The following is a 72,089-nucleotide window of genomic DNA, read 5'->3' on the forward strand; positions in this document are numbered from 1 at the left end:
AACTCCAATACTTTAAAAGACCCTGATTCTGGGAAAGATTGAAGGTGGGAGGAGAGGGGGACAACAGAGGATGAGATGGTTGGATGGCATCACCGACTCAATGCACATGAGTTTGAGCAAGCTCTTGGAATCGGTAATGGAAAGGGAAGCCTGGTGTGCTGACGTCCCTGGGGTCACAAAGAGTTGGACACAACTGAGCAATTGAACTGAACTGAATGGAGAAGTAGGTAAAACAGAAGGAAATCTTTTGACTGATAGTCCACTATCAGGGGGAGACAAAGAGTAAACTCCTATTGTGAATAGGATAAGTAGGGGTAATCCTAGTCCAATTCATAACCAATACATCTGTTTTTGTTTTACTTATCGATATTTGTTTTTGGCTGTTCTGTTCAGGAATTTGATCCAGTCGAAGCGCGGTGGGTCCCAGAACAGTGCTGGTGTAGCAAGGAGCGTCTGAGTGGGGAATGTTTCTTGGCAGAGATGGAGAGTCTCCTGGGGCCAGCTTTAATCTAGAGATATGAAACAGAGAGGAATGACCTGCTAATTTAGCAGCTGTTAGTGTGGTTAGAACAACCTCAAAGAGACATCATTATGGTGTAAGGTTTTAAGCAGGACTTGATCCCCAGATATGATTGTTAAGTCAGCTGAATTCATTTGATGAGGCTTTAGGAGAGAGCAATCTGCATGTTCTTTCATGAAGTGTCTAATAAGGTTAAGGGTGGGAGGATAATCTCCCAGCAAGGGGCTGGCAGTAGGAAACTGACCTAAGAGAAAGAGCATCCATGCTGCTGCTAATTCGTTTCAGTTGTGTCCGACTCTGTGCGACCCCATAGACGGCAGCCCACCAAGCTCCCCCGTCCCTGGGATTCTCTAGGCAAGAACACTGGAGTGGGTTGCCATTTCCTTCTTCAATGCATGAAAGTGAAAAGTGCAAGTGAAGTCGCTCAATCGTGTCCGACTCTAAGTGACCCCATGGACTGCAGCCCACCAGGCTCCTCCATCCATGGGATTTGCCAGGCAAGAGTACTGGAGTGGGGTGCCATTGCCTTCTCCAAAGGGCATCCATACATGAGCTCAAAAGGACTGTGGAAAGATGGGGCCTATGGAGTAGCCCTAATGTGAGCCTAAGCCATGGGAAGGAGTTTGGTCCATGGCCTTTGCAGTTCTAGAGAAAGTTTGGTTAGGTACATTTAAGAATAGAATTTGCCTTTTCTACTTTCCCCAAGGATTGGGATCTGTAAGGAATATGTAATTTCCAAGTTATGTCAAGGGATTGGTCTACTTGTTGAATGATTTGGGAGATAAAAGCTGGCTCATTATCAAATTGGAGAGAGTGGGAGACCAAAGCAAGGGATGATTTCTTGTATGAGAAACTGTCACCTCTGAGGCAGTTTCTGATCTCATAGGAAAAGCCTCAATCCACCCTGAAAAAGTGTCTACTAGAGTGAGTATGAGTTTTATTTTTCATTTTGGAGGCACGTGAGTGAAGTCAATTTGCCAGTCCTCTCCTGGGATATGTCTGGAGCCTCATGTGTTGGGCATGAGGGAGCAGGCTTGTTCCCTAGAGCTCCTTGTGGTGAGACTGAGGAGCGGATAATGCAAGAGTGAGAGATTTGTTGTAGGAGTGAAAGAAGGTTAGGATAGGTGAAAAGACGTTAAGAGATGATAAAGAGATTTAGTGCCTATGTGTAGGGCCTGATGAATCCCTGTGGTCTGAGACTGGGGAAGGACATAGCAACCCCGTTTTTTAAACCAGTCTCCTTGTGGTTGTGCTCCCTCTTGTAATAATCATGGTTTTTCTTTGGGGAGGTGAAGGGGCTTTATGTTGGGATTACTATATGTTGTTGAGCTAGTGATTGGAGTGAGGCCTGTTTTGTTTCTCTGTCTGTGGCTTAGTTGCCTCATGAAAAGAGGTCTGAAGCCAACTGGTGACCTCAGCAATGTATGATGCCTACTTCAGTTGGCATGTTAGCTACTTTTAAAAGTTGGAGTATAAGCAGGGTGTTAGTTATGGGAAAGCCTTTAGTAGGTAGGCTCCCTTGTTCCTTCCAGATGGCAGCATGTGAGTGTATGACGTGGAAAGTATATTTAAAATCAGTGTATATGTTTACTCTCTTGTTAGCTGAGAGAGTAAGGGCTCTAGTTAGTGCAATAAGTTCTGCATTTTGGGAAGAGTTTCCCGAGGGGAGAGGTTGGGATTCAATAATTTCGGTGTCAGAGACAATTGCATATCCAGCTACTTTTTTTCCTTCTGAGGTCATAGAAGAGCTGCCATCAATATACCAAGTAAAGTCAGGGTTATTTAAAGGGGTTGAGGAAATGTGGGAGAAATGGGGCATCAGGTCTTCTAATGCTCTTTGCAAGTATGGATGGGGGCACTCAGAAGAATTAGGGATAAGGGTGGCAGGGTTGAGAATAGGACAGCGTTCAAAGGAGAACTCGGGAGATTCAAGAGGGATGACATGAATTAGTTGGATGCATGAAGGAGATAGACGGGTCATGGATTTGTGAGAAAGTGAGTCCTTAAAGTCATGTAGTGAAAAATGACAGTGGGTGCTCCAAAAGTAAGTTTTTTTACTTTCCTGAGTGGGAATGTAGCTGCTGCCAGAGCACATAGGCAGGCTGGCCATCCTTGAACTGTGGTATATAATTGCTTTGATAGGTAAGCAACAAGGGTGAAGGTGGAACCCTGATTTTGTCCCAAAATCCTAGGGCAATTTTGTGTCTCTCAGTAGTGAAGAGTACAAAAGGGCTAGAAATGTTAGGCAGTGTTAGAGCTGGGGCTGAGAGAATGGCTTGCTTAAGGGTGTTAAAGGCTGAATGGATATTTGATTTTATCTCTAGGGGTTCTGAAAGACCTCCTCGGATGGCTTGATATAGGGGTTGTGCCTAGTGGGTGAAATTAGGAATCTAGCGGTGTAGATATCCAGCTAACCCCAAGAAGCACAGGATCTCTGTTTTTGATGTAGGGAGTGGTAGGGTGGATATAAGGGACTTTCTATCGGTAGTAATATATCTTTTTGTTGGTGTTAAAAGGACTCTGAGATGGGTGACTCTAGGAAGAGAGAGCTGAACCTTGGTGGGAGGTACTCTATAGCCTCGATCAACTAGAAAATTGAGGAGTTCTATAGTGTTTTGTTGAGAGAGTGTAAGCAAATGACTACAAAGGAGGAGATCATCCACATATTGGAGGACAGTACTCAGAGCAAGGCCAAGAGAGGTTAGGTCTGATGCTAGAGGTTGGTCAAAGAAATGAAGGTTATCACAAAAGCCTTTTGGGAGGACTGTCCATGTCAACTGTTGGGAGTGATGATTGTCTGGATCAGACCAGGTAAAGGCAAAGAGGTCTTGAGAGTCTGGGTGTAAAGGGATAGTAAAGAAAGCATTGAGGTCTAGAACAGTGACATGGGTAGTGGAAGAGGGAATGATAGAGAAAAGAGTATAGGGATTTGGAACTACTGGGTATGTGGGAATAACAGCCACATTGATAATTCTCAGGTCCTGGACCAGCTGATAGGAGCCATTTGGCTTTTTGATGGGTAGGATAGGGGTGTTTTAGGGAGAGTGAGTTGGGCATAAGAGGCTCTGGCATAGGAGTTTAGTGATGATAGGTTTTAACCCTTGTTGATGCTCTTGGGAGATGGGGTATTGTTGACTGGGGGACTTAGAGGAGTCTTTGAGGTGGATATGAATTGGAGCATGGTGAGAGGCAACAGATGGGTTACATGTATCCCCAGCTATGTAGTTCACAGACTAGGAGGGCAATGGGGCAGGGGAAGAGGAGGTGGGGTTGAGGAGCAGTAGCCAGGCTAGATCAGAGGGTGGGCTTGGGATAGTAATAGAGGCTTTAAGTTTTGAGACGTGTTTTCTCCCAAGAATAGAAGTGGGGCATTTTGGGAATATGAGAAAAGAATTGGAAAATGGGGTATCTTGAAGTATGCAAGGTAGAGGATCAGTTATTCGTGGCATAGATATTAAACTGTCAATCCCCAAAACAGAGACATGTGATACCTTGTTTTTTTCCAGAGCAGGCAAGCATAGCAGAGTAAGTGGCCACCTGTCAATGAGAAAGGAGATTGGCTTACCTGGCACTGTAAGATCTACCCTGGGCTCCGTAGAGGTGATGAGAGTCAGGCCCTGGGGCTCTGGGAACCTTCAGTCTTCAGCAGTGAGTCCAAGGAGTCTGGGCAGAGCTGGATCAGAGGACTCCTGCTGGGGATCAGGAGGGTATGTCTGGATCCTCAGAGGGGGATTTGGACAGTTGACTTTACAATGTCTCTTTATGGCACAGCTGGGACATAGAACTTGGCTTTAGGCATGAGCCGGCCCAGTGGCCTTCTTTGCCATGTTTGAAGCAGGGCCCAGGTGGCTTCCTTTCTTTGTTGGTTAATGGAGGCTTGGAGCCATGTAGTGCTGTGCTGTACTTAGTCACTCAGTTGTGTCTTACTCTTTACAACCTCATGGACAGTAGCCCACCAGGATCCTCTGTCCCTTGGGATTCTCCAGGCAAGAATACTGGAGTGGGTTGTCATGCCCTTCTCCAGAGGAATCTTCCCAACTCGGGGATCGAACCCAGTTCTCCTACATTGCAGGGAGATTCTTTACCAACTGAGCCACCAGGGAAGCCCAGCGCCATGTAGGGCACTGGCTAAAAGGTGGTATTTGGCCTTCTCTAGCATTGCCAGCTCCTCCCAGTTATTGACATTTTTAAAGGTTAACTTTAAAAGGTCTCATTGAGGGGTTTGAGGGCCTTCTTCTGCCTTTTTTAGTTCTTTCAGATATCTGGGGACAACTGTAAGATAAAATGGTCGTTAAGGACAATGGTGAACCATGAACTTCCAGATGTTCAAGCTGGATTTAGAAAAGGCAGAGGAACCAGAGATCAAATTGCCAACATCCATTGGATCATCAAAAAAGAAAGACAGTTCCAGAATGACATCTACTTCTGCTTTATTGACTATGCCAAAGCCTTTGACTGTGTGGATCACAACAAACTGTGGAAAATTCTTCAAGAGATGGGAATACCAGGCCATCTCACCTGTCTCCTGAGAAATCTTTACACAGGTCAGGAAGCAATAGTTAGAACTGGATCCGGAATAACAGACTGGTTCCAAATAGGGAAAGGAGTATGTCAGGGGTATATATTGTCACCCTGCTTATTTAACTTATATGCAGAGTACATCATGAGAATAACTGGGCTGGATGAAGCACAAGCTGGAATCAAGATTGCTGGGAGAAATATCAATAACCTCAGATATGCAGATGGCCCTACCCTATGGCAGAAAGTGAAGAAGAACTAAATAGCCTCTTGATGAAAGTAAAAGAGGAGAGTGAAAAAGTTGGCTTAAAACTCAGCATTCAGAAAACTAAGATCATGGCATCCGGTCCCATTGCTTCATGGCAAATAGATGGGGAAACAATAGAAACAGTGACAAGCTTCATTTTTTTTTTTTTTTTTTTTGCTCCAAAATCACTGCAGAAGGTGACTGAAGCCATGAAATTAAAAGATGCTTTCTCCTTGAAAGAAAAGTTATGACCAACCTAGACAGCATATTAAAAAGCAAAGACATTGCTTTGTGAACAAAAGTCCATCTAGTCAAAGCTATGGTTTTTCCAATAGTCATGTATGAATGTGAGAATTGGATTATAAAGAAAACTGAGCACCAAAGAATTGATGCTTTTGAACTGTGTTGTTGAAGACTCTTGAGAGTCCCTTGGACTGCAAGGAGATCCAAACAGTCCATCCTAAAAGAAATCAGTCCTGAATATTCATTGGAAGGACTGATGCTGAAGCTGAAACTCCAATATTTTGGCCACCTGATGCAAAGAACTGACTCATTTGAAAAGACCCTGATGCTGGGTAAGATTGAAGGTGGGAGGAGAAGGGGATGACAGAGTATGAGATGGTTTGATGACATCACCGACTCAATGAACATGAGTTTGAGTAAACTCTGGGAGTTGGTGATGGAAAGGAAGGTCTGGTGTGCTGCAGAGCATGGGGTCTCAAAGAGTCGGACACGGCTAAGCAACTGAACTGACTGACTAAGGGCAATGGTGCCCTCTGCTAAAGTGGGGTTTAATGTTGTATATTTTATAGGGCCCTCTTAAGTAACCTGGCTAGAAATTATGTCAGGTTTTCATCTAGTCTTTGAGTTATTTCCTGGAGCTTATCAAAGTTGATGGCCTTTTGAAGGTCCACAATTAGGCACACAACCATATGATTACAGGCTGCTCATTATGGAGGTCCCATAGGGTATTATAATCGAGAGTTCCATTTTCTGGCCATTGGGACCTTTTATCAAGTCTTTATTGCAGCCAGACAGTGTTAGAAGAATAAATAAGTCTTTTGGGTCTTATCCCCTCTTGGAAGCCCAAAGCTTTTAGGTTTCAGAGATAGCATCCTAGAGGAGTAGATTTTGAGGGCTGGGACTGAGAATTTCCCATTGGGGACAAATAGGTCAGTTAGACAAGGATGACCAGAGAAGGCGATTGCACCCCACTCCAGTACTCTTGCCTGGAAGATCCCATGGTTGGGGGAGCCTGGTAGGCTGCAGTCCATGGGGTCACGACTGAGCGACTTCACTTTCACTTTTCACTTTCATGCATTGGAGAAGGAAATGGCAACCCACTCCAGTGTTCTTGCCTGGAGAATCCCAGGGACAGGGGAGCCTGGTGGGCTGCCGTCTATGGGGTCGCACAGAGTCAGACACGACTGAAGTGACTTAGCAGCAGCAGCAGACAAGTGTGACAGAAATTGAGGAGAATGGTCTGAGAGAACAGACATCCTCATTTTCAGGACTTTCTCAGAGAGTAAAAATAGTCTGCTTTGAAATAGGCATCCCCTATTTCAAAGTCAGGTGAGGCACAAGGCCTAGGGCCTGAGGGCTGTGGGGATCCTTCCACGTAGCGCTAGGACTTGGAAACAAGGCAAGAAAGAGAGGATCTGAGAGGGTGGGATTTCACTCACCCTTGTAGCCAATGGATGAAATCTGGGCCGGTGTGTGGATGTCAGTCCAGCAAGGCCAGTGGAGAGTCCCATCCTGGAGCTCCTCTCAGTTTCTCAGCAATGTCCAAGGGAAGTGGACATTGAGAGGTGGGCTCATTAAAGGAATGCACCCAGTTGTGGTGGATCTTCCCTCCGGGGTTTCAGCACCACAATGTAAGGTGAGTGCAGATAAAAAGAGAGCAAGCCAGGCAGTCCAGAAAGAACAGGGAAATTTATTAGAGGAAAATGAGAGGGTAACTGGCCCTTAAGGAAAACCAGTGTCCTCCCTTTCTGACAGGGTCTTTCTTATACTTCACCAATGAAAAATTCTCTGAAGGGATGGTTAATTTTTAGCCTGTAGTTGAGTCCTGTGGTCACATAGCTGGAGGTCTGGAATCTGGTGGTCTCCTAGTTTTGAGTAGGTAGGCGATGGCGCCCCACTCCAGTACTCTTGCCTGGAAAATCCCACGGACGGAGGAGCCTAGTAGGCTGCAGTCCATGGGGTCGCGAAGAGTCGGACATGACTAAGCGACTTCACTTTCACTTTTCACTTGCATGCATTGGAGAAGGGAATGGCAACCCACTCCAATGTTCTTGCCTGGAGAATCCCAGGGATGGGAGAGCCGGCTGGGCTGCCGTCTATGGGTTCGCACAGAGTCGGACACAACTGAAGCGACTTAGCAGCAGCAGCAGCAACAGTAGCAGCAGGCACCAGGGAGAAAACAGAATGTCGTTTGGGCAATTTGATTACTCTCAAGGATCACTGTGATTTTATCCTTTGTTTGCGAGGTCAACATAATGAGCCATCTTAACAATGAAATCCCATGTAGGCCCTATCAACAGTGTGGTAAAACATTTCCTTTAAATAATGACTGCTTCATAAAATAGGTATTAAAAACAAACAAACAAACAAAAACAGTTTTACCTCTCTATGTTGTCAAAAATCCAGAAATAGCAAAATTAAACCCCCAAAATCGGTGAACTGTACTTATGAGAGTTTATTGTGTATATGAGAATGGTTTACAAGGTGGGAACTTTTAAATGCAAAGACTGATATGGTCATGAATTTATAGGATTGCTGGTGAAGTGGAAATGAGGAAGTTATGCAATCGTTTCAATGATTGGTTATTACTACTCGGTTTCCAAATGGCAGTCCTAGTCTACAAGCATGTCAGCCGTGTGTGTGACTGTTTGTGACCCCGTGGTCTGTAGCCCACCAGACACCTCTGTCCATGGTATTTTCTGCACAAGAATACTGGGCGGGTTGCCATTTCCTTCTCCAAGGGATCTTGCCAAACAAGGGATTGAACCCGTGTCTCTTGCCTTGACAGGGAAATTCTTTTCCACTGAGCCACCTGGAAAGCCATATGTCAGGGGATTGGTCACAATGAACATCTCAAGTGTCTGAGCAGGATCCTGTGGGATGTTCCTGGAACAGCCCTTACCCCAGACCCTCTGCCTCAGCTCCTCTTTGGACTATGAAGGTAATAGTATTTGATGCAGATTTCCTGAGTTGCTTTTCACATGTGAACACCCACTACATCCCAAATGGAAGATGTTAGTTCAGTTCAGGCAGTTCAGTCGCAGTTCAGTTCGTGTCCGACTCTTTGTGACCCCATAGACTACAGCAGGCCAGGCTTCCTTGTCCATCACCAACTCCTGGAGCTTACTCAAACTCATGTCCATTGAGCCGATGATGCCATCCAACCATATCATCCTCTGTTGCCCCCTCTCCTCCTGCCTTCAATTTTCCTCAGCATCAGGGTCTTTTCCAATGAGGTCAGTTCTTTGCATCAGGTGGCCAAAGTATTAGGGTTTAAGCTTCATCATCAATCCTTCCAAAGCATATCCAGGAGTGATTTCCTTTAGGATGGACTGGTTAGATCTCCTTGCAGTCCAAGGACTCTCAAGAGTCTTCTCCAGCACCACAGCTCAAAAGCATCAATTATTCACTGCTCAGCTTTCTTTATAGTCCAACTCTCACATCCATATGAGAGGGTAACAGGCAGGAAGGCCAGGGGTCTCCAAACGAAGGAAATAGGCTGCAAGTGTCAGACATTTTTATCTCTCTTAAGCGGCAGGAGGAAACAAACGCGATATTTTTTCCTTCTCTATACAAATTTAAAAGGAGGTTTCTCTTAAGATACTGTGTTGCCATAAAGATACCTGGTTTCCCCTGAAGTTAACTATTCTCAAACCTAGAGATAACCAATGCCTTTTTCTTATGGAAATGTTTGTCTTAAGCTATGCTAATGTACTATGCATTTACCTCAAACTCTGTCTTCAAGTCGGTTCTGCCTCTTGGCTCGGAACCTACTTGACAAACCAGTATGTTATACTCAGATATTGTTCCCCTAATCTATGTAAATGAAACTATTTTTATGGTGGTCTGCCCTTCTTCAAGATTCAAGTTAATCATTTTATGGCCCAGGATAAACCATTTGGTGCCAAGATTATCCCAAAATGCATCTTATGTGTGAGGGGCCTGGTGCCATTCTGAATTTTAAGACATTCCTTTCTTTCATTAACAGACTGCTAGAAGGCAATGGTACCCCACTCCAGTACTCTTGCCTGGAAAATCCCATGGATGGAGGAGCCTGGTAGGCTGCTGTCCATGGGGTCGCTAGGAGTCAGACAGGACTGAGCAGCTTCACTATGACTTTTCACTTTCATGCATTGGAGAAGGAAATGGCAACCCACTCCAGTGTTCTTGCCTGGAGAATCCCAGGGACGGGGGAGCCTGGTGGGCTGCCGTCTATGGGATCGCACAGAGTCGGACACAACTGAAGCAACTTAGCAGCACTGACTATATAACATCCAGCTGAAGACTAGCAGGGGGGTACTCTTCTGCCCCCTTCTGATGCCTACTCAGAAGCTTTCTCTATCTCCTTTATACTTTAATAAAACTTTATTACACAAAAGCTCTGAGCGATCAGGCCTTGTCTCTGGCCCTGGATTGATTTCATCTCCTCCGGGGGCCAAGAATCCCGGTGTCTTTGCGTGATTCAACAACAACCTTTCACATACATGACTACTGGAAAAACCAAAGCTTTGACTAGATGGATCTTTGTTGGTAAAGTAATGTTTCTGCTTTCTAATATGCTATCTATGTTGGTCATAGCTTTTCTTCCAAGGAGCAAGAATCTTTTAATTTCATGGCTGCAGTCACCATCTGCAGTGATTTTAGATCCCCCCAAAATAAAGTTTTTCATTGCTTCCATTGTTTTCCCATCTATTTGCCATGAAGGGTTGGGACTTGATGCCATGAACTTAGTTTTCCGAATTGTTGAGTTTTAAGCCAAATTTTTCACTCCCCTGTTTCAGTTTCATCAAGAAGCTCTTTAGTTCTTCTTCACTTTCTGCCATAAAGGTGTTGTCATCTGCGTATTTGAGATTATTGATATTTTCCCAGCAATCTTGATTCCAGCTTGTGCTTCATCCAACCGGGCATTTCACATGATGTGCTCCTCATATAAGTGAAATAAGCAGGATGACAATACACAGCCTTGATGTACTCCTTTCCCAATTTGGAACCAGTCTGTTGTTCCATGTCCAGTTTTAACTGTTACTTCTTTTTTTTTTTTGCAACAAATTCAATAAAGACTTTATTTATTGATTGATTACCATTCTTTTATTTTTTTTAATTTTATTTAATTTAACTTTACAATATTGTATTGGTTTTGCCATATATCAAAATGAATCTGCCACAGGTATACATGTATTCCCCATCCTGAACCCTCCTCCTTCCTCCCTCCCCATACCATCTTCTTGAACTGCATACAGATTTCTCAGGAGGCAGGTCAGGTTGTCTGGTATTCCAGTCTCTTGAAGAATTTTCTTTGGATCACAGTTTGTTGTGTTCCACACAGTCAAAGGCTTTGGTGTAGTCAATAAAGCAAAAGTAAATGTTTTTCTGGAACTCTCTTGCTTTTTTGATGATCCAGAAGATGTTGGCAATTTGATCTTTGGTTCCTCTTGCCTTTTCTAAATCCAGCTTGAACATCTGGAAGTTCATGGTTCATGCACTGTTGAGATCTGGCTTGGAGAATTTTGAGCACTACCTTGTTAGCATGTGAGATGAGTGCAATTGTGTGGTAGTTTGAGCATTCTTTAACATTGCATTTCTTTGGGATTGTAATGAAAAGTGACCATTTCCAGTCCTGTGGCTACTGCTGAGTTTTCCAAATTTGCTGACAAACTGAATGCAACTTTTTCATAGCATCATCTTTTAGGATTTGAAATAGCTCAACTGGAATTCCTTCACCTCCACTAGCTTTGTTCATAGTGATGCTTCCTAAGGCCCACTTGACTTTGCATTCCAGGATGTCTGGCTCTATGTGAGTGGTCACACACTCTTGATTATCTGGGTCATGATTATCTTTTTTGTGTAGTTCTTCTATGTATTCTTGCCACCTCTTCTTAATATCTTCTGTTAGATCCATGCCATTTCTATCCTTTATTGTGCCCATCTTTGCATGACATTTTCCCTTGGTATCTCTAATTTTCTTGAAGGGATCTCTAGTCTTTCCTGTTCTATTGCTTTCCTTTATTTCTTTGCACTGATCACTGAGGAAGGCTTTATTAGCTCTCCCTGCTATTCTTTAGAACTCTGCATTCAAAAGGGTATATTTTTCCTTTTCTCCTTTGCCTTTCTCTTCTCTTCTTTTCTCAGCTATTTGTAAGGCCTCCTTAGACAACCATGTTTCCTTTTTACATTTCTTTTTCCTGGGGATGGTCTTTATCACAGCCTCCTGTACAATGCCATGAGCCTCCATCCATAGTTCTTCAGGAACTCTGAGTATCAAATTTAATCCCTTGAACCTATTTGTAACTTTCACTGTATAATGCTAAGAGATTTGATTTAGGCCATACCTGAATGGTCTCATGGTTATCCCTACTTTCTTCGATTTAAGACTGAATTTAGTAATAAGGAGTTCACAATCTGGGCCACAGTCAGCTCCCAGTCTTATTTTTGCTGACTGTATAGAGCTGCTCCATCTTTGGCTGCATAGAATATAATCAATCTGATTTCAGTATTGACCATCTGGTAATGTCCATGTGTAGAGTCTTCTCTTGTGTTGTTGCAAGAGGGTGTCTGCTATAACCAGTGTGTTCTCTTGGCAAAGCTCTGTTGGACTTTTCCCTACTTCATTTTGTACTCCAAGGCCAAATTTACCTGTTACTCCAGGTATGTCTTGATGTCCTACATTTGCATTCCGGTCCCCTATAATGTAAAGAACTTTTTTTTTTTTTTTTTTGGTGTTAGTTCTAGAAGGTCTTACAGGTCTTCATAGAACCATTCAACTTCAGCTTCTTTAGCATTACAGGTTGGGGCATAGGCTTGGATTTGTATGATATTGAATGGTTTGCCTTGAAAACAAACAGAGATCATTCTATTGTTTTGAGGTTTCATCCAAGTACTGTATTTCAGACTCTTTTGTTTACTATGATGGATACTCCATTGTTTCTTTTGGATTCTTTCCCACAATAGAGGATATAATGGTCATCTGGGTTAACTTCATCCACTCAAGGCCATTTTACTTCATTGATTCCTAAAATGTTGATGTTCACTCTTGCCATCTCCTGTTTGACCTGTTTTTGGGAATAAGATGGCGGAGTAGTAGGACATGCACTCATCTTCTTCTGCAAGAACTCCAAAATTACAACTCGCTGCTGAGCAACTATTGACAGAATATTGGATCCCCCAAAATGATACCCCACATCCAAGGCCAAGGAGAAGCACCAGCAAGATGGTAGGAGGGGTGAAATCATATTTAGAATCACATCCAATACCCACCAGAGATGCTTGGAGGGCTCAAACAAAATCTTGTCCACACCTGGACTCAGAGACCCTATAGAGACTGAGTTTAAGTATCTCCTGCTGAGATATGGGCCTGAAGTGGCCTGCTGCAGGGGCAGCAGGGGCTCTGGGTGCATCAGACCTGTGTATGGCATAAGCCCTCTTGGAGGAGATCACAATTAACCCCATCATAGAGCTGCCAGATTTATGCAGGACTGGGGAAATAGAATCTTAGAAGGCACAAACAAAACTTTGTGTGCACCAGGACCCAGGAGAAAGAAGCAGTCACCCCACAAGAGAATGATCCAGACTTACTTGTGAGTGTCCAGGAGTCTCCGGTGGAAGCATAGTTAGCAGAGGTCTGCTTCAGGGTTGGGGGCACTGAATGCAGCAGTGCATAGGATCTTTTGAAGGAGGAACATTATCTAAATTACCTCACCATAGTTTGGCCTCAGGTTAAACAACAGGGAGGGAACACAGCCCTGCCCATCAACAGAAAGTTGGATTAAGGATTTACTGAACATGACCCCATTATGGCTACTCCATTTCTTCTAAGGGATTCCTGCCCACAGTAGTAGATATAATGGAATCAGAGAACTAAAATGGAGTGGAATGGGTGAATTTAACTCAAATGACCATTATATCTACTACTATGGGCAGGAATCCCTTAGAAGAAATGGAGTAGCCATCATGGTAAACATAAGAGTCTAATGGAATTTAGAAAGATGGTAACAATAACCCTGTGTACGAGACAGCAAAAGAGACACTGATGTATAGAACAGTCTTATGGACTCTGTGAGAGAGGGAGAGGGTGGGAAGATTTGGGAGAATGGCATTGAAACATGTAAAATATCATGTATGAAACGAGTTGCCAGTCCAGGTTCGATGCACGATACTGGATGCTTGGGGCTGGTGCACTGGGACGACCCAGAGGGATGGTATGGGGAGGGAGGAAGGAGGAGGGTTCAGGATGGGGAACACATGTATACCTGTGGTGGATTCATTTTGATATTTGGCAAAACTAATACAGTTATGTAAAGTTTAAAAATAAAATAAAATTAAAAAAAAATAAAGAGTCTAAAATGCAGTACTAGGATGCAATTTCAAAAACGACAGAATGATCTCTGTTCGTTTCGAAGGCAAATGATTCAATATCACAGTAATCCAAGTCTATGCCCCAAACAGTAACACTGAAAAAGCTGAAGCTGAACGGTTCTATGAAGACCTACAAGATCTTTTATAACACCCCAAAAAGATGTACTTTTCATTATAGGGGACTGCAATGCAAAAGAAGGAACTCAAGAAACACCTGGAGCAGCAGGCAAATTTGGCCTTGGAGTACAGAATGAAGCAGGGCAAAGGCTAATAGAGTTTTGTCAAGAGAACACACTGGTCATGGCAAACACCCTCTTCCAACAACACAAGAGGAGACTCTACACATGGACATCACCAGATGGTCAACACCAAAATCAGATTGATTATATTCTTTGCAGCCAAAGATGGAGAAGCTCTATACAGTCAGCCAAAACAAGACCGGGAGCTGACTGTGGGTCAGATCATCAACTCCTTATTACCAAATTCAGACTTAAATTGAAGAAAGTAGGGAAAACCACTAGACCATTCAGTTCAGTTCAGTCAATCAGTCATGTCCGACTCTTTGCGACCCCATGAATCGCAGCACGCCAGGCCTCCCTGTCAATCACCAACTCCCGGAGTCCACTCAAACTCATGTCTATCCAGTCAGTGATGCCATCCAGCCATCTCATCCTCTGTCGTCCCCTTCTCCTCCTGCCCTTAATCCCTCCCAGCTTCAGAGTCTTTTCCAATGACCAACTCTTTGCATCAGGTGGCCAAAGTACTGGAGTTTCAGCTTTAGCATCATTCTTTCCAAAGAAATTCCGGGGCTGATCTCCTTCAGAATGGACTGGTTGGATCTCCTTGCAGTCCAAGGGACTCTCGAGAGTCTTCTCCAACACCACAGTTCAAAAAGTATCAATTCTTCAGTGCTCAGCCTTCTTCACAGTCCAACTCTCACATCCATACATGACCACTGGGAAAACCATAGCCTTGACTAGACGGACCTTTGTTGACAAAATAATGTCTCTGCTTTTGAATATGCTATCTAGGTTGGTCATAACTTTTATTCCAAGGAGTAAGCGTCTTTTAATTTCATGGCTGCATCACCATCTGCAGTGATTTTGGAGCCCCCCCAAAAATAAAGTCTGACACTGTTTCCACTGTTTCCCCATCTATTTCCCATGAAGTGATGGGACCAGATGCCATGATCTTCATTTTCTGAATGTTGAGCTTTAAGCCAACTTTTTCATTCTCCTCTTTCACTTTCATCAGGAGGTTTTTTAGTTCCTCTTCACTTTCTGCCATAAAGGTGGTGTCATCTGCATATCTGAGGTTATTGATATTGCTCCCAGCAATCTTGATTCCAGTTTGTGTTTGTTCCAGTCCAGCGTTTCTCATGATGTACTCTGCATATAAGTTAAATAATTCACACATGACCTAAATCAAATTCCTTATGATTATACAGTAGAAGTGAGAAATAGATTTAAGGGACTAGATCTGATAGACAGAGTGCCTGATGAACTATGGATCGAGATTCATGACATTGTACCAGAAACAGGGATCAAGACCACCCCCATGGATAGAAATGCAAAAAAGCAAAATTGCTGACTGGGGGTGCCTTACAAATAGCTGTGAAAAGAGGAGAAGTGAAAATCAAAGGAGAAAAGGAAAGATATAAGCATCTGAATGCAGAGTTCCAAAGAATGGCGAGGAGAGAAAATAAAGTCTTCTTCAGTGGTCAATGCAAAGAAATAGAGGAAAACAACAGAATGGGAAAGACTAGAGATATCTTCAATATAATTAGAGATAGCAAGGGAACATTTCATGCAAAGATGGGCTCGATAAAGGAAAAAAATGGCATGGACCTAACAGAAGCAGAAGATATCAAGAAGATGTGGCAAGAATACACAAGAGAACTGTACAAAAAAGATCTTCATGACCAACATAATCACAATGTTGTGATCACTGACCTAGAGCCAGACATACTGAAATGTGAAGTCAAGTGGGCCTTAGAAAGCATCACTAAGAACAAAGCTAGTGGAGGTGATGGAATTCCAGTTGAGCTATTTCAAATCCTGGAAGAGGATGCTATGAAAATGCTGTACTCAATATGCTAGCAAATTTGGAAAACTCAGCAGTGGCCACAGGACTGGAAAAGGTCAGTTTTCATTCCAATCCCAAAGAAAGGCAATGCCAAAGAATGCTCAAACTACTGCACAATTGCACTCATCTCACACGCTAGTAAAGTAATGCTCAAAATTCTCCAAGCCAGGCTTCAGCAATATGTGAACCGTGAACTTCCTGATGTTGAGGCTGGTTTTAGAAAAGGCAGAGGAACCAGAGATCAAATTGCCACCATCTGCTGGATCGTGGGAAAAACAAGAGTGTTCCATAAAAACATCTACTTCTGCTGTATTGACTATGCCAAAGCCTTTGACTGTGTGGATCACAATAAACTGTGGAAAATTCTGAAAGAGATGGGAATACCAGACCACCTGACTTGCCTCTTGAGAAACCTATATGCAGGTCAGGAAGCAACAGTTAGAACTGGACATGGAACAACAGACTGTTTCCAAGTAGGAAAAGGAGTATGTCAAGGCTGTATATTGTCACCTTGCTTATTTAGCTTATATGCAGAGTATATCATGAGAAACGCTGAGCTAGAGGAAGCATAAGCTGGAATCAAGATTGCTGGGAGAAATTTCAATAACCTCAGATATGCAGCTGACACCACCCTTATGGCAGAAAGTGACGAGGAACTAAATAGCCTCTTGATGATAGTGAAAGAGGAGGATGAAAAAGTTGGCTTAAAGCTCAACATTCAGAAAACGAAGATCATGGCATCTGGTCCCATCACTTCATGGCAAATAAATGGGGTAACAGTGGAATCAGTGGCAGACTTTATTTTTCTGGGCTCCAAAATCACTGCAGATGGTGATTGCAGCCATGAAATTAAAAGATGCTTACTCCTTGGAAGAAAAGTTATGACCAACCTAGACAGCATATTCAAAAGTAGAGACATTACTTTGCCAACAAAGCTCTGTCTAGTCAAGACTATGATTTTCCCAGTGGTCATGTATGGATGTGAGAGTTGGACTGTGAAGAAGGCTGAGCACCGAAGAATTGATGGTTTGGAATTGTGATGTTGGAGAAGACTCTTGCGAGTCCCTTGGACTGCAAGGAGATCCAATCAGTCCATTCTAAAGGAGATCAGTCCTGGGATTTCTTTTAAGGAATGATGCTAAAGCTGAAACTCCAGTACTTTGGCCACCTCATGCGAAGAGTTGACTCATTGGAAAAGACTCTGATGCTGGGAGGGATTGGGGGCAGGAGGAGAAAGGGACAACAGAGGATGAGATGGCTGGATGGCATCACCGACTCCATGGACATGCGTTTGAGTGAACTCCAGGAGTTGGTGATTGACAGGGAGGCCTGGCGTGCTGCAATTCATGGGGTCTCAGAGAGTCGGACACGACTGAGAGACTGAATTGAGCTGAACTAAGCATGATCTCGCCCATCAGAACAAGACCCAGTTTCCCCCTCAGTCAGCTTCTCCCATCAGGAAGCTTCCATAAGCCTCTTATCCTTATCCATCAGAGGGCATAGAGAATGAAAACTACAATCACAGAAAACTAATCAAACTGATCCATGGACCACAGCTTTGCTAACTCAATGAAACTATGAGCTATGCCATGTCGGGCCACCCAAGATGGACAGGTCATGGTGGAGAATTCTGACAAAACATGGTCCACTGGAGAAGGTCATGGCAAACCACTTCACTATTTTTTCATTGAGAACCCCATGAACAGTTTGAAAAGGCAAAGAGATAGGACACTGAAAGATGAACTTCCGAGGTTTGTAGGTGTCCAATATGCTACTGGAGAATAATATGTTTCTCCAGAAAGCATGAAGAGATGGAGTCAAAGCAAAAATGCCACCCAGTTGTGGATGTGACTGGTGATGGAAGTAAAGCCCCATGCTGTAAAGAACAATATTGCATAGCAACTTCGAATATTAGGTCCATGAATCAAGATCAATTAGAAGTGGAAGATGTTAACTATTTGATTACCAAGAGCACACAGCCCCAGACCTCCTGCAGACTAAAGACTGATTTAAATTAACCTCTGTGACACCACGCTGTTCCTTCACTTTCAGCCAGAGAACTGTGCAGGAGCTGATCACATACCCTGTGACCCGTCTCCCCCATCTGCTTTTTAAGAGTGCTTTGCTGAGCTCTTTTGGGGGAGTTAGGGGCTTTTAAGGTCATGAATCAACTATCTTCTTGCATGATACTACAATAAAACTTTCTCTGCTACAAACTCCTAACGTTTCAGTTGACTTAGCCTCACTGTGCACATGAACAGTCATTAACAGTCATTAGCACTCATTTCATCTTTAAGAAGATGACTTAAGCTGTTCTCATGGTTTTGTGTGTCCCTCAGTCATGTCTGACTCTTTGCTACCCCATGGACTATAGTCCACCAGGCTCCTCTGCCCATGGATTTTTTCAGGCAAGAATACTGGAGTGGGTTGCCATTTCCTACTCCAGGGGATCATCCTAAACCAGGGATCCAACCCAAGTCTTTGCATCTCCTGTATTGGCAGGCAGATTCTTTACTACCACACCACCTAGAAGCCTTCTTTCATGATTATCAGAGGAATTTACAAGATATAGCTTAAGTTTAGTCTTGCTTAAGTTCATGAAATAAGCTAGAATTAGTTTTACTTACATGGATTAAATAGTTTTGGCTTTTCAGAGAATTCTCAAGTCCATTCTCCATTTTATATTTAAGTTTAACAATGTGGAATTACCTCTGATAACATTACTCTCATGCTTTAAAATTTTTTTGTGTCTATCCATTAACTTGAGAATACAACAAAATTTTTAATACATGTATAATAATTTGCATTCAGTTCAGTTCAGTCGCTCAGTCATGTTCGACTCTTTGCGACCCCATGAACGGCAGTATGCCAGGCCTCCCTGTCCATCACCAACTCCCGGAGTTCACCCAAACGCATGTCCATGGAGTCAGTGATGCCATCCAGCCATCTCATCCTCTGTCGTCCCCTTCTCCTCTTGCCCCCAATCCCTCTCAGCATCAGAGTCTTTTCCAAAGAGTCAACTCTTCGCATGAGGTGGTCAAAGTACTGGAGTTTCAGCTTTAGCATCATTCCTTCCAAAGAAATCCCAGGACTGATCTCCTTTAGAATGGACTGATTGGATCTCCTTGCAGTCCAAGGGACTCTCGAGAGTCTTCTCCCGGCTATATCTAAATGTCCAGTCTCTATTTTCAACTTCAGTCCAAAATTACCAAGATATTTGTTCCTTTCCCCCTCCCCGAAAAAATGCTATCAAAATTTGGTGTCTTTGGAGATGCTATTCCAAGTCTTTGAAATGCAATTAATTTCTATTTCATCTGCTAAAATCCCTCTGCAAAAGTCTGACCTGATTCCCACAAGACGACTTAAATTATGCTTCCTTTGTTCTCTAACTTTAGATCATAAATGCCCTAATGTTACACAGGTTACATTATATTGTTTCCTCTAAGCTCCTTGGGCTCTGTGGCTATGTTTCTGACTTCTATGTATATTTCATATGTGCTGGATTCACAGAAGGAATTCAGCAATTGAAGGAAGAAGAATTGCACCCACGTGATCAAATACTATAGATATTGACATGAATCAGTGTATTTCAAAATTTTCACATGGTTAAATTAAAGATTACAGACAGGGTAAAACTGAGTAGAATACTAAATACTGCACAAACATGATCATTTCAAATATGTAATGAAATACCTTAAAGTTCACACAAGAAGAAACCAAACTAATAAACATAGATGGTTAACCTATTCATTTTTTAATCTAGCAATGTGGCAGCTTTATGATACTGTTTTACATCTATCAATTAACAAAATTTACATTTGTCAATTAACAAATTGATAGATTTTACATCTATCAATTAACAAATTTACATTTGTCAATTAACAAAATAATATTAAATAATTAAACTACATATTAACAAGCTACATATTAACTCTACTGCTTTTGGTAAGTAATGTTTATCAGTTCATATACAGGTAAACTTTATTGATTCATTCATTACATGCTTTTTTGAGTATCAATTCTATATTCTTCATAGTGACAGGAGCCAGGCTTATGAGTCAGATAAGACATTGATCCTGCCCCAAAGAGGTTTATTGCAATGACACACAAATACACAGGATTTTAAGAAAGTACCAAAGCCAACAAAGGCCTGTCTAGTCAAAGCTATGATTTTTCCACTAGTCATGTATGAATGTGAGAGTTGGACTATAAAGAAAGCTGAGTGCCAAAGAGTTGATGCTTTTGAAATGTGTTAGAGAAGACTCTTGAGAGTCCCTTGGACTGGAAGGAGATCCAACCAGTCAATCCTAAAGGAATCAATCCTGAATATTCTAAAGCTGGAACTCCAAAACTTTGGCCACCTGATGCAAAGAACTGACTCATTGGAAAAGAAAGCAATGATGGGAAGAATTAAAGGTAGGAGGAGAAGGGGACGACAGAGGATGAGATGGTTGGATGTCATCACTGACTCAATGGACATGAGTTTGAACAAGCTATGGGAGTTGGTAATGGACAGGGAAGCCTGGCCTGCTGTAGTCCGTGGGGTCACAAAGAGTCGGACATGACTGAGCAACTGAACTGACTGAACTGAACTGAAGAGGAATATTTGTTGCTAAATGGAGAAGATGTCAGGATAAATTTCCATTTAAGAAAGCAACATTAATGAAATGTTAAGCAGAGAAATAAGAATTAGCTCTGAAATCAAAATCCTTAAGGGATTAAGAGAGCAGAATTAGGAAAAGCACAGAGGTGTAGATACAGCAGCTCGATTTATTCAAGGACTAAACATATTGGCTTAAGACATTTTTCATCCCCTGGAAATGCAATTTTATTATACAAATCAAGAAAAATATGTTCATTTATAGTTGACTCTTAAAAAACACAAGTTCAAACTGCCTATGTCCACTTATATGTGTGTGTGTGTTTTTCCCTTCCAAAAGATGGGGAAACAGTAGAAACAGTGAAAGACTTTATTTTGGGGGGGCTCCAAAATCACTGCAGATGGTGACTGCAGCCATGAAATTAAAAGATGCTTACTCCTTGGAAGGAAAGTTATGACCAACCTAGACAGCATATTAAAAAGCAGAGACATTACTTTGCCAACAAAGGTCTGTCTAGTCAAGGCTATGGTTTTTCCAGTAGTCATGAATGGATGTAAGAGTTGGACCATAAAAAGCTGAATGCTGAAGAATTGATGCCTTTGAACTGTGGTGTTGGAGAAGACTCTTGATGGTCCCTTGGACTGCAAGGAGATCCAACCAGTCCATCCTAAAGGAGATCAGTCCTAAGTGTTCATTGGAAGGACTGATGTTAAAGTTGAAACTCCAATATTTTGGCCACTTGTTGTGAAGAAGTGACTCATTTGAAAAGACCCTGATGCTGGGAAAGATTGAAGGCAGGAGGAGAACGGGAAGACAGAGGATGAGATGGTTGAATGGCATCACCGACATGATGGACAAGAGTTTGAGTAAACTCCAAGAGTTGGTGATTGGTAGGGAGGCCTGGCATGCTGCAGTCCATGGGATTGCAAAGAGTTGGACATGCCTGAGCGACTGAACTGAACTGAACTGAATCACTTACTAAGGTACTATACGACCCGAGGCTGGTTTATGAGAATGGAAGACTGATTGTAAAGTCACACCTGGATTTTCAATTGCTTGTGAGTCAGTATCCCTAACATTTGCCATTATGCAAGGGTCAACTATACTTTTGTCCAGTGAGTGGAATGTTGAATCCATGTGGCAAAGACTATAGAGCAGGAATGCTGGAAAGTTCCCAATGTACAAATGTAACAAAATCCCTTAGAAGCACAAAACAGAAACCATCAGTCAGCCCATTGCATCTAGTCAAGAAGACATTTTAGTTTCATATGTTGTATCAGAACTCCTCCACATTTTTACCACTTTACTGTCAAGATGAATATAACTTGCCCTTGGAACTGACCTTCTCAGTCCAAGACTATCATCTGAGTGGTCACTTATATGAAGGCAAATGCTTAGATGCTTGAGGCTGTCAATGACAGATTCATAGCACCGTGGACTTATCTTCCTGTTGTTTTTATGGTTTTACATTTGATAAATCATTTTGCCAATTTCTCCCTCTTTTACTGAACCAGCACTATCCAATAGAATTTTTGGGAATAATCTGATGTACAATATTTGCCTTTTCCAACACAGTAAGCATTGGCTACATGTGACTATTGAGTACTTAAAATGTGTCAGCATAACAGAAAACAAATGGATTTTAAATTTGATGTACTTTAGTTACACTTTGAATGGCTCACAGGAATAGTGGCTACCACATTGGGGAGCTCAGAAGAGTACTAGACAGCAATCCTTATATATTTAATTTGCTCACCATTATAATCCTGGCCCCAAGTTATTTATAATGTCTTCACAAAACTTTCTATTCAGTTACCCCATTGATAAAATGAGAATAATTCCAGTATATATAAAACAAATGAGGATAAAGCAGAAGAGTACTTAAAATGCTATTTTTTCAGTTTTTAATATAAATTTATTTATTTTAATTGGAGGCTAATTACTTTACAATATTGTATTGGTTTTGCCATACATCAACATGAATCCACCACAGGTGTACACATGTTCCCCATCCTGAGCCCCCCTCCCAACTCCCTCCCCATACCATCCCTCTGGGTCATCCCAGTGTACCAGTCCCGAGCATCCTGTATCATACATCAAACCTGGACTGGTGATTTGTTTCACATATGATACACAAAGTAAGTGATATGGGCTTCCCAGTTAGCTCAGCTGGTGAAGAATATGCCTGCAATGTAGGAGACCCCAGTTTGATTCCTTAGTCAGGAAGTTCCTCTGTAAAATGAATAGCTACCCACTCCAGTATTATTGAGCTTCCCTTGTGGCTCAGATGGTAAAGAATCCATCTGCAATGTGGGAGACCTGGGTTTGATCCCTGGGTTGGGACGATCCTGTAGAGGTGAGCAAGGCAACCCACTCCAGTATTCTTTTTTTTTTTTAATGTATTTATTTGAATTAGAGGCTAATTACTTTACAATATTGTATTGGTTTTGCCATACATCAACATGCATCTGTCACGGGTGTACACGTGTTCCCAATCCTGAGCCCCCCTCCCACCTCCCTCCCCATACCATCCCTCTGGGTCATCCCAGTGCACCAGCCCCAAGCATCCTGTGTCCTGCATTGAACCTGGACTGGAGATTCGTTTCTTATATGATATTATACATGTTTCAATGCCATTCTCCCAAATCATACCCCCCCCCCAACCGAGTCCAAAAGACTGTTCTATACATCTGTGTCTCTTTTGCTGTCTCGCATACAGGGTTATTGTTACCATCTTTCTAAATTCCATATATATGCATTAGTATACTGTATTGATGTTTTTCTTTCTGGCTTATTTCACTCTGTATAATCAGCTCCAGTTTCATCCACCTCATTAGAACTGATTCAAATGTATTCTTTTTAATGGCTGAGTAATACTCCCTTGTGTATATTTACCACAGGGAAATCAAAGAGGACACTAATAGATGGAGAAATATACCATGTTCATGTATTGGAAGAATCAATATAGTGAAAATGAGTATACTACCCAAAGCAATCTATAGATTCAATGCAATCCCTATCAAGCCACCAATGGTATTTTTCACAAAGCTAGAACAAATAATTTCACAATTTGTATGGAAATACAAAAAACCTCGAATAGCCAAAGCGATCTTGAGAAAAAAGAATGGAACTGGAGGAATCAACCTGCCTGACTTCAGGCTCTACTACAAAGCCACAGTCATCAAGACAGTATGGTACTGGCACAAAGACCAAAATATAGATCAGTGGAACAAAATAGAAAGCCCAGAGATAAATCCATGCACCTATGGACACCTTATCTTTGACAAAGGAGGCAAGAATATACAATGGAGAAAAGACAATCTCTTTAACAAGTGGTGCTGGGAAAACTGGTCAACCACTTGTAAAAGAATGAAACTAGAACACTTTCTAATACCATACACAAAAATAAACTCAAAATGGATTAAAGATCTAAACATAAGGCCAGAAACTATAAAACTCTTAGAGGAGAACATAGGCAAAACACTCTCCGACATAAATCACAGCAGGATCCTCTATGACCCACCCCCTAGAATACTGGAAATAAAAGCAAAAATAAATGGGATCTAATTAAAATTAAAAGCTTCTGCACAACAAAAGAAACTATAAGCAAGGTGAAAAGACACTCCAGTATTCTTGCATGGAGAATCCCGATGGACAGAGAAGACTGGTGGGCTACAGTTCATGGGTTAGCAAAGAGTTGGACAGAACTAAGTGACTAAGCACAGCACAAGCACAGCACAAGTGCTATATAATTGCTATATATATACACGAAGTTCTATCGTAGACACATTTAAAAGCATACAGTTTGCATTTTTGAGTTTTTGTCCCAACACCTACTATCATGTGTTCTATGTCAGCTGAATGAATAAATTACTGGCTGCTTTAAAATATATGTAATACATCAAATGTAATTTTTTTTTATGAATGAACTCACCTACAAGTTACTATCCAGATAAACTTGGGAAAATTAACTAATCTTTCAGTGCCTCAGCTTCTTTATTTTTTAAGTATTCCACATTTTTTAGGTTTAATTATATCAAATTATAGCCTGATTCAACCTAATATTCAGGGTTTCCCTGGTGGCTCATATGGTAAAGAATCTGCCTGCGATGCAGGAGACCCAGGTTCAATCCCTGGGTCAGGAAGATCCCCTGCAGAAGGGAATGGCTGCCCACTCCAGTATTCTTGCCTGGAGAATCCCATGGTCAGAAGAGTCTGTCAGGCTACAGTCCATGGGGTCGCAAAGAGTTGGACATGACTGAACAACTAACACTTCACTTTTCAACCTAATATTATCTTCCACGCTGAGCTATAGTGACAATTGAATGAGTTAGCAAATGTAACAGGATTAATATTAAATGTAGTGCATAGTAAGTTCTCAGTAAATCCTGGCTATAAAAAATGGACTTATGTACATAAAAATAAAATATTTGAAAACTATATAAAGCAGCTACAACTAATAAGACTGACATATTACTTACTGTGCTAACAAGACATTTACTACTAATAATTAGATACAATTAAGTATTTCCCCAAACCTCAAGAAACAGAAAAAGATTGAAATAATGGCTTCAAATATTTCAGAAATCATATTCATATAGGAAGTTTTTTTCAAAGATTGTCTAGAGTGATGTTCACAGGCTTTAATTTCTAGCCCTGAAATTAATGACTGTCTACTGTCTCAGTACTGAGAATATTATACACAAGAGAGCTAATGATATTATCAACAAAGTATGAGAAAAGAAAATTTTAATCGTGCCTATACTCCCATAGCTCATTCCTTGTTAAAGGAAATCTTGAGGGAGTTTCCAATAGCTTCCAACATGTTTTTTATATTATTGATACCTCTTATATATTGAAACCTTAGATAAAAGCATGTTACTTTGGCAAGTGACTCTGGTAGAATTATGAGGAAGCTACAATAAGGAGTCATGACTCTTGATTCATAGTATTTCTACGAACAACTTGAATCAAGATCTGAATTTGAATACCAAGTAAAAGAGAGCATAGGAATTTCTATCTTGAATATCACCATCAGGATTTCCTTTAGAGAGTACTTGCTTTAAAGCTGACATACAACCCAGTCTAAGGTTTCCAAGTAAAGGGTGAGTATCTGAAGTCCATCTGTTCCAGAATTTTTTAAACTCAGTATATTAAGGGAGTCTAACCTCTGCAAGGAGAAGGAAATGGAAACCCACTCCAGTGTTCTTGCCTGGAAAATCCCATGGACAGAGAAACCTGGGAGGCTACAGTCCATGGGGTCGGGAAGAATTGGACATGACCGAGTGATGTCACTTTCAATTTTCACTTTCATGCCTTGGAGAAGGAAATGGCAACCCACTCCAGTGTTCTTGCCTGGAGAATCCCAGGGAAGGGAGAGCCTGGTGGGCTGCCATCTATGGGGCCGGTCACACAGAGTTATACACGACTGAAGCGACTTAGCAGCAGCAACCTCTGCAAACACCATTACAGAGATTTCCTAATTATGGTTGCTATCTAAAAATGGTTATTCACTTCTTAATGTAACACCTCTGAAGTCAGAAAACTATCTTTTTCATAATTCAGCCCATATTATATTCAGACCTATTTAATGGTTAGACAGCCTTGCTATTGAAACAGGTATTTTACAGGCTGTAGCTCTGTCCTCTGAGGTAACATATAATAAATCTAATTTTAATTCATGTCATTAGTTGTGTAGGTACTTGGAGTAAATTATTTTGATCCAAATATTGTTGCCTTGGATAATTATGATTTGAAATTTTCCATCATAAATTATAGCCACCAGAACTAAGCACAATTCATCAGATGTATTTTTTTCTTGTGTGATTATCACTCCCTTAATTTTGGATATTATGTTCTTTTTAATGAAATCATTGGGAGTTTGATGTGTTTTCTCTTGATCCAGATATGTTGAACACAGATTTGTTAGGCCAGTGCGTCCCAATTTTGAATGTTTTTTGCAGACCAGGCTTATTCCTACTTATATCCTTCCAGATTCAGGTTTCTTTTGGAAGCTTTCATTGACCCCTACTCTGGGTTAGCACGATAGCCACCATGTCCTAAAGGATCTGTTCAATCATGTATCACATTGTCTAATCTGCCCCCTCCACTCTCTCTAGACTGTAAAACTCTGAAGAGTAGGGATTCTATCTTATTCATCTCTCTATCCTAAGTGTCCACAGCAAACTGTACTTCAGTTCAGTTCAGTTCAGTTCGGTCGCTCAGTCGTGTCCGACTCTTCGTGACCCCATGAATCGTAGCACACCAGGCCTCCCTGTCCATCACCAACTCCTGGAGTTCACCCAGACCCATGTCCATCGAGTTGGTGATGCCATCCAGCCATCTCATCCTCTGTTGTCCCCTTCTCCTCCTGCCCCCAATCCCTCCCGGCATCAGAGTCTTTTACAGACTGTTAAATTCTTTATAATATCAAAGGCTATCAGATCCACAGGCTAATAGTATCTTCTAGAATCATTATCATTATAAAAGTGTCTGTTACTCTTCTCTACATTAACATCATCTACAAATTTCATAATGATTTCTTTTATGATATCATCAGAGTTATTAGCATATTTTTTAGTACAAGATTAAGTATATAGTACCATGGAATAATTCTCAAAATAATATCTCAAAGTGCAAGTTCCAATTTTTTTAAAAGTAAATTTGTATTTAAAAAGGTGAACAGTTTTACCTGCTGTTATCACTAAACTCTACAAAATAACTTTTTTAAAATTCACAATTTTGCAATGTCCTGACAGCTAAAGACTAAGAGGACCTTACTTTGAAATGATAATCTTCATAATCACAACTGAAATTTATGCCTATGGATGAAAAGTGTCAATAACAAGAGGGTGGCAGAAAATAAATGTTGGTATCATAATTGTAAATTTTACCATCTCTTATGCTCATTGCATGTAGCATATGTTTTATGCATGTTTTGATTTTGAGATAGTATTTCCAGAAGACATCAGTGTTAGCTCAAGTCCTTAATTACCACTTTTATTTCTTGTGGATATGTCAATTGTTTTTATCTGTACTATTAGGAAATTATTATCCATATTTATACTGAAAAACCAGTCATGGTTAACAAGTCACTTAAGTCTCTGAATTTATTAATAGCATCTTCATCTATATAATGGGAATAATACATGCATAAGGTTGTTGGGCAGAGAAGGCAATGGCACCCCACTCCAGTACTCTTGCCTGGAGAATCCCATGGACAGAGGAGCCTGGTAGGCTGCAGTCCATGGGGTCGCTAGGAGTTGGACACGACTGAGCGACTTCACTTTCACTTTTCACCTTCATGCATTGGAGAAGGAAATGGCAACCCACTCCAGTGTTCTTGCCTGGAGAATCCCAGGGACGGGGGAGCCTGGTGGGCTGCCGTCTATGGGGTCTCACAGAGTCGGACATGACTGTAGCGACTTAGCAGCAGCAGCAGCAGCAAGGTTGTTGGGACACCATTTATAAAAGGCCTTGGACAGCACATGGTATGCACTGAATAAATAGTAACCATTTTTGACACACTGATAATCTCTGATGATACCTCTTGGGTCTCTTTCTTTTGAAGTCATCACGCTGTGCTGTGCGTGGAATCATCAGCTGTCTTCCAAACCCATATCCCAGAGATAGAAAGATGCAAATATTCTTTCTGCTTTTGTCTCTTGTGCCTATGGGAGAGTGCTTTGATTTGAAGGTGAGTTTGAAGGTGAGTACACACTGAGACCACACCCATGATGTTGTTATAGCCTCAGGATCATGCAAGATCAACATGCTGTAGCCCTAGTTTCCCAGAACCTGAGCCCAGGATAATAACAGGTCATACAAAGTACTTAGCACATGGTGAGTATTCCATAAGAGATTTTAGGATGAATGGATTTAGGCTTTAATATTTCACACTTCTGAATTCTCCTCATTAAGAAACTCATGTCTTTCCTGGATGTGGAGTTCAAGTTGAATGACAGACTTATTGTTAGCCATCCAGTTGCTTTCTTGAGCTCTTTATATGACTTTTTGAAAAGGTGACTGTAGTGAAGGTATTCACTGCAAAGGATCAATTATTAATATAAAGTCTGTACTTTATATTAATTTTTCCACTTGCATTAATTACTGTGAATGGTTGCTCTGATATGACAAAGAGATAGAGATACAAGGGCAGATATGAGTAGCTAAACGAAGAGATGAAAAGTGAGACAGAAAGGCCTTATTTTGTATCCTTGATCACATACTTATTATATGCCTAACTGTGGGAAAATATCCAACCACTATATTAGTTATCCAACATGTAAAATAGGCATAATATTTTCTCTGTAGAAGAGCTGAGAGTAATAAAAGCAAATCATGGAAAGTACTTATAATAAAGTTAACAGAAAATTTCTTTGGCTGTCTAGGGACTGGACAATACGGAGACCTAATGGGAGAGTGCTTTGCTTTGATAGTATAGAATAAACAAAGGAACATTCTATCTTATATTCATTATTTACACATCCTATGTTACTGAGATGCACTTTGACCATTAATGTAGATCAGGAACAGAGAACTGGAGCTATCTGCTTGAAAAGTCTTGGTTTTTATATTACACATCATTGTGTTATAAGACAATAAATATCCACTTCAATTCTTCGTTTCTTCCATAAAATTCCCAGAGGAAAATGGCAGCAGGAAATCACTCCTCAGTGACTGAGTTCATCCTTGCTGGGCTAACAGAGCATCCAGGACTCCAGCTGCCCCTTTTCCTCCTCTTCCTAGGAATCTATGTGGTCACAGTGGTGGGAAACCTGGTCATGATCATACTGATTGGGCTCAGTTCTCACCTGCACACCCCCATGTACTATTTCCTCAGCAGCTTGTCCTTCATTGACCTCTGTCAGTCCACTGTCATTACCCCCCAAATGCTGGTGAGCTTTGTGACAGAGAGGAATACTATCTCCTACCCAGCATGTATGACTCAACTCTTCTTCTTCCTTGTTTTTGTTATATCAGAATGTCATATGTTGGCTGTAATGGCATATGATCGCTATGTTGCCATCTGTAACCCCTTGCTTTACAATGTCACCATGTCTTATCAGCTCTGTTCTCGCATGGTAGTTGGGGTTTATATCATGGGCTTGACTGGTGCCACAGCTCACACAGGCTGCATGCTAAGAGTGCTTTTCTGCAAGGCTGATGTGATCAACCATTACCTCTGTGATCTTTTTCCTCTACTGGAGCTCTCCTGTTCCAGTACTTACATCAATGAGGTGGTTGTTTTGTGTTTCAGTGCATTTAATATCCTCACTCCAATCCTGACCATCCTCAGCTCCTACATCTTCATCATCTCCAGCATCCTCCAAATCCACTCCAAGGAGGGCAGGTCCAAAGCCTTCAGCACATGCAGTTCCCACATCTCAGCTGTTGCTATTTTCTATGGATCTGCAGCATTCATGTACCTGCAGCCATCATCAGTCAGCTCCATGGACCACGGGAAAGTGTCCTCTGTGTTTTACACCATTATTGTGCCCATGCTGAATCCCCTGATCTACAGCCTGAGGAATAAAGATGTCAAAATTGCCTTCAATAAAATCCTTGAAAAAAAAAGTTTACTGTGAAAATGAATATTTTGCCTTGGCAAAAATTTATAATTTCTTGAGAAAGTTTGGTAAGGAAACAGTCCAGACACAGAAATGTCCACAAATAATGAGATCATTGCTTCTATTAATACTTGATTATTTGGGATGAAAGTGGCAGGGAGAGGACTGGACTCATAGTGGTATGATATGGAGAGCAGCGCTGTTTGAGGATAAGCCAGGGTCTACATGTCCATAAAGTTCTGTATTGCATCTAAACATTAAAACAATATCCAAAGGCCTTCATGTGTATTATTTCATGTATGGAACATGTAACTCTTTTAGTCAAGACTTATTATCTTTTAAAATTATTGTTTTAAGATTAAATTTTTTATTTTTGGCTGCACTGTGTGACTTGCAAGATCTAGTTCCCCCAACGAAGAACTAAACCTGGGTCCACTGCAGTGAAACTGCTGACTCCTAAACACTGGACTGCCAGGGAAATCCCAAGATTTATATATCTTAATTCAAGGAATAAATCCATTTTATCTGTATCCTTTGACCTTCTCAATATCTTGTGTCCCTGGTGCTATTTTAATAAGACAAATATCTCCAAAATATGGTCTCTAAAGTAAACAATGTTTAACCATTTGCAATATATAAAATTCAATCTTTAATTCTTAGTTTGTACACACAAATGTATTAGGAGGTACAAGAGCATATGATGGGTGATAAGACATAATTCTTATGTAATGGGACACACATATGTTCCACACTATTGTGGAAGAGATTGACAGTAATAAACAGCCCTGAAGAATTATGTGTATTATTTTATTTTATTTTATTTTTATTATTATTTTTTACTTTACAATATTGTATTGGTTTTGCCATACATCAACATGCATCCATCACGGGTATACACGTGTTCCCCATCCTGAACCCCCCTCCCACCTCCCTCCCCATACCATCCCTCTGGGTCATCCCAGTGCACCAGCCCCAAGCTTCCTGTATCCTGCATCGAACCTGTACTGGCGATTCGTTTCTTATATGATATTATACATGTTTTAATGCCATTCTCCCAAATCATCCCCCACTCCCTCTCCCACAGAGTCCAAAAGACTGTTCTATACATCTGTGTCTTTTTTGCTGTCTCGCATACAGGGTTGTCATTACCATTTTTCTAAATTCCATATATAATACACACTGAGGAAACCAGAATTGAAAGAGACGTGTACCCCAATGTTCATCACAGCACTATTTATAATAGCCAGGACATGGAAGCAACCTAGATGTCCGTCAGCAGTTGAATGGATAAGAATTATGTGTATTTTGACTTATATCTTTATGCAGGATTCCTTACTCCACTGTTCTGAGATAATTCTACCATCTCCATTTCCCTGACAATCCTGTACCCATTTTCTCTTGTCTCTAAAAAAATCTTATTTTTTTTTTTGCCATTCATATTATAGAATCTTAGATTTAGAAGTGACATTCCTTTATTATTACAACGATATAGATAGTTCACTCACAAAGTTTAAAATTGAAAAAAGATTTTCTGATTAATCGCCAAAATTTGGAAAACTCAGCAGTAGCCACAGGACTCGAAAAGGTCAGTTTTCATTCCAATCCCAAAGAAAGGCAATGCCAAAGAATGCTCAAACTACCGCACAATTGCACTCATCTCATACGCTAGTAAAGTAATACTCAAAATTCTCCAAGCCAGGCTTCAGCAATACATAAATTGTGAACTTCCAGATATTCAATCTGGTTTTAGAAAAGGGAGAGGAACCAGAGATCAAATTGCCAACATCTGCTGGATTGTGGGAAAAGCAAGAGAGTTCCAGAAAAACATCTATTTCTGCTTTATTGACTATGGCAAAGCCTTTGACTGTATGGATCATAATAAATTGTGGAAAATTCTGAAAGCGATGGGAATACTAGACCACCTGACCTGCTTCTTGAGAAACCTATATGCAGGTCAGGAAACAACAGTTAGAACTGGACATGGAACAACAGACTGGTTCCAAACAGGAAAAGGAGTACGTCAAGGCTGTATATTGTCACTCTGCTCATTTAACTTCTATGCAGAGTACATTATGAGAAACGCTGGGCTGGAGGGAGCATAAGCTGGAATCAAGATTGCTAGGAGAAATATCAATAACCTCAGATATGCAGATGACACCACCCTTATGGCAGAAAGTGAAGAGGAGCTAAAGAGCCTCTTGATGAAAGTGAAAGAGGATAGTGAAAAAGTTGGCTTAAAGCTCAACATTCAGAAAATGAAGATCATGGCATCTGATCCCATCACTTCATGGGAAGTAGATGGGGAGGCAGTGGAAGCAGTGATAGACTTTATTTTTTTGGGCTCCAAAATCACTGCAGATGGTGATTGCAGCCATGAAATTAAAAGACAATTACTCCTTGGAGGGCTTCCCTTGTGGCTCAGCTGGTAAAGAATCCGCCTGCAATGTGAGAGACCTGGGTTCAATCCCTGGGTTGGGAAGACCCTTTGGAGAAGGGAAAGGCTACTCACTCCAGTATTCTGGCCTGGAGAATTCCATGGACTGTAAAGTTCATGGGGTGTCAAAGAGTCAGACATAACTGAGCGACTTTCACTTATTACTCCTTGGAAGGAAAGCTATGACCAACCTAGATAACATATTTAAAAACAGAGACATTAATTTGCCAACAAAGGTCCATCTAGTCAAGGCTATGGTTTTTCCAGTGGTCATGTATGGATGTGTGAGTTGGAATGTGAAGAAAGCTGAGTGAGAAGAATTGATACTTTTTAATTATGGTGTTGGAGAAGACTCTTGAGGGTCCCTTGGACTGCAAGGAGATCCAACCAGTCCATTCTAAAGGAGATTAGTACTTGGTGTTCTTTGGAAGGACTGATGCTGAAGCTCAAACTCAATACTTTGGCCACCTCATGCGAAGAATTGGAAAAGACTCTGATGCTGGGAGGGATTGGGGGCAGGAGGAAAAGGGGACAACAGAGGATGAAATTGCTGGATGACATCACTGACTCGATGGACATGAGTTTGAGTGAACTCCTGGAGTTGGTGATGGACAGGGAGGCCTGACGTGCTGTGATTCATGGGGTCACAAAGAGTCGGACACGACTGAGCGACTGAACTGAACTGATGATCAGCTTGGAACAATCTCATACAGAGTTTGTCTTTCATTAATTCTCATATAAATATATATTAATTTCTAAAAAATATACAGTTCCTCATGTGCAATTAGAATTTTCAAGATGTCACAGGAGTGGATATCAGAAAATTACTTATATTCAGTTTTAGTCACAATTAGGTGTGACTGTGCATCACACACACAGAAGTACACACATACCGTGGTCTGTAAGTCTGAATGTGAATCAGGATAGGTTCAGTGGCTTACTGGGGACATAAGCTGCTTTTCAATTGTGACTCTGCTACAACATCTAGCTTCCACCCACGTTTTGGTCTCAGAGAGTAGTTCCAGATTCATCTTTCATCTCTACACCTCAGCCATCAGAACTAAAGACAGGGAAGGAGAGAGAATGTCCCCTAACTTGAAGACAACTGCCTGGAAGTGACAGACATCACCTCCTCCTATTTCCCTTTTTGCGATCCAGTCATATGGTCCAAGGTGGCAATAAGTGGGGCTAAGAAAAACCGTGGTATCTATATAGCCACCTACCCAACTATGAATCAGGGCATTTATTATTGAGGAAGAAAGGGAGAATTGGGAATAACTAACAGTGTCTTCCACTCTTTTCAGTATTTGAATTTAGCCCTAAACAGCTGTGTATTGTTCTCTCTAGAGTTAATATTTGAATTTGGCTTTGTATCCAAAAGAATAATAATGTGAAATGTGATTAAAATGATATGCATAACATGTAAAATATATTAATATTTCATAACTGTTAGTGTTTTCCAGAAAGCTATTTGTCCCACTGAGTGGGATATTTTCTGCAACATCTCAACAATGTGGTTTATTCCTGTCACTTCATTCTTGCTGCTTTTTGGTCCTGACATAGCTTCTTGATTCTATTCTCCCTTTCCAGTTTTGCACACCTTTCAGTTATAAACACCTTTGAAGAACAAATGCAAGTTTTTAATTTTCCATTCATTTCTGACCACTCCACACTATTATCAAACACATTTCTGGTTCATCATACATTCTATAGTGATGTCTTTTATGGTACTCCTTATCATTAAAGAATACTTGTGGATATTCTATCAAAGTTATCAGAATGTTGAGAACACTTGCTTTGTGTTACATTGTACCATATTTATTGCCCTTAGATCTGATAATTATTGATGAGCAACAGTTTTATATGTGTTTATGGATTATTCTATTCTAGGTTTTACTCTTTTTTTTGTAGCAATTTGCAAAAAAAAAAAAAAAAAAAAAAACTTAAAAATCAGATTAAAATCTGACACCCAACAATAACTTAAAGCCTTTCAAAATTTGATTAGCCAATATACAGAAACAGCCTAAGGCATGTGGGATATATACACAATGGAATATTATTGAGCCATGAGAAAGAAATCAATCTTGTCATTTTGGACAACATGGAATAACCCAGAGACATTAGGTCAAGTGAAATAAGTTAAACAGAGAAAGACAAATACTGTATAATATCAGTTATATGTGAATCTGACAAATATGAACTCATAGAAACTGAAAGTAGAATGGTTTCTACCAGATGGTCAAGTAGGGCATAAGGAGATGCAAGTCAAAGAGTACACATTTCCAGTTGTAAGATAAATAGCTCTGGGGATCTAATATACAGAATAATGACTGAGGTTAATAATATTGTATTAGATGTTTCTTTTTTTAAATTCAATTCTTTTTTTTTTTTTTTTTTTTTTTTTTACCACATGCCATGTGGACCTTAGTTCCCTAACTAGGGATTGAACCTGAGACCCCTGAAGTGGAAGTGCAGAGTCTTAACCACTGGATTGCCAGGGAAGTCTATTTCATATATTTCTAAGAAAGTAAATCTTAAATGTTTTTACCATAAAAAGGAAATGGTAACTGTGTGACATGATGGAGGTGTTAGCTAAAGCCATAGTGGAAACCAATTTACAATATTAAATTGTATTAAATCAGTTGTATATAGTGAGTAAACTCCGGGAGTTGGTGATGGACAGGGAGGCCTGGCGTGCTGCTATTCATGGAATCGCAGAGTCGGACATGACTGAGCAACTGAACTGAACTGAACTGAAGCTTATACAATGTTATATGTCAATTATATCTCAAAGCTGAAAAAAGTAAACTTTATTAACAAATTTCATAGTATTTTTTCCTCAAAATGATATAACATTTAAAAACATTAAATACAATTTTTATTTCCTAGCAAATACAATTCAGAATTTATATAGAATTAAAATAATCTCAATAACACATGTATCTCTATATTGTTTCTCAACATACTTCTTATAATATTAGAGGAAATTAGGTCATTATTTTTCCTTGATAGACTTGTTAGGACTCGATTATGGCACTAATCTAACAGATGCTTTCATTCAGTCCACAAGTTAAAATATTAAAAATATTTTTGTTTTATGGGTGTATCATGATAGCTAAATACAGTTAGCAGAGGAAATGAAAACAGAAGCTTTTAAAGCTCACATGTGAACATTGTTCTCTGATTATCTATTAGTCTCATTGTGGAAATCACTTTAGAAAACTCTCTTAATGTATGTCTTTGTAATTTCCTGAAATTTTGAACTTTCAATTGACTTGACATGAAATTCACTGGAGCTGTGAAAAATCTATCACATCCTTGCTTGCAATGTATAATCTAATGAGAGCAATGAACCACATCCATGTGACCATATTAATCACTTGAGATCCAATGGAGAAAAGAGAGCAATTCTAATTGTTTATTTTTCCAATAGTTGATACTTGTGGGATGTTTCCAAAGGGAAGTAAGAATCATTAATTGTTTCACATGAGATTCTTGGCATCAACACCTAGAGTATAAAATCACCGTTAATATCAACCGTCTTTGCTAAGGATCATCAGCTTCAACAGAGGTCAGGACCAGTGATTCAAAATCACAAAAACAGAGACTTCTAGACTATGACCCTCAGCATCAAGAAATCCTGCAAGGTTAGTACTCAGAACTATCCACCATCACCATCAGAATAATTTTTACCTTCAGAATTTGAGGGAGACACACTTACCTTTGAAGTTTTGGGGAGGAGGTGGTGGTGGTAGTGGTTAGTCACTAAGTTGTGTCCAACTCTTTGTGACCCATGGGCTGCAGCATGCCAGATTCCTCTGTCCATGGGATTTCCTAGGCAAGAATACTGGAGTGGGTTGCCATTTCCTTATCCAGGGGATCTTCCCCACCCAGGGACTGAAACTGAGTCTCCTGCATTGCAGGTCAATTCTTTATCAACTGAGCCACCAGAGAAAGTGTGGGGAGGAGGATTTATCCCAGTCCTGAATTTAAAAATTTTAGGTCTTCTACAACGGCAACCCCTGTCCGCCATCCCCCAGGTTCACTGACAGATGTGGGTAGTTATTTTTCTGTCTCTATCTGTCTTCAGTCTAATAGTCACACTCCCTGAGCAATAAAGTTCCCCTTATCATACCTGTCTCCACTGGATAAAATTATGGCCAACATTTCTTTATTTAGTCACTTCAGCTCAGGCATTGTGAGAACCTTGTTCACTTATGTGGTATGGTGGTGTTTTAGTCACTTAGTCATGTCTGACTCTTGTGACCTCATGGACTGTAGCTTGCCAGACTCCTCTGTCCATGGGATTCTCCAGGCAAGAATACTGGAGTGGGTTGCCACTTCCTTCTCCAGGGAGTCTATGTTAACTCCTCACTAAACTTCTTTCAATAATTTTATTAAAATATCATATTTATTGATAATTTCTGTATGTGAGGCATGATCCCAAACACTACCTAGTACAGAAGAATAACCATAAAAAACAATAATTAATACAGATTTAGGTACGCATTATATGTAACATGTTGTTGTTGTCTAGTTGCTCAGTTGTGTCCGACTCTTTGTAATTCCGTGGACTGTAGCCTGCCAGGCTCTTCTGTCCTTGGGATTTCCCAGGCAAGAATACTGGAGTGGGTTGGCATTTCCATCTCCTGGGAGTTTTCCCAACCAGAAATTGAACCCGTGTTCTGGCATTGGCAGGCAAAATTTTTACCAGATAAAAAATGCATTTCTGGACACATAGAAAAATGGTCTTATTAACTGGAGCTTCCATTATTTAAGTTCTTAATTGAAGTGTATTGACTGTTAGTTCACAAGATAAAGGGGATAGAGAGAAAAAATCTAAAGGAATCTGATGAGTCAAAAATGACAGTGCACCATGCTTTTTTGTGAAATAATTAAATCATGTGACAGCTATTGGGACATTAATAAAAAGCTTATTGTCAGATGACATACATCTGTAAATAACAAAGAAATTGACTTGACTTTATTTAGAGACCATGGAAAATACTGTTAATTGATAAATAATATTAATAATTTAGAAAGCTAATAGCAAATAAAATAATTAAAATTTCCATTTTTACCATATGTGCTAATGTATGTAGAAAGGAGCAATAATTTTAAATTCTGGTCATGATTTAGAAATGAAAATATTGGTCAAATGAAAGATATAACAGAGACAAACTCAATAGGTGGAAAAAACATTAATATTTCTTACAAAGATCCAGTGACTGCACTAAGCTCCCTGTGAGAATCATGTAACTTAATTTTCACATGAAATGCATATTGGTGTTTTTGTTTTTTTAGAGTACATGTTTTTTTGGAGAGTTTTTTTTGGAGAGTACATGTAATTAACACAATATCACATGGGGAGTGAAACTTCTGTTAATTAATTATAGAAAGTTTACACCATTATTACTTAAATCTTTTGCAAATTTATATGACTATGAATAACATACACATCTAGAATATGGGAGGAAAGAAAAGGTCCTCAGAAATAAAAATAACAATGTTCATTCTGACTGATTTTAAAAATGCATAAATGGGTGTTTTCTCTTAAAAAGTGAGGAAGTCTTTGAATTCTAAGTATTGTGAAGTTTGTATGTCCATCTCTGGTTCAACCAGAATCATCATTTGTCTCCAAGAAGCAGGAGAGACTCAAGAGATTTCTGCTTTATGTATGTTGTCTGATGAGCAATCAAATAATGATCTCCACCATTATATCTACTACTGTGGGCAGGAATCCCTTAGAAGAAATGGAGTAGCCATCATAGTCAACAAAAGAGTCTGAAATGCAGTACTTGGATGCATAGCAAAAACAAAATAATGATCTCTGTTCATTTCCAAGGCAAACCACTCAATATCACGATAATCCAAAGTCTATGTTCCGACCAGTAATGCTGAGGAAGCTGAACGATTCTATGAAGACCTACAAGACCTTCTAGAACTAACACCCCCCAAAAATGTTCTTTTCATTATAGGGGACTGGAATGAAAAAGTAGGAAGTCAAGAAACACCTGGAGTAACAGGCAAATTTGGCCTTGGAGTACAGAATGAAGCAGGGCAAAGGCTAATAGAGTTTTGCCAAGAGCATGCACTGGTCATAGCAAACACCCTCTTCCAACAACACAAGAGAAGACTGTACACATGGACATCATCAGATGGTCAACACAGAAATCAGATTATATTCTTTGCAACCAAAGATGGAGAAATGCTATACAGTCAGCAAAAAAAAGACCAGGAGCTGACTGTGGCTCAGATCATGAACTCCTTATTGCCAAATTCAGACTTAAATTGAAAAAAGTGGAGAAAACTACTAGACCATTCAGTTCAGTTCAGTTCAGTTGCTCAGTCATGTCCAACTCTTTGTGACCCCATGAATCGCAGCACGCCAGGCCTCCCTGTCCATCACCAACTCCCAGAGTTCACCCAAACTCATGTGCATCAAGTCGGTGATGCCATTCAACCATCTCATCCTCTGTCGTCCCCTTTCTCCTCCTGCCCCCAATCCCTCCCAGCATCAGAGTCTTTTCCAATGAGTCAACTCTTTGCATGAGTGGCCAAAGTACTGGAGTTTCAGCTTTAGGATCAGTCCTTCCAATGAACACCCAGAACTGGTCGCCTTTAGGATGGACTGGTTGGATCTCCATGCAGTTCAAGGGACTCTCAGGAGTCTTCTCCAACACCACAGTTCAAAAGCATCAATTCTTTGGCACTCAGCTTTCTTCACAGTCCAACTCTCCCATCCATACATGACCACTGGAAAAACCATAGCCTTGACTAGATGGACCTTTGTTGGCAAAGTAATATCTCTGATTTTTAATATGCTGTCTAGGTTGCTCATAACTTTCGTTCCAAGTATGACCTAAATCAAATCCCTTATGATTATACAGTAGAAGAGAGAAATAGATTTAATGGACTAGATCTGATAGACAGAGTGCCAAATGAACTATGGACAGAGGTTTGTGACACTGTACAGGAGACAGGGAACAAGACCATCCCAAGAAGAAGAAATGCAAAAAGGCAAAGTGGCTGCCTGAGGAGGACTTAAAAATAGCTGTGGAAAGAAGAGAAGTGAAAAGCAAAGGAGAAAAGGAAAGATATAAGCATCTGAATGCAGAGCTCCAAAGAATAGCAAGAAGAGATGAGAAAGCTTTCCTCAGTAATTAATGCAAAGAAATAGAGGAAAATGATAGAATGGGAAAGACTAGAGATCTCTTCAAGAAAATTGGAGATACCAAGGGAACATTTCATGCAAAGATGGGCTCAATAAAGGACAGAAGTTGTATGGACCTAACAGAGGCAGAAGATATTAAGAAGAGGTGGCAAGAATACATAGAAGAAAATATATAAAGAAAATCTTCATGACCCAGATAATCATGATGGTGTGATCACTCATCTAGAGCCAGACATCCTGGAATATGAAGTCAAGTGGGCCGTAGGAAACATCACTACGAAGAAAGCTAATGGAGGTGATGGGATTACAGTTGAGCTATTTCAAATCCTAAAAGATGGTTCTGTGAAAGTGTTGCACTCAATATGTCAGCGAATTTGGAAAGCTCAGCAGTGGCCACAGGACTGGAAAAGGTCAGTTTTCATTCCATCCCAAAGAAAGGCAATACCAAAGGATGCTCAAACTACTGCACAATTGCACTCATCTCACACTCTAGTACAGTAATGCTCAAAATTCTCCAAGCCAGGCTCCAGCAATACGTGAACCATGAACTTCCAGATGTTCAAGTTGGTGTTAGAAAAGGCAGAGGAGCCAGAGATCAAATTGCCAACATCTGTTGGAGCGTCCAAAAAGCAAGAGAGTTCCAGAAAAACATCTATTTCTGTTTTTTTGTTTTTTTTTTTTATGGATTTTTTTTGCTTGTTTTTTTTTTTTAATTTTATTTTATTTTTAGACTTTACATAACTGTATTAGTTTTGCCAAATATCAAAATGAATCTGCCACAGGTATACATGTGTTCCCCATCCCGAATCCCCCTCCCTCCTCCCTCCCCATTCCATCCCTCTGGGTCGTCCCAGTGCACCAGCCCCAAGCATCCAGTATCGTGCATCAAACCTGGACTGGCAACTCGTTTCATACATGATATTTTACATGTTTCAATGCCATTCTCCCAAATCTTCCCACCCTCTCCCTCTCTCACAGAGTCCATAAGACTGTTCTATACATCAGTGTCTCTTTTGCTGTCTCGTACACAGGGTTATTGTTACCATCTTTCTAAATTCCATATATATGCGTTAGTATACTGTATTGGTGTTTTTCTTTCTGGCTTACTTCACTCTGTATAATAGGCTCCAGTTTCATCCACCTCATTAGAACTGATTCAAATGTATTCTTTTTAATGGCTGATTAATACTCCATTGTGTATATGTACCACAGCTTTCTTATCCATTCATCTGCTGATGGACATCTAGGTTGCTGTTTTATAGACTATGCCAAAGCCTTTGACTGTGTGGATCACAATAAACTTGGATAATTCTGAAAGAGATGGGAATACCAGACCACCTGACCTGCCTCTTGAGAAACTTATATGCAGGTCAGGAAGCAACAGTTAGAAGTGGACATGGAACAACAGACTGGTTCCAAATAGGAAAAGGAGTACGTCAAGGCTGTATATTGCTACCCCGCTTATTTATCTTATATGCAGAGTACATCCTGAGAAACGCTGGGCTGGAGGAAGCACAAGCTGGAATCAATTGCCAGGAGAAATATCAATAACCTTAGATATGCAGATGACACCACCCTTATGGCGGAAAGTGAGGAAGAACTAAAGAGCCTCTTGATGAAAGTGAAAGAGGAAAGTGAAAAAGTTGTCTTAAAGCTCAACATTCAGAAAACTAAGATCAGAGCATCTGGTCCCATCACTTCATGGCAAATAGATGGGGAAACAATGGAATCAGTGGCTGACTTTATTTTTTCTGGGCTCCAAAATCACTGCAGATGGTGACTGCAGCCATGAAATTAAAAGATGCTTACTCCTTGGAAGGAAAGTTATGACAAACCTAGATACCTTATTAAAAAACAGAGATATTACTTTGTCCACAAAGGTCCATCTAGTCAGGGCTATGGTTTTTCCAGTAGTCATATATGGATGTGAGAGTTGGACTACAAAGAAAGCTGAGCACTAAAGAGTTGATGCTTTTGAACTGTGTTTTTGGAGAAGACTCTTGAGATTCTCCTGGACTGCAAGGAGATCTAACCAGTCCATCCTAAAAGAGATCAGTCCTTCGTGTTCATTGGAAGTTCTGATGTTGAAGATGAAACTCCAATACTTTGACCACCTGATGCGAAAAGCTGACTCGTTGGAAAAGACCCTGATGCTGGGAAAGATTGAGGGCAGGAGGAGAAGGGAAAGCTAAAGGATGAGATGGTTGGATGGCATCACTGACTCAATGGATATGAGTTTGGGTGAACTCTGGGAGTTGGTGATGGACAGGGAGGCCTGCCGTGCTGTGGTTCATGGGGTCACAAAGAGTTGGACATGACTGAGCAACTGAACTGAAGTGAACTGAACAGAATCTATCCCTCCCCCTCATAACATACACTCACATGACCATGTCTGCTCACACATGTACACTCATTTTCTCATTTTAAACTTAAAACCTTGGAGAGGATAATGGACCCTGAAAATCACTCCTAAGTGACTGATTTCCTCCTTGCTGGGTTCACAGAACAGTCACAACCCCAGCTGACTCTTTTCCTCCTCTTCTTAGGAATCTATGGGTCATAGTGGTGGGGAACCTGGGCATGATCACATTCTTTGGGCTCAGTTCTCACCTTCACACCCCTATGTACTATTTCTTCATCAACTTGTCTTTATTGATCTCTCTCATTCCACTATCATTGCCCCCAAAATGCTGATGAACCTTGTGATAGAGAAGAATATCATTTTTTACCCTGAATGCATGGCTCAGCTCTATTTCTTCCTGATTTTTGCTTTTGCAGAGTGTCATGTGTTGGCTGTAATGGCATATGACTGCTATGATGCCATCTGCAAATCCTTGCTTTAGAATGTCACACTGTCTTATCACTTCTGCTTCTGCCTTACAATGGGAGTTTATATTTAAGAATAATTGAATCCACAATCCACACAGGATTTTTGTTGAGACTCCTTTTCTGCAAGAACCATGTGTTTAACCATTATTTCTGTGATCTCTTCCCACTCTTGGAGCTCTCCTGTTCCAGCATCTATGTCAATAAATTATCGGTTACATTCTTCAGTTTATTTAACATCTTGACTCCTGCCTTAGCTATTCTTGCCTCATATATCTTCATCATCTCCAGCATCCTCCACGTTTGTTCCACTGAGGGCAGGACCAAAGCCTTCAGCACTTGCAGTTCCCACATCTCAGCTGTTGCTCTCTTCTATGATTCTGCAGCATCCATATACCTGCAGCCATCATCTGTGAGCTCCATGGGCCAAGGGAAAGTGCTCTCTGTGTTTTATTCCATCATTGTTCCCATGCTAAACCCTCTGATCTATAGTCTGCAAAATAGGGATATCAAATTTGCCCTGAAAAAAACAGTAGACAGTAGAAAGTGTAGATGAGTAGAAACAACATAATGATAACATATCAGTTACTTGGTTCCCTAAGATATGTTATGTGTTATGATTATTTTTTATGAAAAATAAATCATACTTGCCTATATAACACACTTCCAAGATTTTATCCAGGGCACTTCTTGAACCTATATTGCAATATTTATATATAAAATCATAAGCTGTAATTATGAATAAAGTTAAAAAACTCCTGAAGATAAAGGAGTCTTAGTTTTTTATTTTTAATGATAATCCATACAGGAAGAAGATGAAGATTTTGAAGTTAATCATAGTAATCTATATAGTTAATTTTATGAATGATAAAACACAATGTCCAGCATTTAAATGGATAACTTTATTTGATATTCACAGTATTATATAAGCAAGTGATCATATTGTTTTTGTTAGGAGGAGGATGAAATTGAATGGCAGTTAGTTTGAGTAAATGCCATGGTCCCAAACATGATCTACACATCAAGCAAACTCAGTTCCCTATAAGACTGAGTTTCTTTCCTCCAGATCTCTTCCATGCTTTTTCCTCTTTATTTCTTCTGATATCATTAAAATAATAAAACACATTCAAACTTGACTTCATCAAAGCAAAAGATTCATTACAGTCTGAGACTTGGGGCTTCCCAGGTGACACTGGTGGTAAAGAATCTGCCTTTAAATGCAGGAGACACAAGAGATGCAGGTTCAATCCCTGGGTTGGAAAGATCCCCTGGAGTAGGTAATGGTAACCCACTCCAGTATTCTTGCTTGGAAAATTCCATGGAGAGGGGAGCCTGACAGGATACAGTCATGGGTCCCCAAAGAGCTGGACATGACTGAGCAACTGAGCACACGTTAGAGACCTAATTGTTATACTTGATATAATAAAGCAATATATAGCAACGATTTTTATAAAACATCCTTAACATTATTGTCTGATCCTTAGACATGGAATAGCTATTTATGGAAGCAGATGCTCATGAAAGCCAACATTCCAGCTAAGCTGTATTACTGTCATATGGTTCATGCTCTTTCCTCCCATAGCTTACAAATAATCACCATTTAATGTCAATTGTATCTTTGAAATATCTTTTCTCCTATCCTGTTTTATTGTATTTCTGCTTCTAAGCATCTAACATCTTATATCTATCAATTTGCATGATATTCTAAGTACTCAGTTGTTTTCTGTCTCTTTCCTTCAAATGATCTTACTATTTACCAGATTGATTTTATTTGCCTAGTGTGCCATCTTATCTGATATAACAAGTACAGGTGCAATGATAGAATTAAAACAATGGCTATGATCTCTTAATAATTTTTTTTTATAATTGTAAAATCATTTATTAAAGACCTGGTTAAATACTTCCCATTTCTGAACTCTTTCTCTGTTGGTTTAATCCTGAGATTCAACTGTACAAGCCTAGCTGATGATCACAGCCATATGATCTAGCAGCGTCCTGTGAACTGTTGTTGTTCAGAGCTAAGTCATGTCTGACTCTTTGTGACCCCATGAACTGCAGCATGCCAGGCTTCTCTGTCCTTCACTATCTCCCTGAATTTGCTCAAATTCATGTCCATTGAGTCGGTAATGCCATCCAACCATCTCATCCTCTATTGTCCCCTTCTCCTCCCACCTTCAATCTTTCCCAGCATCAGGGTCTTTTCTAATGAGTAGGTTCTTCACAGCAGGTGGCCAGAGTATTGGAGCTTCAGCTTCAGCATCAGTCCTTCCAATGAGCAGTTCTCTCAGCAGCAGCCACAAAAGTCAGGGTTCCAGACAAAGGTATGATCTCCCTTCCAGGAAATACTTGAAAGCTGGAGCTAGGGACAGGGAGAGTGCAGACCTGCTGCCCTGTTACCTATATCCCGAAGAGTATTTCAATAAGCCGTCAATATGTGTCTCCTTAGATGCCTATTCCTCTTGCCTATGCTTAAAAATAAGCAAAAGAACCTCTTTCACAAGAAGCCCAGGTGCTTTTCTAAAAGTCATGTGCCTTGAGCTGAGCTCTGGGGTTGGTTAGTCTATCTGTTTATAAGTTTTAAGAACTGTGTCTCAGGGACTTCCCTGGTGGCCCAATGGTTCACGATCTGTCTTCCAATGCAGGGGAAATGGGTTGAATCTTTCCTCTGGGAACTAAGAGTCCCACATGCCATGGGGCAACAAAGCCCACATGCTGCAACTAGAGAGACCTGTGCACCACAACTGCTGAACTTGCATGCCACAATGAAGACTCAGCAGTCAAAAAAAAAAAAGATGTTTTTTAAAGAACTGGCTCTCGATTCATTATAGCATTGTGGGTCTCATGATCACTAACCATGCTGACTTTACAGATAACTGTTTTGTGGGCTTCTCTCTTGGGTTCAGGTCTTACCATTTGGGGTGCCAGATGGGGTTCAAGCTGTTAGCTTCTCAAGCAGAAACTCAAGGTTCTGAGGTATGCTGACTGTGGGTTGCTGCAGCAAGCTGTGGTTTATGACAAGATTGTGTCTCAGCCTCTCATATCCACTTCAGTGTGGCCTTTTCTTGTTTCCCCAATGGATAAGAATTAATCAGCTAGTTCTCCTTCCCCCAGAAAGCACCACACAGGAAATAACTTTATATATAGCTGTAGATTCACTGTATCCATGGGTGAAGGTGAGTTCTGTATGTTACTACTTTGAAACACACCACCCATGTGCATTTTTCTTTTAGTACACGACCCATTAATCAAACAACAGCTAGTAATTTTTTTGCATTGAGGTTTGATATATGGAAATTTTTTGTGTTTTCAAGCATTTATGCACATTTAAAACTTAAAAAGTGTTACGAAAGGTAAAAATGTGAATGTGTGTGTGTTAGTTGCTCAGTTATGTCCAACTCTTTGTGAACCCATGGACTGTAGCCCACTAGACTCTTCTGTCCATGGAATTCTCCAGGCAAGAATACTGGAGTGGGTTGCCATTTCCTTCTCCAGGGGATGTTCCTGACCCAGGGATTGAACCTGGGTTTCCTGCTTTGCAGGAGATTCTTTACTGTCTGAGTCACCAGGGAAGGCCTAACACACATATACAAATTTTAAAAGTACTAAGAAAGATAAAAATTTAAAGCCTCCTTAGTAATTTTCTCTAAGAAGGCAATGGCACCCCACTCCAGTACTCTTGCCTGGAAAATCCTATGGATGGAGGAGCCTGGTAGGCTGCAGTTGCATGGGGTCGCTGAGAGTCGGACACGACTGAGCAACTTCACTTTTCACTTTAGGGATTTTCTATGGATCTCTATCTGAGAACTAGTGGAAGATGTGGTATTAAAATATTAGAATAGATGTCAGAGTATTTCCAAAACACAAAAAATAGAAATCAAGGACTTGTAGAAAGAGACTTACTACAAATGAGAAAAAATTTAATGAATACTAGGATTTGTTAAACTCAGATTCAACCTTATATTAATTTCTTTAAAAAATTAAAAAAAAAAAAAAAAAACTCTTCCTGATGTACAATTAGCATGCTCTAGGATCTTTAGTTTGCATTTCACAGGAGTGGGCTTTAGACAATTCTTCTTTATTTTCAAATTTAATTGCAATTAGGCTTAGTTGCAATTAGGTTTCAGTGTGTATCACACACACCCACACCCACACACACACACCATGGTGCCTTAAAGATCTTCAGGACTGGTTCAGTGGCTCACTGCCGCACATAAACTTCTTTTAAATTATAATCTGCTACACCATCTAGTTTCCATCCATCTCTTGGTCGCAGACAATAGCTCCAGATCGATCTTGCATCTTCATCCCTCAGCCATCAGAAGAAAAGATGTGGAAGAAGAGGAAACGTCCCCTAACTTGAAGATCACCACTTGAAGCGACAGACTTTACCTCTTCCTATTTCCCTTTGGTGCAATTTGGCAAGGCGATCAAACACGGCTGGAAAAGAGGTTAAGAAAATACCAAGGTGTCTGGATAGCCACATGTCCAACTAAGATTCAGGGCATTTATTATTGAGGAAAAATGGGAGAATGAAAATTAGGAATAACTAACAATCTCCTCCACTCTTTCAATATTTACATTTAGTCCTAGACATCTGTATATTGTTTCATCTAGAGTCAACATTTGAATTTCCCGGTTCATCTGAGGAGAATGGCAATATGAAATTGATTAAAACAAAATGTTTAGGGCATAAATAAAATATACTACTATTTTCATAACTGCTAGTAGCCGCTACAAAGCTCTTAAGTTGTTCCAGGTAGTTTCTGTAAGATCTCAACATTTCTGGGTTCATCCCTATGACCTCGGCATGCTGCTTTTCTATCCTGAAATGACTTGACTCCATTCTTCTTTTTCAGATTTACACACCTTTCAATTCTACACACCTTTCAAAACCAAATACCAGTATTTAATTATCCATGCATTTCTGATCACTCTATTATCAGGCACACTTCCAGTTCTTCACGAATACTAAAATAATCCAAATATTTTTTTGTTTTCTGAGTATATCACAATATCTAACCACAATTAGTATTATATATGAAAAAAAAATTCATGTCTTACATATAAAGTTTATTTCCCTCAATTTTCTACTTTTCACCTAGTAGGAAATCACTTTATTGATAGTTTGACATGAAATTCACTGACACGCTAACAAAATGTGTCACATCCTTCTTTACAATACAGAATCCAACAAGAGCACTGACATACCTATGTGATGCTGTTAAACACATGAGAGCCAAAGAGGGGAAAGCAAAATTCTTATTGCTTCTTTTCCCAAGAGTTGATACTTGTGAGATACGAACCTAGTGGGAGTTCACTCTCATTTTTCCTAATTAGACTCTGAATCAATACCCAGAGTATAAAATTGCCATTCATATCAACCAATCTTTACCAAGAGCCATTGCTTTCATCAGAGGTCAGGACACATCATTACCATGGAGGCTATTAGGCTATGACACCCCAGCACCTAACAGCCCTGCAAGGTTAGTATTCAGAACTATCCACCAGCATCATCAGAGTTTCTTTTTCCCTTCAGAGAAATTGGGGAGAAACACATAGGTCTGAAATTTCGGGGAACAAGGAGTGTGTGTCTGAATCCCAGTCCTGACTTTTATGATTTCAAATCATCTGCTGTGGCTCTGCGCTAAGTGCTAAGTCACTTCAGTTGTGTCCAGCTCTTTGTGACCTCATGGACTGTAGCCTGCCAGGCTCCTCTGCCCATGGTGATTCTCCAGACAAGAATACTGGAGTGGGTGGCTATGCCCTCCTCCAGGGGACCTTCCTAACCCAGGGATAGAACCTGCGTCTCTTACATGTACTTGCATTGGCAGGCAGGTTCTTCACTATTAGCACCACCTGGGAAGCCCTCTGTGGCTGCCCCCAAGTGCAATTACAAATGCAGCTAGCTTTTTTTTTTTTTTAATCACTATCTGTCCTCACTCTAATATTCACACTACATTATGAGCAAGGAGAGGACGAGATGGTTGGATGTCATCACTGACTCAATGGACATGAGTTTGAGCAAGCTCTGGGAAATGGTGAAGGACAGGGAAGCCTGGCTTGCTGCAGTCCACGGGGTCGCATAGAATCAGACACAACTGAGCAACTGAACGACAAATGAGCAAGGACTACTTTATGAGAAAGGATACTTAGCTGTCCCTGACTGAATAAAATTATGACCAATACTTCCTTCTCTACTCACTTCGATGGAGGTAGTGTGAGAACTTTTTTCACTTATGGGGAGTCTATATTAATGTATCACTGAGCATCTTTCAAATGGTTTTATTAAAAACTCATGTTTATTGATACTTGCTGTATGTAAGGCAACATGCAAACATTGTATTGAGTAAACACTCTAGTGCAGAAGAAAAATCAATAAATAATCCATAATAATTGATTCAGGTTTATTTATGTACTAAATATAACATAAGAAATATATTCATGGGCACATAGAAAATTTTCTTATCAACTGGGTCTTCCACGGTTAAAGTCCTTAACTAAAGGGTCTTTAAAATCAAGTACATTTTATAAGATAAAGGGAATAGAGTGAGAAGAGCTAAAGAAATTTGTTGAGTCAAAAATGAGAGCCTATTATGCTCTTTTGTGAAATAATTAAATCATGTCATACCTGTTGAAGCATTAAAAAGAAAACTTTTCTTGTCAGATGATGTGAATCTTGGAATGGCAAAGAATTTGTCTTGACTTTATTTGAAAACCATGGAAAATATTCATAATTTAAGAAGTTAATATTCAGTAAAAAAATTTCAAGCTCTATATTACCATATGTGTTAATGCAGAAAGGAGCAACAAGAAGATGTGCTAAAGAAAAGAAAACTTAAAACTCTGGCCATGATTAAAGAATAAAAGTGTTGGTCAAATAAAGCATCTTATAGAGAGAAGCTGAATAGATTAACAATAAAATAACATTGACATTTTTTTAACAAGAGCTAGGGACAGGGCTAAGCTCTTTGTAAGAATCATTTTACTTAATTTTCACATAAAACAGATTTTTGCTTTTTCAGAGTTGGAGAGCACACCTGATTATCTCAAGATCATGTGGCAAGTATGGGGTTCAGGGAGGTTTCAATGCACTAATTCTAACTTAGTATCAGGGATTATGTGTGTGTGTTTAGTCACTAAGCATGTCCAACTCTTTGCGACCTCATAGACAACAGCCCGCCAGACTCCTCTGTTCATGGGATTCTCCAGGCAAGAATACTGGAGTGGGTTGCCATTTCCTACTTTAGGGGATCTTCCCAACACAGGGATCAAACCCAAGTCTCCTGTGTGTCCTGTACTGCAAGCAGATTCTTATAAAAATTACAAAACCATGAAACAGTGAAACTGAGATGTTAAAGATTAAACGTCAAGCATCAAGCATTTCTTGTTATTAACAATGCCTGCTAAGTAAGTAGTTATTCAGAATGAAATCAACATTTTGATTGTAAGATCTGAATATTTTGATGGTTGGAGTGTTTTATTGTGAAATGAAATATTTCTCCAATAGTTTCAAGCAGTTATTTTTCTCCACTCTATTGATGACATATAAAACAAGCCCAATAACTCTTAAATAAAGCAATATGTTGAACTATGAGATACCTGTCAGGTGTCATATGAGTTTTTATTTTTCTAGAAAAATATCCTCAGTTATTTCATCCATTCTAATATGGAAAAATTTTTATCATAGTTCTGAAATTTTCCAATTTTTTTCTCTCACATAAAGTATTGTATCTTGAACTGAACAGATTAATCCAACAATTGAGTTTTAACTAAGATTATGATTTTCCATTTTATAGAATCTAATCATTATCTGTACAAATGTAAACTGAAAGTGAGTTGATCTTTAAACAAAAAACACATCCTAAAGTTAACCAATACTAAATTTAAATTAGAATTTCTATTTGTATTTTGTTTGTGTTCTACTAATCCACATCTCTATCATTTTTGAATTCCATAAAGAACATCTGCAAAATACAGGATAATATTAATAAAAAAGACCAAAATAAATGAGACATAGTATTTGATCTCAAAAATGGATCTCATATTTGGGGGGAATATAAATAGTTTTCTCACCTCTTCCATCAACCTTGAAGTGCAAATTGCATGGAATAAACTTTGCACACTGATCCCCTGGTCACAGTGGTAGAATACATAACCTATACTGAGGTCATTATATTCTGACCCCCAAGATTATAAAAATTAGAATAAAGGAGGAAGGTTCCTGAGTCTGGAAAAGCTGCTGAGGTAGAAGGATGATGTCTGCCACACAGTTATGTATCTGCCCTCTGGGATCAAAGTCCAGGGAGAAGGAAGTTGGGACATTAAAGCTGTAGACATCAGGTGAAATGATAGTTTCCCATTCCTTCAAATATTTTGGGTTATGATTCTAGTAAGGAAAATAGCTGAAATTAATACAATTGTTTTTCATAGATTTATGAATCCTCTGTTAATTTATTAGAGAAAGCACACACTATTCTTACATATTCTGAGTGAAATAAAAATACCATGCCATTTTACATGAATATCATTAAGACATACGTAAAGATTATGGGAATAAAGAAAAAGTCTTCAGAGGTCTCAGTAGTAATGTTCACCCTGATTTTAACAATCTACAATCAGTATTTTCTCTTAAAATCTTATGAAGTATCTTAATTATAAATTTCGTGAAGAAGTTTGTATTTTTTTTTTTTTTCTGGTTCAACTAGGATCATTGTCTCAGAGAAGCAGGAGAAAATTAGGAGACCTCTGCATCATGAGTCTCTTTTGATGAGACATCAAATAATGACCTTCCCAAAATTACTCTCCCCAGCACCCACTCACATGTACACATGTACACACACACACTCACACACATGCACACATGGGCATAAAATCTACTCATTTTCTCTTTCAACTTAGAACTGATTGAGAACATAATGGACCCTGGAAATCATTTCTCAGTGACTGAGTTCATCCTCGCTGGACTCACAGAACAGCCACAACTCCAGCTGCCCCTTTTCCTCCTCTTCCTAGGAATCTATGTGGTCATGATGGTGGGGAACCTGGGCATGATCACACTGACTGGGCTCAGTTCTCACCTGCACACCCCCATGTACTATTTCCTCAGCAACTTGTCCTTTATTGATCTCTGTCAGTCCACTGTCATTACCCCCAAAATGCTGGTGAACTTCGTGACAGAGAAGAATATTATTTCCTATCCTGAATGCATGACTCAACTTTATTTCTTCATCATTTTTGCTATTTCAGAAAGTCACATGCTGGCTGCAATGGCATATGACCGCTATGTTGCCATCTGCAACCCTTTGCTTTACAATGTCACCATGTCTTATCACATCTGCTTCTGCCTCATGATAGGTGTTTATATTTTGGGCATCACTGGATCCACAATCCATACAGGATTTATGTTGAGACTCTTTTTATGCAACACCAATATTATTAACCATTATTTCTGTGATCTCTTTCCACTCTTGGAGCTATCCTGTTCCAGCATCTATGTCAATGAATTATTGGTTATATTCTTAAGTGCATTTAAAATTTTGATTCCTGCCTTAGTTATTCTTTCTTCCTACATCTTCATCTTCTAGAGCATCCTCCAAATCCACTTCAAGGAGGGCAGGTCCAAAGCCTTCAGCACCTGCAGCTCTCACATCTCAGCTGTTGCTATTTTCTATGGATCTGCTGCATTCATGTACCTGCAGCCATCATCAATCAGCTCTATGGACCAAGGAAAAGTGTCCTCTGTGTTTTATACCATCATTGTGCCCATGCTAAACCCCCTGATCTATAGCCTATGGAATAGGGATGTCAAATTTGTGCTGAAAAAAATTCTAGACTGTGCAAAACATGTAGGAACAGAGCCAATATCATGATCCATATCAGGCATGTGGACTGCTGAGGAATACCAATTCTTAATTATATAGAATATATTTAATAGAGAAACCTCTGTCCTTAATTTATCCTTTTGTAATAGGTATTAGTAACTTGTTTTCCAGCTAACATATTATTTGGACTCTGAGAGGTAAATACTTTGGAGATCAGGTCAGAACTAATAAGTAATAGAGCAGATTATTTTAAATTAATAAAAATTCTAAGATGTTGCAGCTTATGTTCCCCAGTTATGAATCCATTAGGATACCTATTCAAATTTGTATGTCTCTGTTGTTGTTCAGTCAATCAGTCATGTCTGACTCTTTGTAACCCCAACGACCGCAGCACACCAAGCTTACCTGTCCTTCGCCAACTCCTGGAGTTTGTTCAAACTCATGTCCATAGAGTCAGCGATGCCATCCAACTGTTGACCATCTCATCCTCTGTTGTCCCCTTTTCCTCCTTACTTCAATCTTTCCCAGCATCAGGGTCTTTTCCAATGAGTTGGCTATTTGCCTCATATGGCCAAAGTATGTCTCTCTGAGTTTACTCCTGTTTTATTTTCATATTATGTTTCATTACATTAAATATTAGACCACCTTAGTATGAAGTTTAAAATTTCACAAGATCTATAACTGTGATTTTGTAATATTTTTATTTACTTTTTTTAAAATTTAAATTTATTTATTTTAATTGGACAGGTTTTGCAATTTTTATATTCTAGTTTAAATCTCATTGAGTGGTAAAATGTTTTCTAAACTCAACATCCAAAAAACTAAGATCTTGGCATCTGGTGCCATTACTTCATGGCAATTAGATGGGGAACAAGTGGAAACAGTGACAGATTTTATTTCTTGGGCGCCAAAATCCCACAGTGACTGTAGCCACAAAATTAATAGACGCTTGCTCCTTGGAAGAAAAGCTATGACCAACCTAGACAGCGTATTAAAAAGCAGAGACATCACTTTGCTGACAAAGGTCCATATAGCCAAACTACAGTTTTTCCAGTGGTCATGTTTCAATGTGAGAGTTGGACCATCAAGAAGGCTGAGCACTGAAGAATTGATGCTTTCAAATTGTGGTGCTGGAGAAGACTTTTGAGAGTCTCTTGGACAGCAAGGAGACCAAGCCAGACAATCCTAAAGGAAATCAATCCTGAATATTCATTGGAAGGACTGGTGCTGAAGCTGAAGCTCGAATACTTTGGTCTCCTGTTGTGAAGATCTGACTCACTGGAAAAGATCCAGATGCTGGGAAAGATTGAGGGTAAGAGGAAAAGGGGGTGGCAGAGGATTAGATGGTTAGATAATACTACTAACTCAAGGGACATAAGTGAGCAAACTCCAGGAGATAGTGTAGGACAGGGAAGCCTATCATGCTATAGTCCATGGGGTCACAAAGAAATGAACACCACTTAGGGACTGAACAGGTTTTCCTTTGTTAACTCAGGTGGTAAGCAATTTGCCTACAGTACAGGAGACCCTGGTTCGATTCTGGGTCTGGAAGATCCTCTGGAGAAGGGATAGGCTACCTACTCCAGTATTCTTGGGCTTCCCTGGTGGCTCAGCTGGTAAAGAATCTGCCTGAAATGCGGGAGACCTAGGTTTGACCCCTGGATTGGGAAGATCCCCTGGAGAAGGGAAAGGCTACTTGCTCCAGTATTCTGGCCTGGAGAATTTCATGGAGTGTATAGTCCATGGGGTCGTGAAGAGTCGGACTTTCACTGAAAGACTTTCACTTTACTTTGACTTAGGGACTGAACAACAACAGACCTCATTAAGTGGTAAAAATGCCTTATAAGTAATTTTTCTAAATAATGGCTTAGAGAAAGAAGGAAGAAGGATGGAAAAGAGGTTGAAAATGAAGAAAGAGAAGAACGGAGGTGTTGGGCTGCAACCCCACAGGCCTACAGGCCTCTCTTTCCCAGCTTGAAGATCAAAGAAAGAGCTCAGAGTCAGTATTAAAGACATCAACGGTTCAATGGATTTTACACTTCTGAAGCAAGATCCTGAAGGGACACCCCACCATGTGCAGTTCATGGATGGGCAGGGCATGGTGACTGTCTTCACTCTGGGGAGAGAGGGCTGGAGTAGGGGAGATTACAGGTTATAGGGGAATTGACCTCAGATAGCCTCATTAGTTACCATGGAAACCAGCAGAGGGACACATCTTTCACTGCCCCTAGGCAAAAAAGAAACAACTAATAGCTGAGGCCTGGGGCAAGAACACTGGAAGGTCAGTCATGTGAGTAAGGAATAAGTGTGGTCAGGCAGGTGATATACAGAGAACAAGAGAACAACCAAATTGAGTGGCTGATTGTAAGGAAAGAAAAGAAATGAGAAGATAAAAGGAAAAAAAAAAGGAAATTTCAAATTTCTTTCCCTGAAACATGCCACTACATGTCATGTATTTTGCCTCTTTTTTTTAATATTTTATGAGAAACCTGTAAGAATTGTGTTGTTAATTTCTTAAATGTAAAGACCAGTGAAAGCATTTGAAAAGGTACTATGGCTTGCATTATGAACCACCATACAAATAATTTTATAAAGATTCTTCATGGGTGCATGCTTACTTGCTTCTGTCATGTTGGACTCTGACACCCAGCCTGCCACGCTTCTCTGTTCATGGAATTCTACAAGCAAGAATACTGGAATGGTTTGCCATGCCCTCCTTCAGGAATATTTCAGACACAGGGTTCAAACCCATGTCTCTTATGTCTCCTGCATTGGCAGGCAGATTCTTTACCATTCAGATCAGATCAGATCAGTCGCTCAATCGTGTCCGACTCTTTGCGACCCCCTGAATCGCAGCACTCCAGGCCTCCCTGTCCATCACCAACTCCCGTGAGTCCACTGAGACTCACGTTCATCGAGTCAGTGATGCCATCCAGCCATCTCACCCTCTGTCGTCACCTTCTCCTCCTGCCCCCAATCCCTCCCAGCATCAGTCTTTTCCAATGAGTCAACTCTTCACCATTAGAGCCACCTTACTGTTGTTGCTCAGTTGCTAAGTTGTCAGAAGACTCTTTGTGACCCAATGGACTGCAGTATACCAGACTTCCCTGTCCTTACTATCTCCCAGGGTTTGCCCAAACTCATGCCATCCAGCCATCTAATCATATGTTGCTCTCTTTTCATGCGACACCTGGGAAGCTCCAAATCTGCCTTTAAAAAGAACGTGTTTCATTTAATGTTCTGGAAAGCTATGAAAATATACATATATTCAAATTTATGAATCTTGATCAGATCTTCCTTATCCTTGCTGATTTTTTATTAGATTTTTTTGTCTTATAATTAACATTATTGATTCATTTCATTCTATTTTTGCTATATTGAGATTTTATCAAGACTATATCAAGATACAGTTTTGTCAAGATTACATCAAGAATGTATATACTCATTCTAAAAATAAAGTCCTTCTACCAAAAGTTTTGAAAATTGCATATGCTGTGCACTGGTGAAGCAAACACCTCAGTAATGATATGAAATATTTTTATCATTCTAAAAGGCTCTCTCATGGCTTTTCCCAGATATTCTCCCACCCCCCACTACAGTCTGGAAATGATCTCATTTCTACTCTGTAGATTATTAGTTTTACTTTTCTAGATTTCCAGACTCCCATATAAATGGAATTATACAGTAGGTACTCTTTTATGTTTGGCTCATTTTAGACAACTTGCCATTTTTAAGATTAGTCCATGTTTCTGCTTGCATTTGTGATTTACTACTTTTATTAATAAATGGTATTCCACCCTGTGCATACAAGTACATATCACAATTCATTTACCTATTCATTAGTTAAATATTTGGGCTGTTTCCAGGGGGTTGTTAGAACCAAATCTTCTATGCTCATTTTTGTACAAGTTTTAGTGTATACATATGTGTACATTTCTCTTGGGTAAATTCCCAAGGAGTAGAGATGCTAGGTTATAACATAAGTGTATACCTGACTTTCTAAAATTGCTGTACAGTTTTCCAAAGTAGTAGCTCTATATCCTCTCTAGAAGGTTCATATTGCCTCAAAGTTTTGCAATTGTAGGTTTTTGTTTGTCTGTTATTTACTTATGCATTTAATGCTAATTCAGTATAGGCATATGGTGGTTTGTCACTGTGGTTTACCTTTAGCTTTCATATCCCAATGAGTACTGATTTTATTGTTTTTTTATGAACTTATTAACTATTCCTTTATCGTCTTCTATGATATATCTGTTCAGACAGTTTTCCTATTTTTCATTGGCTTGATAATCTTCATGTTATTGTCTTATCTGTATTCTTTACACATTTTCAATAACATTCCATGGTGGCTTGTTTTAATTTTCTAATGATGTCTTTTATTTTTTCTTTTTACTAAGTAAAATTAATTTTTAATTTCCATAAGGAAAAGAAATCACAAGGAAGTACAAATTTTGAAGTATCTCTTCATAGGACAATGTGTAATCATTTTCTGTAGAGAGAATAGAAATATAATTCTGTTTTTCTTCCAGCAATGTTGATTGAATTTTCTTTTTACTGACTTTATATTGCTAATAGTTTAGAACATTTTCTTTTGTCTTTTTCTTTTTTTTTTGAATTTAAATTTATTTATTTTAATTAGAGTCTTTTAAAGAATAGTTTTTAAGTTGGACAAAACAGAGTTTGTCAAAGTTATTTGGTTAATCTGTGTTCTAAGAATTATCAAGCTACTCCAATATTTTTTATTTTCTTTAGTCTTTTCTCCAGAAGTTGAATAGTTTAGCCTTCATGCTTATTTGTAAAATTCATTTCAAGTTCATCTTTTTTTTTCCCCCTAAGTTCATCTTTATTTAGCTGTTAAGTAGACATTTCACATTTTCTGTTTCTTCTTTTCTTATTTTTAATCAAGTGAAATTCTTTTTAAATTTTACTTTGAGGCATGTAATCATAAAATAATCTATATACTAACAGAATAGGAGACTGCATATATGATTCTATACCCCTTAATTTGATGACTTTTTATAGCCTCTTACTTAAAGAAAAGCAAAAGAGATGAATATTTTAAACGTTATAATTGATGTTTGTATTTTGAGGTGTGTAATTACCACTTACTTTCTAATTAATAGCATATTGTAACAACTATAACTAAACAATTATTATTATTGTTACTACTATTTTTCAGGGTGCTCTATACTGTGCTTAGTTGCTTAGTCATATCTCACTCTTTGAAACCCTATGGCCTGTAGCTTTCCAGGATCCTCTGTCCACAGGGATTCTCCAGGCAAGAATACTGGAGTGGATTCCCATGCCCTCCTCCAGGGGATCTTCCTGACCAGGGATCGAACCTGGGTCTCCCACATTGCAGGCAGATTCTTTACCATCTGAGCCATCAGAGAAGCCCTTCAGGTGCTATATCTCTGCTAAATAGATAGTGAGGTTGCTGGTCCAAGTTTACCAGCAGTAAATGGTGGATCAGGAGATGAGCAAAAGCACTTGGACTTTAAGCATATTCACTGAAGCACTATTTATACCTAGTCCTTCAAGCAAAAGATCTCCAAATTGGTGAATAGTGTGTCAATTCAGGTACCCCATTTGCATGAGTCTTTTGAATAAAGATATTAAATATTATTTTTATTTCCTAATAAATAAAACTATTTAATATTATAAAACTAAAATAATCTTTAGAACACATGTATCTGTATCTTGTTCTTCAACATATCTTTTATAATTATTGGGGAAATTATAAAATTATTAGTCATCATGCTTCGATTTTAGATTTGTTAGGAACTTCTCACAGGGTTATGGCAATAGCTATAAGATGCTGTTAGTTAGTCCCAAGTTAAAATATCCAAGTACTTTTGTTTTAGGAATGTATCATCATATATTGGCACCCCACTCCAGTACTCTTGCCTGGAAAATCCCATGGATGGAGGAGCCTGGTGGGCTGCAGTCCATGGGGTTGCTACCAGTCTGACACGACTAAGCAACTTCACTTTCACTTTTCACTTTCATGCATTGCAGAAGAAAATGGCAACCCACTCCAGTGTTCTTGCCTGGAGAATCCCAGGGATGGCGGAGCCTCGTGGGCTGCCATCTATGGGGTCGCACAGAGTCGGACACAATTGAAGCGGCTTAGCAGCAGCAGCAGCATCATATATAAATACAGTTAGTATTATATATGAAAACAGAAATTTCAAATCTTACATATAAAATTTGTTTCCCTCAATTTTCTATTTTCCCCTTGTGAAAAACCACTTTAAGACATTACTTTAGTGTATGTCTTTATAATTTCATGACATTTTGAACTTTTAATTAGTTTGACATGAAATTTAGTGGGCTCTAACAAAATCTATTACATCCTTGTTTATGATAAATAACCTAACAAGAAAAAATAACCAGAGCTATGTGACACTGTTCAACACTTGAGAGCCAATAGGGAAAGAGGGAAATTCTAATTATTTGTTTTCCCAGGAGCCACAGTTGTGGGGTAAGATTCTAGTGGGAGATAATTAATCATTGTTTGTTCCTCATCATCAGACACTTAGCATTGATACCCAGAGTATAAAATCCTCATCTATCAACTAACTTTTGCAGAGGGCCATCATAGATCGACTAGTGACACAAAATTATTATCACAGAAGTGAATAGCTTTTAGGCTATGACCCTCAACACCAGAGAGTCCTGCAAGGTTGGTACTCATAACTATCCACTGGCATCATCAGAATCATTTTTGCCTTCAGAGAAGTATGGGAGAAAAACACAATTCAGAATTTTTAAGGAGGAAGTGTCTTAAACCCAGTCCTAACTTTTTAAATGTTAGATTTCTAGCTCCCTCCTGGTGCACTAACAGATACAGGTAGCTATTTTTTCTATCTCTTCCTGTCCTCACTCAAATAGTCAACTCCCAAACAAGTAATATTTTACCACCTACCTTTCCCTTGTTGAAGAAATTCAACACACTTTTTTTACTCACTTCAACTCTGGCACGTCTGAGAGCTTCATTCACTTTTGTGGAGTCTATGTTAACTTTTCACAAAATTTTCAATCATTTTATTAAAATATCATATTTATCAGTACTTTCTGTATGGAAGGCACTGTTTTGAGTTACTTATCAGGTACAGAAGAAAAACTAGTAAATAACTAAATTAATGGAGATTAAAGTACATGCTAAATGTGACATAAGAAATGTATTCTTGGGCACATAGAAAATGTTCTTATTAACTGTGTCTTGCACTTTTTAAGGATCTTGATTACAGTGTCTTTACTATTAAATAGGCTTCACAGGATAAGGGGGTAAAGTGAGAAAAGCTAAAGGAATTTTGATGAATTAAAAATGAGAGCCTACTATGCTTTTTTGTGAAATAAATTATGATAGCTGTTCCAACATTAATAAGAAAATATTTCTTTAGCTGTCAGACAGTATAAATCTTTGAATGACAAAGAAATTGATGTGAACATATTTGGTCACTATGGAAAATATTGATAGTTTAGGAAGCTAATATTCAGTAAAAATCTTCAAATATGTATTACCATATGTGTTAATGTAAAAGAGGCAAGAAGAAGGTGTGCTAAGGAGAAGAAAATTTAAAACATTGGCCATCATTAAGGAATGAGAATGTTGGTTAAATAAAAGATATATTGGAAAGAAACAATATATCAAAAGTAAAATAACGATATTTTCTTACTAAGATCCACTTAATTTTCACATGAAACAGATATTAGTATTTTCGTCTTTTCAGAGAACTGGACAGTAGATGTAAATAACCCAAGGTCATAGGGCAAGTTTGGAATTGATATGAAGTTTTAATCCATTACTATCTTAGTATCAGAACCTATAATAATTATAAATTCATTAAACATTGAAATTGAAGAGATGTAATAGACTATTTAATCCAACCAGCCATCAAGTCCTTATGTCATTAACAATATATCTGCTAAGTAACTAGTTATTCAGGCTGAAAGCAAAACTTTGACTAAGACCTAGTTATGTCTGAGAGTTGGAATACTCATTTCAGTCTGAACCCAAATATTTCACCTGTAATTTCAAGCAGTTAGTTTTACTTCAGTCTCTTGATGGTATATACAATGACACCAATATGTCTTAAGTAAAGCAATATTTTGGGCCATGAGTTAACTGTCCTATGCTACATGAATTTTTGCTTCAGTCCAAAACTATCTTCAGTTTTTTTTCAGACATTCTAAAATGACAGATTTCTAGATCATTTTTCTGAAACTGTCTAGTTTTTCTGTTACATTAAGTAGTGTATGTCAGACTGAACATAGTAATCCAACTACTGTTTGAGTTTTAAGTAAGAATATACATTTCCATTTCCTAGAATCTGCTCATCTTCTTTGCAAATGTAAACTAAACATATATTGGTCTCTTAAAAAAAAATCACACAACTGACCAATATTATCCAAAATTGCATTTAAACTAAAATTCTTAATTGTATTTTGCATGCACTCTACTAACCTGCATCTCTACCATCTTTGAATTCTATACAGAGCACATGCAAAATACATGATTGCACACACACACACACACACACACACAAAGACCAGCATAGAATCTTCTGTTTGCCTTTAAAAACCTTTCTTATATTTTTGGAATATGAGTATTTTTCTCACCTCTATCATTGCCATGAAGTTCAAATTGCATTGATCAATCTGAGTATATTGCCACCCTGGTCACAGTGATGGAATACCTGCCCTACTTTTAGGAACCTGTCCTGGTTCCTGAGATTATCTAGGGCTTCCCAGATATTGCTAGTGGTAAATAACCAGCTTGCTAATGCAGGTAGACATAAGAGAGTAGAGGGTTTGATCCCTGGGTTGGGAAGATCCCCTGCAGGAAGGCATGACAACCCACTCCAGTATTCTTGCCTGTAGAATCCCATGGATAGAGGAGCCTGGTGGGCTATGGTCCATAGGGTTGCAAAGACACGATTGAAGCAACTTAGCTTGCACACACACATGCACAAGATTATCTAAATTAGAACAAGGGAAGATGAGTTCTGGAGTTGGAAAAGCTATTGAGATACAAGCATGATGTCTGTCAATAAGTTATGTTTCTGCTCTCTGGAGTCATGGTCTGGGGAGAAGGAAGCTGCCATATTAAACAGCAGCCCTCAGGTGGAATGATACTGGTAGTCTTCCAGTGCTTCAGATATTTTGAAGTGGGATTCTAGTTAGGAAAGCAGCTGAGACTAATACAGTTAAAAGTAATAAAGTTACTTTTCAAAGATTTATGAATCTTCTGTATTAACTACAGAAGACATGTACTCCTATTACTTATTGTGAGTGAAATGAATATTATGCCATTTGACATGCATATGTTAATATACACATATAGAATATGGAAGGAAAGAAAAAGTACTCAGAAATGGAAGTGTGTGCTTAGTGCTTAGTCACTCAGTTGTGTCCGACTCTTTGTGATCCCACAGGCTGTAGCTGCCAGGCTCCTCAGTCCATGGGATTCTACAGACCAGAATACTGGAGTGCTTGCCATTCCCTTCTCCAGGAGATCATCCCAACCCAGGAATTGAACACACATCTCATGCATTGCAGGCAGACTCACTTGAGCTACCACAGAAGCCCATTCTGATGATTTTCAAAATTCAGAAATTGGGGTTGCCTCTGATAAAGTTATGAAGTGCTTGAATTATAAAGTTTGTAGAGTTTATATTTCCTTCTCTGATTCAACCAGGATCATTTTATTTTTGTCTCAGAGAAACAAGAGAAACTTGAGAAATCCCAGAAGAGATTGTGAATCTCTTCTGAGAAGGGATCAAATAGTGATCTCCATAGAATTACTCTCCCCTATAACACATACACACATACACATGTGCATACACATGCATGAACATACCCACACTAAAGTATGGTGATTTTCTTTTATAAACTTAGAACGGACTGAGAAGATAATGGACCCTGGAAATCACTCCTTAGTGACTGAGTTCATCCTTGCTGGGCTCACAGAACAGCCACAACTCCAGCTGCTCTTTTTCTTCCTCTTCCTAGGAATCTATGTGGTCACAGTGGTGGGGAACTTGGGCATGATCACACTGATTGGGCTCAGTTCTCACCTGCACACCCCAATGTATTACTTCCTCATCAACCTGTCCTTTATTGACTTCTGTCATTCCACTGTCATAACCCCCAAAATGCTGGTGAGTTTTGTGACAGAGAAAAATATTATCTCCTACACTGAATGCATGACTCAGCTCTATTTCTTCATCATTTTTATCATTGCAGAGGGTTACATGTTGGCTGTAATGGCATTTGACCGCTATGTTGCCATCTGTAACCCCTTGCTTTACAATGTCATCATGTCTTACCACATCTGCTTCCGTCTCACAGTGGGAGTTTATATTTTGGGCTTCATCGGGTCTACAATCCATACAGGTTTTATGTTGAGAATCTTTTTCTGCAAGAACAAGATGGTTAACCATTATTTCTGTGATCTTTTCCCACTCTTGGAGCTATCCTGTTCTAGCACCTACATCAACAAAGTATTGGTTCTAGTCTTGAGTGCATTTAACATTGTGACACCTTCCTTAACCATCCTTGCTTCCTACATCTTCATTCTCTCCAGCATCCTCCAAATCCACTCTATTGAGGGCAGGTCCAAAGCCTTCAGCACATGTAGTTCTCACATTTCAGCTGTTGCTGTTTTTTCTGGATCTGCGACATTTACATACCTACAGCCATCATCTGTGAGCTCCATGGATCAAGGAAAAGTGTCCTCTGTGTTTTATACCTGCATTGTACCCATGCTGAATCCTCTGATTTACAGTCTGCGTAACAAGGATGTCAAACTTGCCCTGAAAAAATTCTGGAGATTGAAAAACGTGTATGAATAGAATCACTATCATGATGACGCAGAAGTCCTTTTGCTCCCTGAGGTATAATATGTATTGAGTTTATTGATTTGGGAAACTTAGTGACATATAAAAAAAAATCCAAAATTCTACCTCAGGCCTCTTCTTCAACATATATTAAAGTCATTATATATAAAATCAGAAACTGTGATTATGAATAATATTCTAAAAACACTTGAGGGTTAAAGGAGTCTTAGTTTTATTTGCCATGATAATGCCGAGAACAAGAACAACATAGAGGAAGGAATGAAGATTTTGAAAACAATCCTAGTAACTATGTTATCAAAATTTTATTAAATATTATGCACTATTTCCAGCACTTGAAATGGATAATTTTATTTATATTCACAGCCTATATCAGAGTAAACCCTAGTCGAATTTAGTTTGATTATTTGCCCATAGTCCTAAATATAACAAGTGGTAAAGCCTAGCTCGTTTGTTTCCAAGACCTATGATTTTTCTCAAGATGATTCTTTGGCCCCATGTAATTGTGGGAGGCAGTGCTAGTAGTAAAGAACCCATTTACCAATGCATGAGACAAGTGTAGGATGCCGGGCTGGGAAGATTCCCTGAAGGCAGAAATGGCAACCCACTCCACTATTCTTGTCTGAAAAAATCCCATGGACAGAAGAGCCTGGTTAGATACAGTCCATGGTGTGCGCAAAGAGTCAGACATGACTGAATATGCATGAACTAAGGTTTCCCTAGGAATTTTCTTCTACATATCAAGCAACTTCAGTTCCCTATAAGACTGTGTTGCTTTCCTCTAGATCTCTTTAATACTATTTTTACTTTTATTTCATCTAGTATCATAAAAATAATCAAAATATATCTAACCTACCTAATCAAAACAAGAAAAAAGGAGACTTACTATAGTCTCATATTAGAGACTTAAATTACTATATTTGATAGAAAAAAATTTTCATAAAAGCAACCTCAACAACCTTGACATCTTACTGCAATGCTATAGCTACTTACAGAGCAACTGCTGATATGCTAATTTTTATCACTGTGGTATGATTAAGGCTGTTTTGCCCCATAATTTACAAATAATAGCTATTTCATGTTGGTTTGTGTTTGAAATTTCTCTTTTCTGCCACTTGAAATATTGCTTTTCTGCTTCTGGACATTTGTCTTGTAACTATGAATTCACATGATATTTTAGATGCTCAATTGTCTTCAGTCTTTTCCCAAATAAACCATCTTACTCATTAAGATCATGCTCTTTGGATAGTGTGTGGCCTTATTCATCTGAGGCTTCAATGGTATGAGAACCATGAACTTACCAGATGTTCAAGCTGAATTTACAGTTCAAGCTGAACTTAGAAAAGTCAAAGAGATCAAATTGCCAACATCCGTTGGATCATCGAAATAGCAAGAGTTCCAAAAAAATCTGCTTTTACTTTATTGACTATGCCAAAGCCTTTGACTCTGTGGATCACAACAAACTGGAAAATTCTTAAAGAGATGGGAATACCAGGCCACCTGACCTGCTTCCTGAGAAATCTGTATGCAGGGCAAGAAGCAACAGTTAGAACTGGACATGGAACAACAGACTGGTTACAAATCAGGAAAGGAGTACGGCAAGGATGTATATTGTCACTGTGCTTATTTAGGGCTTCCCTTGTGGCTTAGCTGGTAAAGAATCCATTTGCAATGTGGGAGACCCGGGTTCAATCCCTTGGTTGGGAAGATCCCCTGGAGAAGGGAATAGCTACCGACTTTAGTATGGACTTCTTGGTGGCTCAGCCAGTAAAGCATCTGCCTTCACTGTGGGATCCTGGGTACAATACCTAGGTCAGGAAGATCTCCTGGAGAAGGAAATGGCAACCCACTCCAGTATTCTTGCCTGAAAAATCCCATGGATGGAGGAGCCTGGTAGACTACAGTCCATGGGGTCACAAAGAGTTGGACACGACTTCACTTTCACTTTCACTTTTTTCTTACTGCTTATTTAACTTACATGTGGAGTACATCATGCAAAATGCTGGGCTGGATGACGCAAAAGCTGGAATTGAGATTGTCAGGAGAAATATCAGTAACCTCAGATATGCAGATGATACCACCCTTATGGCAGAAAGTGAAGAAGAACTAAAGAGCCTCTTGATGAAGGTGAAAGAGAAGACTGAAAAAGTTGGCTTAAAACTCAACATTCAGAAAACTAAGATCATGGCATTGAGTTCCATCACTTCATGGCAAATAGATGCTGAAACAATGGAAACAGTGACAGACTTTATTTTCTTGGGCTCCAAAACCACTGCAGATGGTGATTGCACCCATGAAATTAAAAGACGCTTGCTCCTTGGAAGAAAAGTTATGGCCAACCTAGACAGCATATTAAAAAGCAGAGACATTACTATACTAACAAAGGTCCATCTAGTCAGAGCTATGGTTTTTCTAGTAGTCATGTATGGATGTGAGAGTTGGAATGTAAAGAAAGCTGAGCACCAAAGAATTGATGCTTTTGAACTGTGGTGTGGGAGAAGACTCAAGAGAGTCCCTTGGAATGCAAGAAGATCCAACCAGTCCATCCTAAAAAAATCAGTCCTGAATATTTATTGGAAGGACTGATGCTGAAGTTGAGGATGAGATGGTTGGATGGCATCACTGACTCAATGGACATGAGTTTGAGTAAACTCCGGGAGTTGGTGATGGACAGGGAGGCTTGGCCTACTGCAGTCTATGGAGTCACACAGAGTCAGACATAATTGAGAGATTGAATTGAACTGAACTGAACCCTTGTATTCCATTACCCATTCATTTACCAATGTCAGACATTCATTTTCCAAGTGCTCTTGTATTAGTTGACTTAATTTTCATCAGTACTATAAAAGAAGGAAAACAGCTACAATTAAAACTCCTATCCTCCAAAAAAAAAAAAAATTATAAAAGTACTTGTCTCAGGCATGATTATTACTCTGTTAGATTGTTTCAGCTTGTACAATCTTGATTTCATAAACTGGAAGTACAAGCTTAAGAATTGATGCTTTTGAACTGTGGTGTTGGAGAAGACTCTTAAGAGTCCCCTGGACTGCAAAGAGATCAAATCAGTCAATCCTAAAAGAAATTGACCCTGAATATTCATTGGAAAGACTGATGCTGAAACTGAATTTCCAGTACTTTGGCCGCCTGACTCATTAGAATAGACCCTGATGACGGGAAAGATTGAAGCCTGAAGGAGAAGTGGATGACAGAAGATGAGATGGTTGGATGGCATCATTGACTCAATGGACATGAATTTGAGCAAGCTCTGAGAGATGGTGAAGAACAGGGAAGCCTGGTGTGCTTCAGTTCATAGGGTCACAAAGAGTCATACATGACTGAGTGACTGAACAAAAACAACATATATATTCACCTAAATCAGAAAATGTATCCTGTTAGAACTGAAAGAATGGCTTCTATGGGTATCTGAATATTTTTCAGGACGTAGAGTCATAGGAAAATATGCTTATACTTTTGTTTACATTCTTTCTGTGTCTGACCTTTCATTATTGTTGTTGCTCAGTCACTCAGTCATGTCTGACACTTTGTGACCTCAGGAACTGCAGCACTCCATCTCCCAGAGCTTACTCAAAGTCATGTTCACTGAGTCAGTGATGGCCATCCAACCATCTCATCCTCTGTTGTCCCTTCCTTTTTCTACTGCCTTCAATCTTTCTCAGCATCATGGTCTTTTCCAATGATTCAGCTCTTCGCATCAGGAGGCCAAACTATTGGAGCTTCAGCTTCAGCATCAATCCTTCTAATGAATATTAGACTAATATCAATATCAATCAATATCAGGATTGATTTCCTTGAGGTTTAACTGGTTTGACCTTGCAGTCCAAGGGACTCTCAAGAGTCTTCTGTAATACCACAGTTCAAAAGCATCAATTCTTCAGCATTCAGCCTCTAAGGTCCAACTCTCGCATTCAGACATGCTGCTGCTGCTGCTGCTAAGTCGCTTCAGTCGTGACCGACTCTGTGCGACCCCACAGATGGCAAACCAACAGGCTCCCCCATCCCTGGGATTCTCTAGGCAAGAGCACTGGAGTGGGTTGCCATTTCCTTCTCCAATGCATGAAAGTGAAAAGTGAAAGTGAAATCGCTCAGTCGTGTCCGACTCTTAACGACCCCATGGCCTGCAGCCTACCAGGCTCCTCCATCCATGGGATTTTCCAGGCAAGAGTACTAGAGTGGGGTGCCATTGCTTTCTCCAACATTCATACATGGCTACTCGAAAAAGCCAAACTTTGAATAGATAGACCTTTGTCAGCAAAGTAATGTCGCTGTCTCTGTTTTTTAATATGCTGTCTAGGTTGGTCATTGCTTTTCTTCCAAGGAGTAAGTGTTTTTTAATTTCATGGCTGCTGTCATCATCTGCAGTGATTTTGGTGTCCCAGAAAAGAAAGTCTGTCACTGTTTCCATTTTTTCCCATCTATTTGCCTTGAAGTGATGGGACTGGATGCCATGATCTTAGTTTTCTGAATGTTAAGTTTTAAGCCAACTCTTTCACTCTCCTCTTTCATCTTCATCAAGAGGCTCTGTAGTTCCTCTTCTCTTTCTGCTATAAGGGTGGTGTCATCTGCATATCTGAGATACTGATATTTCCCCTGGAAATCTTGGTTCCAGCTTGTACTTCATCCAGTCAGGCATTTTGCATGATATACTCTGCATAATAGTTAAATAAGCAGGGTGATAATATACAGACTTGACCTTTACCAAACTCCAAATCTCTTTCTCACTTTTTTATTCAGTACACTGAAGTAAGTGTAAATCATAGTGTGCTTACCTATAAGGTGGCATTCTGGACACATATATTACCCTTCAAACATCCCAGAATCCTGCAGCCACAAAAATCCAATGCTAAAGAAACCTTTTAATTGGGGGCACCTTGCTAGAATCTGTAAGAATTCTAGGGAAGCTATTCAAAACAAGAGATCTTATACCATTCATTTTTTTCCAAGCGGTCTATAGATGAGCAGCAGTGATGAGATCTGAGACATTTTACTTAGAATACATAATCTCAAGTCATTTATGAGACTTAATATCAGAATCTGGGCTTTTGATCAAGATCCTTAGGTTATTCCCATGCACATTAAAGGTTTAAAAGTTTTCAAAAAATACTGATATCTTATATTATACTCTAAAATTTTGACTTTATTGACATAGAGTGTACCCTGGGTATTGAAATAATAATAATAATTGTTTACTTGAAATGAGTATCCAAAATTGAGAAACACTAATATATGCAAATGTAAACTGGTAATAATAATGGAACTGATATATTTAACTCTCTGGTATCTCTCTTCACTTGAGAGAACAATTTACCTTGATTCAGTTAAATATTAGATTAGTTCCCATTTCCTGCTTTTAGAACAAGAAATCAAAATATGAGAAAATACAAAAATAGAAGAAATATGAAAACAGAAGAAATAAGAAACAAAGGTGCCTAATAAAATGTTTCTTTATATATGCAAATACCAATTAGAATTTTTAATAATGAGGACCTTAAAAAATCAAATATTACATCAATATTCTGAATTCTTACCCCAAAACTGTAAATCATATTATATATAGGCTTGACTTTTGAATCAGTATTTATATTTTCTATTTACAGTTAAATGAATTAAATGTATTTTTATACAAGCTTAATTAATTTACTTCATTATTTTAAAATCTGTTTTCCTATTAACATTAAGATAACTTGTCAGGAGGCTTCCCAGGTGGTGATAGTGGTGAAGAACCAGCCAGCTAATACAGGAGACATAAGAGATGCAGGTTTGATCCCTGGGTCAGGAAGATCCCTGGAGGAAGGCATGGCAACCCACTTCAGTATTCTTGCCTGGAGAATCCCAGGGACAGAGAAGCCTGGCAGGCTACAGTCCATGGAATCTCAAAGAGTCAGACACAACTGAGCACACATGCATGCAACTTGTCAAGATGAGCCATGATCCTTTAAAACCTGTTTTTCACACAGTGAACTGGGAACCAGTAGCATTGGGTAGGAGCTTGTAAGAGATGCCAGAATCTCAAAATTTCAAATATTCCTTGGAACCGCTGAATGACAATCTGCATTTAAAAAAAAATCCATCAAAAAGAAAGCAAAATATGCATAGAAATGAATGAAAATGAAAGCACGACAACCCAAAACCTATGGGATTCAGTAAAAGCAGTATTAAGGGGAAGATTCATAGCAATACAAGCTTACCTAAAGAAACAAGAGAAAAATCAAATAAATAACCAAACTTTACACCTAAAGCAACTAGTAAAAGAGGAAATGAAGAACCCCAAGGTTAGTAGAAGGAAAGAAATCATAAAAATTAGGGCAGAAATAAATGAAAAAGAAACAAAGGAGACTATAGAAAAAAATCAACAAAACTAAAATCTGGTTCTTTGAGAAGATAAATAAGATAGATAAACTATTAGCCAGACTCATCAAGAAGAAAAGGGAGAAGAATCATATCAACAGAATTAGAAATGAAAATGGAGAAATCACAACAGACAACACAAAAATACAAAGGATCTTAAGATACTACTATAGCAACTATATGCCAATAAAATGAACAACTTGGAAGAAATGGACAAATTCTTGGAAAAGCATAACCTTACAAAACTGAACCAGGAAGAAATAGATTACCTTTACAAACCTATCACAAGCACATAAGTTGAAAATGTAATTAGAAGTCTTCCAACAAATAAAAGCCTAGTGCCAGATGGCTTCCTAGGTGAATTCTACCAAATATTTAGAGAAGAGCTAACATGTATCCTACTCAAACTCTTCCACAAAATTGCAGAGCAAGGTAAACTTCCAAATTCATTCTATGAGGCCACAATCACCCTAATACCAAAACCAGACAAAGATGCCACAAAAAAAGAAAGCTACAGGCCAATATCACTGATGAACATAGATGCAAAAATCCTCAACAAAATTCTAGCAAACAGAATCCAATGACATATTAAGAAGATCATACATGATGACCAAGTGGGCTTTATCCAGGGATAAATCCAGGGATGCAAGGATTCTTCAGTATTCAAAAATCAATCGATGTGATACACCACATTAACAAATTGAAAGATAGAAACCATATGATTATCTCAATAGATGCAGAGAAAGCCTTTGACAAAATTCAACATCTGTTTATGATAAAAACCCTCCAGAAAGCAGGCATAGAAGGAACATACCTTAACATAATAAAGGCCATATATGATAAACCCACAGCAAGCATTTTCCTCAGTGGTGAAAAACTGAAAGCATTTCCCCTAAAGTCAGGAACAAGACAAGGGTGTCCACTCTCACCACTACTCTTCAACATAGTTTTGGAAGTTTTAGCCACATCAATCAGAGAAGAAAAAGAAATAAAAGGAATCCAGATTGGAAAAGAAGAAGTAAAACTCTCACTGTTTGCAGATGACATAATCCTCTACATAGAAAACCCTAAAGACACCACCAGAAAATTACTAGAGCTACTCAACGAATATAGTAAAGTTGCAGGATATAAAATTAGCACACAGAAATCCCTTGCATTCCTATAAACTAACAATAAGAAAACAGAAAGAGAAGTTAAGGAAGCAATTCCATTCACCATTGCAATGCAAAGAATAAAATACTTAGGAATAAATCTCTCTAAAGAAACAAAAGACCTATATATAGAAAACTATAGAACACTGGTGAAAGAAATCAAAGATGACAAAAATCAATGGAGAAATATACCATGTTCATGGATTGGAAGAATCAATACAGTGAAAAATGAGTATACTACCCAAAGCAAACAATAGATTCAATGCAATCCCTATCACGCTACCAATAGTATTTTTTGGAGAAATAGAACAAATAATTTCACTATTTTTATGGAAATACAAAAAAATCTCAAATAGCCAAAGCAATCTTGAGAAAGAAGAATGGAACTGGAGGAATCAACCTGCCTGAATTCAGGCTCTACTACAAAGCCACAGTCATCAAGACAGTATGGTACTGGCACAAAGACAGAAATATTGATCAATGGAACAATATAGAAAGCCCATAGATAAATACATGCACGAATATACAATGGAGAAAAGAAAATCTCTTTAACAAGTGGTGCTGGGAAAACTGGTCAACCACTTGTAAAAGAATGAAACTAGAACACTTTCTAACACCATACACAAAAATAAACTCAAAATGGATTAAAGATCTAAATGTAAGACCAGAAACTATAAAACTTCTAGAGGAAAACAAAGGCAGAACACTCTCTGACATAAATCACAGCAGGATACTCTATGACTCACTTCCTAGAGTAATGGAAAAAGCAAAAAAAATCAAATGGGACCTAATTAAACTTAAAGGCTTTGGTACAATGAAGGAAACTCTAAACAAGATGAAAAGACAGCCTTCAGAATGGGAGCAAATAATAGCAAATGAAGCAACTGACAAAGAATTAATCTGGGACGACCCAGAGGGATGGTATGGGAAGGGAGGAGGGAGGAGGGTTCAGGATGGGGAACACATGTATACCTGTGGTGGATTCATTTTGATATACGGCAAAACCAATACAATATTGTAAAGTTAAAAAAAAAAGAATTAATGTGTATCATGTAATGTATCAGGCAGAAATAAAGAACATGTTGTCTTTTCTACAGAAAGAATTAATCTCAAAAATATACAAGCAGCTCATGCAGCTCAGGTCCAGAAAAATAAACTACCCTATCAAAAAATGGGCCAAAGAACTAAACAGACATTTCTCCAAAGAAGATATACAGATGGCTAACAAACAAATGAAAAGATGTTCAACATCACTTATTATCAGAGAAATGCAAATCAAAACCGCAATGAAGTACCATGTCATGCCAGTCAGAATGGCTG

At 39.2% G+C, this 72,089-nt stretch overlaps 2 protein-coding genes and 2 pseudogenes across 2 annotated transcripts; all 4 read left to right on the top strand.

Moving 5' to 3' along the window:
* Nucleotides 1-26,876: 26,876 nt before the first annotated feature.
* On the top strand, nt 26,877-30,153 carry LOC102403328 (putative olfactory receptor 8G2). Its single transcript, XM_044942543.2, has 2 exons — nt 26,877-26,887; nt 29,214-30,153. The coding sequence occupies exons 1-2, from the start codon at nt 26,877-26,879 to the stop codon at nt 30,151-30,153; spliced, it is 951 nt and encodes a 316-aa protein (XP_044798478.2).
* An 11,978-nt stretch (nt 30,154-42,131) lies between these two features.
* LOC102397400 lies at nt 42,132-43,125 on the top strand (annotated as a pseudogene).
* Nucleotides 43,126-51,478: 8,353 nt separating this feature from the next.
* On the top strand, nt 51,479-52,438 carry LOC102397068 (annotated as a pseudogene).
* A 9,848-nt stretch (nt 52,439-62,286) lies between these two features.
* On the top strand, nt 62,287-63,249 carry LOC102396763. Its single transcript, XM_006056089.2, has one exon. It carries the CDS (start codon nt 62,311-62,313, stop codon nt 63,247-63,249), a length of 939 nt encoding a protein of 312 aa, XP_006056151.2. The 5' UTR covers nt 62,287-62,310.
* Nucleotides 63,250-72,089: the final 8,840 nt, after the last annotated feature.

This window comes from Bubalus bubalis, chromosome 5 (assembly GCF_019923935.1).
Source record: "Bubalus bubalis isolate 160015118507 breed Murrah chromosome 5, NDDB_SH_1, whole genome shotgun sequence".
NCBI lineage: Eukaryota > Metazoa > Chordata > Mammalia > Artiodactyla > Bovidae > Bubalus > Bubalus bubalis.

What these genes read in the sequence shown, in the direction of transcription:
- LOC102396763 (XM_006056089.2), top strand. Translation starts at nt 62,311, where the DNA reads ATGGACCCTGGAAATCACTCCTTAGTGACTGAGTTCATCCTTGCTGGG.